General features: G+C 47.4%; 1 protein-coding gene across 1 annotated transcript; it reads left to right on the forward strand.

The window, feature by feature from the left end:
- Nucleotides 1-6,050: 6,050 nt before the first annotated feature.
- On the forward strand, nucleotides 6,051-45,456 carry Fbln7 (fibulin 7). Its single transcript, XM_037205210.1, is given in 11 exon segments — nucleotides 6,051-6,270; nucleotides 20,870-21,029; nucleotides 23,122-23,292; nucleotides 34,790-34,846; nucleotides 34,849-34,914; nucleotides 37,925-37,988; nucleotides 38,053-38,122; nucleotides 38,125-38,152; nucleotides 39,293-39,430; nucleotides 41,997-42,135; nucleotides 42,411-45,456. Coding segments are annotated over 11 exon segments (1,341 nt in total). The 5' UTR covers nucleotides 6,051-6,195; the 3' UTR covers nucleotides 42,784-45,456.
- Nucleotides 45,457-57,388: the final 11,932 nt, after the last annotated feature.

Genomic DNA, 57,388 nt, shown 5'->3' on the forward strand with positions numbered 1-57,388 from the left:
CTGTTGAACCAGCCTGAAGTCCAATTAGACAGCTCGCTGTTTGCCCCCAGGACCTAAGAGCCACTCTTGCCCTTTCAGACCATCTTGCCGTGCTGATGATCGCTGTTGCGGTCTGTGGGTGCTTACCACTGATAAGACTAGTGATTGCCTCTCTCCCTCGGCAGTGTGATGGCTCCATCCAATGCTACGAGAGCTAGTCCCCAGGGAGGAAATTTCCAGGACAATTTCAGCTCCATTCCTTAAAATTCTGTGTCCACTGTGTGTGGTATCCTCAGCAGTAGAGTCTCTTCCTGGGAGGCACCAAGGACAAATAGCAACAGCCTCTATTGTTTGGGGAGTCTCTCAGACTCTCATGACCAACAGCTCAAAAGGAAGTGTCCCATGCCCGGCCCGGGGGTTTTTGTTAGCTAGTCTGTGATTTTTAGGGAGGGAGCATTATTATCCCAAGTGATGTAACTTCAATTAAATGATAGATGGTAGATAGATAGATAGATAGACAGATAGATAGAGATAGATAGATAGATGATAGATAGATAGAATAGAGAGATGAGAGAGAGAGATGTGTGTCACATAACTTTAAGTAAACATAAAATAATTTCCTGTGACTTCTTCAACCATCCATAGTGTTATTTATACTAACACCTTTATCATGTCTGACTCTTTATTATTTAGGATGCCTTATTATGTGGTGGTATTGTGTTCCCCAAAATATATTTTATCTGGGGTCAGAGACAGAACAGCCACTAGGTACAAAAGCTAGAAAATGGTGGCACTCACACCTTTAATCCTAGCAATCTAGAGATAGAAATCCCTCTGGATCTCTGTGAGTTCACATTGGAAACAGCCAGGCATGGCGGCACACACCTTTAATCCCAGAAAGTGAGCCTTTAATCCCAGGGAGTAGTGGTAGAAAGCAGAAAGGTATATAAGGCGTGAGGACCAGAAACTAGAAGTCTTTGGCCTGGTTAAGCATTCAGGCTTTTGAGCAGCAATTCAGCTGAGGCCCATTCTGGATGAGGACACAGAAGTTTCCAGTCTGAGGAAATAGGACCAACTGAGAAGTTGGCCAGGGGAGGTTAGCTGTGGTTTGTTCTGTCTCTCTGACCATCCAGCATTTCACCCCAATAACTGGCCCCGGGTTTGATTTTACTAATAAGAACTGTTAAGATTCCTGCTACGTTATTAAATTTGATAAATGTTTTTTATTCTCATATAAACGAGGAAAGAGATTTCTGCAAAGAATTGGAGTGTTGCAAGTCCCCCTTGGTACCTGCAGGTGATGAGGTTTGGCTCGGGCCTTTGTGACTCCAAGAACTACATTATCCACAACTGAGCCCACTACTCTGCTCCTTCCACAGACATTTAGACTTCATTGTGGAATGGCATTTGTGGATTTTCAAAGCCTCTCTTCCCTTGGCAGACACTGAATGACGCTTGGTCTATAATTATGACACAATGAAGTCTGGCTTTTTTTTTTTTTAAACAGGCATTCATCTTGTAAGATTGGAAATCGTCTTCAGGGCGTGGCCAGCAGCTTCTGCTGTCTGTGCTGATGTACACAGGCAGACAATGTCTTCAATGTTCTACCTGGGACTGCATGGTTGCTGGCCGAATCTCTGGATATAATGTGTAAGCGTAATGTAGTGCCTGGCTCAGGCCCAGGCCTGGAGTTGGCACTTGATAAATATTTGTATAATGAAGGAATTGGATGAAGTCATGGCTCTCCTGCTGAGTGATCCCTCCCTCCTCTTGCCCTGGCATCCCCGGTCAGACTAACATGCCAGCTTTGTTCCTGTGACCGTTCGGACTAGCTTCTGAGAGGCTTGATGCCACTGAGAGCCACAGACAGATGCGGAGCTGTGACTGTGCCAGCAGTAAGACTGGGTCACGGATGGATCAGGAGGAAAGCATCACGATGTGGGCACCCTACGAGACCCTAAGGGCCTCACAGGACAGCCCTGGAATCACTGTTTTCCATTGCATGCTGCCAGTGGCCAGGCATACATACATCAACACAGATTTCTACAACAAATCTTTCTCTTTTAGCCAGGGGTGGTGTGGCTTCTGTAACCATAGCCTGGGCTACCTAGCAAGAGCCTGTCAGCTATAAATAAATGAAGTTTAAATGCTGAGGGGATGGTTTGTACGGTAAAATGCTTCACCTTGTAAGCATGAGGGCCTGAGTTCGAGCCCCAGAACCCACACATATAAGCCAGGGCGTGGTGGGGCACACTTCTAATCCCAGTGTTTCGGAGGCAAAGACGGGGGATCCTGGGGCCAGCCAGCCTAGCTTATTTGGCAAATTCCAGGCCAATGAGAGATCCTGTCTCCAAAGAAAAAGGTATAAAGGAGTTTATCTTTGACAGAGAGAGAGAGAGAGAGAGAGAGAGAGAGAGAGAGAATATTAATAAAAATTAAAATCCAACCTCCTTCTTCTTTCTTTGCATTCCCATATCACACAGGAAACTGAGGACATTACAGCATCGCCTATGTAGCCCAGGCTGGCTTCAAGCTCACTATGTGGCTGAGGGTGTCCTTGAACTTTAGAACTTCTTACTTTCACCTCCAAGTGCTGGTTTTATAGGTGTGTGCTCCCACACCTGGCTTGTGCGGTGCTGGGGAGCCAATCCAGGTCTTCCATGTTAGTCAGGTACCCTACCAACTGCTGCACCCTTAGCCCCTAGAGCCCTTTCTTTCATTAAAAATAAATCATATTCATTTTTTATTTATTTTGCTCTCTCTTGAACATGATGGCATTCATGGGTAGGGTGGGGAACAACCTGTGGAATTTGGTTCTGTCCTACTGTGTAGATTCAAAGGATCGAATTCAGGTCATCAACCTCAGTGACAAGAACCTTTGTCTGCCAAGTCATCTCACTGGCGCCAAAACAGCCCACCAGTTTCCTCAATAGAGAGGAAACAGAGAGAGCAAACTAGCTGGTAGGGCCGTTTATTAGGCCAGCGGGAAGCCCTAACTGAAGAACTTATTTTCAGAGCCACCGCCTTTTTAGATTTATTTCATTTTCTGTGTATGAGTGTTTTGCCTGTGTGCGTACCACATGCATGCCAGGTGCCGCAAGAAGCCAAAAGAGGATGTTGAATCCCCTGGAACCGGAAGGAGGGATGGTTGTGAGCTATCATGTGGGCAGTGGGAACTGAACCCAGGTCCTCTGCAAGAGCAGCAAGTGCTCGAAACCACTGAGCATTGCTCCAGCTGCTAGCCACTTTTGAAATAGTCTTGGCAAGTTTTGCTGGCGGGGCATCTGCTTTGAGTACCACCTAAGGACCCAGAGAAAGGCAGCCAGACCTCAGAAAACCGATTCTGATGAACCCTGAGCACCAAAGGGAGTCAGCCACAGGACAAAGGTCCCAAATGGAAGTTAGCAAACAGGGACAACAAAAAAGCAAAAGTTCCCGTTGACTTTTAGAAACATTAGAAAAGCAAAAACGTCGACAAACCCAAGAGGCATCTGTGTCACTTTAAGTAAAATTGCCGAAGTCCTGAGACTCCTAAAAGCAAAGAGAGGACTAGGTCAAGATGGAATGTCCCGGAAGCACTTTTCTGAGAGGGGACATTTAGAATTGAACCTGCATTCCCCAGGCTGGTCACCAACCATGCGGTCGTTTATTTGCCTTTTACTGTAACAAGAGGCAACTGAAAGAGGAAGCATTTCTTCAGGCTCATGGGTTGAGTGTAGCATGGAGAAGGATGCAGGTCATCTGGCTTCTGCTTTCTCCACTCTTCCTCAGTCCGGGGGCCCCCAGCCCAGGGGATGGTGCCGCCCCCACATTCAGACTGGGTCTTCTCTCCTAATTTAACCTCTCTGGAACACACTCTTTGACGTGCCTAGAGGTGTGTCTCCTAGGTGATTTCAAACCTTGTCAAGCTGACAAAGGAGATTAACCACCAGATACTTTGTTTCATTCTCTTCCTCTGTGAGATCTGGTCTGTTTAATGACTCCGAGGAGAGGGCAACAGGAGAGAAAAGAGGACTTGCTTACATCTGCCCAGCCTCTAGTGTCCAGTACGCAACCAGAGCCAACTAAGAGTGCTTGGAGGTTGCCATGTAAATACAGGATAGGATAAAACTCAAAGCCACTCCAAGCAGAATGAAACCTTTCATTCATAGGAGGTCAGCGCAGCCAGGAAACTGGTAGTTCTCTCATAGACAGCAGACACATTGGAGACTGACACGAACCCCATCATCTCGATGTGCTACTCTGGTTTGGCTGCTGTCCTTTTCTCTCTACCTGGACAGTGACAAGCTGTGTTCTGACTAGGTCTCTCTGCAAGACTTCCAAAGCACAAGCACATGGACTTTGCTCTGCTTCAGGGAGCCAGAGGAAACAGTTCAGTGGGATTTGTTGGGCAGCTAAAGCTTGGGTGGTCCCCAGGCCCCATGCCCAATGCCCCACGCTCCATGCTTTCCAGGGAACTGGCTATAGTCATATTTTGAACTCCCTCCTCGGTATGGTAGTATTAGGAGATGTGGCCTTAGGATATTTCTGAATTAGATCACTATAAAGTTGTTACAAAAGAGGCCTTATATAGGGTGGGGATGGCACATGCCTTTAATCCCAGCACTCAGGAGGTAGAGGCAGGTGGAACTCTGAGTTCAAGTCTAGACTGGTCTACAGAATAAGTTCCAGGGCAGCCAGGGCTACATAGAGAAACCCTGTCTTGAAACACCCCCACCTGCCTCCCCCCAAAAGAGCTCCCCTGCCTGTTCTCACAAGTGAGGATGAAGTAAGCCCTCATCACCACCAAATCTTCCAATAAATACCTAGATCTTGACTTCCTAGCTCCGAGTCTCGAGGCACATGTTTGTGTTGTTATACACTGCCTAGTCTGTGATACTTGGTTATAGGAACCCTCACAGGCCGAGAGAGGACACCCGGCTTGCCTTTCTGATTTCTATGGAAAACAGCTCCAGGTCAGGGGCTGTGGGCTTCAGAACCATTCTGTACAATCAGAGTGAGCTACACAAAACGTTCTTCCAGGGAGAGCTACATTTTCCATGGGTAGAGGTCTGAAGCACCTGGCTCACCCACAGCCTGGGTGCAGAGACTTCAGCTTCGAGCCTGTCCATCCCAGACCTTAGTGAGGTTCTGTTACTGGGCCTCTACCTGAAACTCTTGGGAAACAGACTGCATGCTGGAAGGCAGGCTGGAGATTCTTAGTCACTGGACATGCGTGCTCCTAAAACCTTGGGGAGCACTATTTTTGAAAATTTTAAGCTTAAAGTAATTCTTTGCTATAAATATAATTTTACCTTTTATTAAAGACAAAGGGAAATTTGGTGTGCTTATTTTTTTCACATGAAGAACGAAATCTTGTCTGAATATTTGATATTAAAGAACGAGATGCATTTTTGACACTTTTTCCCAAATTGATTGATAGTTTGATATTGTAATTGTCACACCAAGCAGACCACCTCGCATAAATATGTATTACAAAGTGGCAGAAAATTTTGTATGTGCAGTAAAATCACTTCATTTCATAACAGAAATAGTCTCAGATCTGAATCAAGTGTCTTAGGTGTCTCAGGCAGGTTCATTCGTGTGGTGCCCAGGGACAACTGACCAGCACCAGTTATGGAGACCAAGGACACCTTGGATTCATTATATTTGATTCGAATTAACTTTTGGTCTTCTGTTTTTACCATTTGCTAAATTCAGCAACTCAACTTGCATATTGCGGCCCAAAGTTTAAGAAGACATATTCCATCCTAGGCCAAGTTTATGGAACGCCTCTTCCCGCCACGCTAGCCTTGTTCTCTGCTGTCCTGGAGGAAGGTGTCCTTGTGTGGGCTTTGAGGTAGGATAGACCTAAGTTTGGCTCATCAATTAGCCACGTGTGGCTGGCGGAAGCCTGGGTCGCTCCCGGTGGGAAGTGGGGGCCGTGGGCAGTAGGGCAGTCCAGGGTGGGCACCGGCCACCCTTGGTGGCGCCCGGCCTCCTCCCGGAGTCGCGGCTTGGGCGCGCTCCCAGGCGCATTCCAGGCTCTGCAGCCCCTCCTCTCTCGGCCTCCGCCACGGGGCTGGCGCCTCCCCGCGTCGCCCGGACGGTCTCGTGCAGGCGGCTGCGGACGCTGGTGGCCGCGGGAGCTGCAAGAGACCCGTGCACTGCGGGGACTCAAGGTCGGCCAGGGAACAGCGACCTGCCTTCCCCAGCAGCCAGGTTGTGCTGGGCAAGATGGGGCCCGGCTCTCCGCGCGCGCTCGTCCTTCTCCTGCTGCTCCTCGCCCGCCCCGGAGCGCGGGCTTCCCAGGTCAGTGTCCCCCGCTGCCCCTCCCGGGGTCCCGCTTCCCGAGGAGGTAACGCCGAGGCTGGGACATGCTACGTTCCACTCATGTGCTGGAGTTGAGGGCTTGAAGCGGAATCTCGGGCTGGGGTTCGTTTGTTGGAGAGAGGAGTGGGGTCCCCCATCTGTCATCGCGACCTGGGAGGATCTGAGCTGCTGCAGCCCAGCAGGGGAAGGCGTGGGAATCGCCGGCAGGGGAGAGTTGCCCTGGGACTTGTGAGGCATTGGTCTTTTGTGGGTCTCGGTGAGAACACCTGGCCGCCCAGTTCTGTTAGAGAATGTTCTCGCCCTCCAAACTCAGCATTTACATTTCTAACTGAAATAGTCTTGCTGCCACCACACCTTCATCGTTCTCAGAACTTCTTGGTTTTGGCCTGGAGGATCCTCAGGTGGTCTTATTCTGAGCACCTGTGGCCTTAGGGTTGCAATTACATTTTCTTATTCATATGGGCAGCGGCAGTTTTTCCTTTCTTTTCTTTCTTTCTTTTTTTTTTTTTTTTGTCATTTATGTGTCCGAATCCCACTGTTTAATTACTTGATCAGATTCTTTTTCTTTCTTTCTCTCTCTCTTCCTTCCTTTCTTTCTTCCTTTCTTTCTATCTTTCTTTTTTACATTAACCATTGGAAACTGATTTTTACAATTAAAAATGTAAATGAAAATTCATTTTAGGGACTTGGTATTGCCAGGTTACTGGTTCCGGTAGCCAGAGCAGTCTCCTTTACCCCTGTGAATATCCTGGCGGAGGAGCAGGCCGCCAGCTTCCCATGCCAATAGCATCATAAACAGCTGTAGGATGTGGAGGGATGCTGGGTGCCTGCTGCATGTCAAGATCCTTGCTGGTCTTCCAAGCCTTCTAGAAGGCCACACAGTCAGGGGGAGTGCTAGGAATTCTGTCTGTGGTTGGACTCTGACCTCCTGATCCTTGTCCACACTGCATGTCTTGAAGCTAAATTGCTGGGCACAGGCAAGCTTGCCCCGAGGTTACTGAGAAGCCCCCCTGGGGTGCAGCAAGCGTTTCCAGACCTGAAGAATTTGGTTTAGATCAGACCTGCTTATGTTCGTGCAGAAGAAGGTAAGGAGTAGGCGTCACAGGAAGCAGCTGAACAGCCAAATGGCAGAGGCCCAGCCTGGGGCTACAGCGAACCCACCCACAAGAGCAATGGGATCGCCCGTTTTGCAGATTACAAAACCAAACTAAACCTTCGTCCCATGTCCAATGCCAGAAGCACAGAAGATACATCTCTAATGGGCTTCTCCACCCCAGGCTGCCAAGGGACAGGACACGAGAGAGGAGATGTTCCAGAGCTCCACCATCTCCTGGTCTCAGCAGGGTGGGCATCTGTCACATGAGGTTACATGGGAAGTAGTGGGATCGGGGCAATTGGTGAATCTGGTGCAGAGGAAGCATGGAGCGTGCCTCAGCTGGACCGTGTGCCCGAGTTACGAGATCCGATCCCCGCCAGCTTTTCTCGTGCCCTTACTGCTCAGTATTGCCTCTTTATCGGCAAAACACCTGCTGCAGGCGAAATCAAAGGAAGCAAAAAGGATCAGCCATAGATGTCTGTTTCCAAGTTCTAGTGAAATTAAGACGGGTGGTGGTGGCGCACGCCTTTAATCCCAGCACCCAGGAGGGAGGCAGAGGCAGGCGGAGCTCTGTGAGGTCCAGGCCAGCCTGGGCTACAGAGTAAGTTCAGGACAGCCAGGGCTGTTACACAGACAAACCCTTTCTGGGGAAGGGGAGGAGGGGGAGGGGAAAAAGGGGAGGAGGTTCTAGAAAAAAATTGACTAAGTTTGTGGTTGGGGCTACCTCGGCCTTCCAGCTCCAGGCTGGGCAAACCCAAGGAAAGAACCACAGGAAGTCTCCATGTTACCTGGTTCTTTCTCATCTTTCAGATCTGTGCTCTGATAAGCACATCTTCTACATAGATTCCTCCCTGCATCTGTTTTTTGGTTTTTTTTGTTTGTTTGTTTGTTTTTGTTTTTTTTGTTTTTTTTTTTCTGCCTTGGTCTCCTGAAGGGCAGATCAACACTGACCAGTGCCAGGGAGTCTCTGGGTAGATCTTGGCTGTGCATAACAGGACCCAAGAGACTTCTAGAAGTCCTGATAACAGCCTTACCTCCAAAGGCAGCTCCAAAGTTTGGGTAATTCTTACAGTGAAGATGCCTGAGACCCAGAGCAAGCCCAGCTCTCGGAGTCACAGTGTGGAGTCAGTTTACAGCTCAGGAGAGGTTGAGGTCAGGTTGAGAATTCACAGTGGACTCAGTATGGGACTTATGAGAAACTAAAGTGACATGGAGTCTAACTGACAGTATAAACCCCTGAGGCTCTCAGATCCAGCGATGAGACCTGCGGGCAAGCAGAAAGAATGGAACTTACCCACAGGATCGCCTCTTTTCATGGAGGAAATTGGCTAAGATGGGCAAGGGATGTCAGAAGCCAGAGGGCCACCAAGTGGAGCCAATGTGAGCTCCTGTGGAGGAGCCCTGTCTGGGGTTCCTCTTTGCCTGTAAATGTTCTCATTTTGCTGTCTTTTGTGACATCTAAGAGTGACATTATAGGTGTGTATCTGTGTGAGTGTGTAAGTGCATAAATATGTCTGTGAATTCACAATTGCCTTGTGTGTGATGAAAATAAATGAGTGTTTGCATATGTCAGAGCATGTGAAGGAGCGTGTGTTATTCTGTGTGTATATGAATGCATGGTTTGGTGTGTGGTGGTGGGTATATGTGTGTGCATGAGTGGAGATATGTGTGTATGAATGCGTACACATACGTCAAAATACATACTGTGCGTTATCATGGTGTCTATGTGGTGAAAGCATGGCTATATGAAATGGTGGTATTCTGGCTTGCCATCTATTGCTATGATAAAACACTGACCGAAACCAGTTTGGTGTCACTGTACTGACAAATACTGTCCCGTTTAGGGATGAACACACTTTATGGGTTCACCTATAGAACAACATCCGTGGTGTCATTTCTAGATTTTGGCTATCATGAACAGAGTATCATGGGTCAGGGGAGGGAGCCGGCTCAGCAAGTAAAAGCAGTTGCCATTTAAGGCTGGATGTGCAGTCGGCATGGTGGCACACTCCTTCAATCCAGCACTTGGGAGGATCCTGTGAGTTCGAGGCTAACCTGATTTACAAAGCACATTTCAGGACAACCAGGGCTGTTACATAGAGAAACCCTGTCTCAAAAAACAAAACAAAACAAACAAAAAAAGTTTGGGTGATCTCCACACACACAAATAAGTAAATAAACAAACATTTTTTAAAAGCTTCGCACAGAATTTTGCATAATATAAATTTTCTTTTCTCCAGTGCTGCTTTGTAAGTGTGACGATAGAAATTCAGGTCCCTGAGCCCATAAACACTGGGCGGGTGTGGTGGCTGGCTCCCTGATGGCCTCAGCTCATGGGAGGGAGAGGTGGGAATCTTCAGGGTAAGCGGAATAGCCAAAGGAGCCAAAGTGGCATGCTCTAGGTTCATCAAGAGACCCCTTCTCAATATATAGGATGGAGAGCAACTAAGGAAGACACCCAAGGTCAACCTTGTACTTCTGTATGCACACGCTCACACACACACACACACACACACGCACACACCACACACACACACACACACGCAATGATTCAAATGGTGTATTTCTAGTAGATAGCAAAGCAATGGGCTTTTTTTTTTTTTTCTTTTTTTGAGACAGGGTTTCTCTGTGTAGCTTTGCACCTTTCCTAGATCTCGCTCTGTAGACCAGGCTGGCCTCGAACTCACAGAGATCCGCCTGCCTCTACCCCCCAAGTGCTGGGGTTAAAGGCGTGAGCCACCACCCACCGCCCGGCGCAATGGGCTTTTTGTGTTGACCTTGTATCTTGTTTATTGTAAAGATGATGACGATTACGATGATGATGATGATGATGTTGCTTGACACCTGTGCATAGAACTTCCTGTGCTGGTTCACAGGGGAGAAGACATCTTAGCCTCGTGTCAGAAAACATTCCGCTTCCCAGCACCAAGTGTGGTGCTAGCTCTAGGTGTGTGGTTGCCATGGGTGTGGTCAGCGAGTCCTCCTCATTCTGCCTCAGTGTCACAGAGTACCGACCAGCAACGGATGTTGAGTTTGAAACACATTTTTTTTCTGCCTCAGTTCATACAATCCTGTAGTTTTTCAGTCCCTTGAAGAAACTGAGTAGAATTGGTGTCAGTGTCTGTCTGTCTGTGTCTGTCTGTCTGTCTGTCTGTTTCAAACAAGGTTCTTCTATGTAGCCCTGGCTGTCCTGGAGCTTGCTCTGTAGACCAGGCTGGCCCCTCAGAGATCTTCATGTCTCTGCCTCCTGAGTGCTGGGGTTAAAGGCATGTGCTACTAGGCCCAGCCTTGGTGTCAGCTTTTGAAATGTGTGGTAGCATTTGCTGATGAGCCCCTGGAGGCCTGGAGATCCTTTTTCTGGAAGATCATACCTACAAATTCAGTTCCTGCCACAGAGCAGAACCATTCCCATTGGGAAGTGTGTTTCTCTCGGGAAATTAGTGACTGGGCATGACAGCACACACCTGTCATCCTAGCAGTTTGAGGCCAGCCTGGGTTACACAGCAAGACTCTTCATTAAAAGGTGAAAGAAATGAATTCCTAACTCCGATCCCTTGAATCAGCTCCTTGAAATATAGGCTACTCTGTATGTCTAAAACAGGTGGGCACCTGTTTGTCACCGTATGTCACCACAGGTGGGCACTTGGTTCCATGGTCACCACAGGGCCAGGTGGTCTGCTGTGGTTAACTTCCTGTCTTGTCTAACTTTCTGAGTTTCCTGGCATGTTTCCCCTCAGCTGAGTCTGTCTGTCATGGACATTGCCACGACTACTTTCTATTGCTCTTTCCTATTAGCCATTCAGCCAGGCTGTCTCTTTGAGGCCTGTGCATTCCGGCCCTCTACTTAGGTTTGCAGGGCTTGTGGTCCTGCCTGCTGATGTGGGGACTTGAGGACAGGGCCTCTCTGCTCTCATGAACTTTTTTTTTTAACATTTGTTTATTTATCATGTATACAGTGTTCTACCTGTATGTCTGCCTACAGGCCAGAAGAGGGCACCAGTTGTGAGCCACCATGTGGTTGCTGGGAATTGAACTCAGGACCTCTGGAAGAGCAGTCAGTGCTCTTAACCGCTGAGCCATCTCTCCAGCCCTCATGAACTTTTTGAGGCTCTGATCATTCTCCTCCTTGGATTGCTCCCTTACATTTTGATCCTATTGTTATGAAGATTATTCCTAGCACATGACTGCTGGGCCGGTCAGGTTTGGAGGCTAGCAGATGAGCACAGATACACCGATAGATACGCTCGAGGGAAGACTGGTCCTCCTCTCTTGAGGAAGGTTGTGCTTGATTAGTGATGTCTGCTGTGGTCACAGCACTAGGAGATTGTTAGCCCTTCAGTACAGGGTTTTAGACTAAATCTATAGAAATTAATTGAAAACAACAGGGTCTTATGGGCCATCAGATCCAAATGGGGTGTGCCATGAAACAAATATTTGATGCCTTCAACAGCTCCTACAGTAGAAGCAAAACAAACAAGGACCCTGAGTTTGAATAGAGGCACTTAGACTAGTATAGGCAGAGCAGGGTGGCAATCTGAGCTGGGCTCAGGTGAGTTGCCCTGATATTCGGGTCCGACTCCACTCCTCTGGATATGGCTTGCTCATTCTCTAGGGTTAGCTGTCAAAGTCAGCTATGGGGTGGTCTGTGAATCTTCTCTAGGATATCATGGCTTTGTTCCATGAGGCTAGCTGGAACTTCTCTCACAGAGGTGGAGGACCAAGACTGAATAGAAGAATACAAGGCTTCTGGAGAACCAGCCTTGGAAGTGAGCTGGTGCAGTGACTTTCACTGCCTTTCATTGGCCAAAGCCAGCCTAGGGGTGTGCGTGTGTGTGCGTGTGCCTGTGCGTGCGTTTTGTGTGTGTGTGTGTGTGTGTGTGTGTGTGTGTGTGTGTGTGTATTTGTGTTTCTTCTATGATAGTCAACTGCATGGACCACCCTGTGGGCACATATGTGCAAAACAGATTCCCCTCTTGTTGAGGAACTTTGGAGTCCTTTTGTAAATGACCTGAGTGGGCTGTGGTCATTCTTGCAGACAATCCAGCACTGGGATCCAGAGTTTACCTTCCACAGCACCCGTGCATCGGAGGGTGGGCTGAGGCTGGGGTGAGCCACACCTCCTGTTTTCTCTAACAGCCTCGTGTGTGCATTCTGAAACATGACCTGGGCCCCGTCAAGGACAGACAGGCTTGACTGCTGGGAAGAAGGAGCCATCTTTGCTCCCAGGGCTAGAAATGGGAGTAAGTGTTAAACTGAGCCCTGGGAGGCTGGGAGGAGATGTAGGCAGCCATCTGTGTGGCTTCTAGGGAGGCCCTTAAGGAACTGATGTCCTCCTCATGCTGGTCTATTTGACACAAACTTTAATTCTGAGGAAGGCCAAGCCAAAACATTATGATATCACTTCTCTCCATACCTGGGCCCTGTCTCTGCCCGACAGGCTTGCTGGGACCTGCCTCTTGGCCATTTGCCCCACAGAGGATGTCATTGTTCAAGCATAACTGTTCACAGAGACCTGTGAACATTCTGGTAATTCTGGTCACCACCCAACACACACATTTTTTTAAAATTCTGAGATGGGGTTTTTGTGGCCCATGCTGGTCTTGAACTTGTAACCCTTCTGCCTCAGACTTCTGCATGCTGGGGTTATGATCTGTAAGTGAAAAGGGGCAACTTATACAGTCCCAGGGCTCTGGGGACAAAGGCAGAGTGGGTAAAACTTTTATATCCTTTCACATTCTCTTCCAGAAACTTCCATGCTCTCAGTAAGCTCCTAGGACTTGTAAGAACAGGACATCTAAATAAATAAATAAAATATAGGATCTTATTATGTAACCCCTGGCAGGCCTCGACCTCATTATGTAGACCAACCAAGCCTCTAACTAGAAGCAATCCTCCTGCCTCTGCCTCTTGCTGGGATTATAGTATGCACAACTGCACATATTTTTTATTAAGGAAAAATAGCACCCATAATTTGACAGCATTCAAAGCCACCAGTTTAAGAAAGTGAAATGCACGTGCCTGGGAAATCACCATTTGTAGGAACATGTGCATCCAGAGGAAGCTACTGGGCATGAGACTTGAAGAGCCAGACCTGGGCTAGGGGTAAGCAAGACAGGCAGGCAGATAGGCAGGCAAGCAGATAGGCAGATAGGTAGGCAGGCAGGCAGGCAGATAGGCAGACAGGCAGATAGGCAGGCAAGCAGATAGGCAGACAGGTAGGCAGACAGGTAGGCAGACAGATAGGCAGGCAAGCAGATAGGCAGGAAGGAAGGAAGGAAGGAAAAGAAGAAAGATTGGTTGTAGACAAGTGCAGTCATTTACAATGTAGTGTAAAAACACATTAACATGCTGGTGTCATGTGACCATGCCAGTATCACCCTAGAGCATCTGTCCCTGACTTAATGAAAAGAATGCATGTCACTACCCACAGCCTGGTGGAAGCTTAGCTTGCCACCAGGACAGGCACTGTCCCAAAAGGCAGCGGGGCCCAGGTGATACCGACTTCCTATGGTTGGCCCATGTCCTGTCCTGCACAGCCTTTTCCTGGCTGGGTACTGGGGCAGGTTTCTGCCCCCTGACACTTAGCTTCCTCCTCTGAATAGTGATGACAATCGATGTTCCTGTCTCGTGGGGCATGGTGAAGAGGAAATGCATAGAAGAGAAGACATGTGTTGCATGTTTGGCACATGTCAGGGAGAGAAGAATGAGCTGGCTCTGCTCCTGCTGTCACACAGCCTGCTGAGCAGTGAGAAACAGGAGGAGCCAATGTTACTGTTTCCATGACTGAGAAAACAAAAAAGACCGTTTGGGTATGCATATAAAATCACCAACAGCCCACAGGGTACAAATTAAAACGGCAGGCTGTGTGTGTGTGTGGCACAGTGGTAGACACCTGCCTCCTGTGTGTGGATTCCATCCCTGGCACTACAAACACAGGGAACCTCAAAATGCCCTGGGCTCTGGCCCTCAAAGGGAGACTCCAGCAGGAAGCCTTTGATGATTAATTTTGCGTCAGCTTAGCTAAGCCATGGCTTCGCTATATGTCGCTGGGAAAGTGTTATTTAGATGTGATTAACATTTACATCAGTGGCCTTAATAAAAGAGATTATTCTCCTTAATGTGGAGTTTTCATCTTATGCAAATGAGGAGGGAGTTCTTCCAGGCTGCTTTTGAAGGTGCAAGAGCGTCATAGAAACTGACCCACAATTACGGGAGCCGATGAGCTCACCCCATCTCCACACCTCTCTCTTCCTCTTTCTCTCCCTCATGAGTGTGTGTAGGAATGCAGATACACACACACACACACACACACACACACACACACACACACACACACACACACATCAAGGGCTGGAGAGTTGGCTTGGTGGTTAAGAACACTTTCTGCTCTTGCAGAGGACCTAGGTTCAGTTCCCAGCACCCACATTGTGGCTTATAACCATCTGTAACTCCAGTTCCAGGGAATCCAACTCCCTCTTCTGGTCTCCATAGGCACTGCATGCTTTTTGTGTACAACCTACATACCAGCAAAAAACCTATACATATCAAATTTAAAAATAAATCAATCTTAACAATAAGAATATGATATATATCAAATATATATGTTGTACCTTAGATATTAAACATATCCTATGTATTAACTACATGGCCATGTTCATTTCCTATTGTCTCTGCTTCTCTGGAGAACCCTAATGCAAGGGCTGAGAACAGCTCCTAACGTGAAATCTCTCTCTCTCTCTCTCTCTCTCTCTCATACTCACTCTTTCTTGTGTGTGTGTGTGTGTGCACGTGTGCGCACATGCATGTACATGCTCAGTGGAGTAGTTATAGCCCTTGACTTGGTCTAAAAGCAAAGCTCTGGAGAAAAGCAATACAGGAATTTGACCATGACTCAGTGGTGAGGGCCTCGAGCCTTGGCTTAGCAGGCCTGAGTTGGCAAGTGCGCTCTGTCCTCTCTGAGACCTAAAGGCACCAAAACATCTGTGTTTCCATTAAGAATATGCTGACGAGACACATAGCTGTGGCTTAGGAGAGAGGAGCATGAGAGGCAACCCCTCCCAATCTGAGGGGTCATCTGTGGCCGCCTGAGAGCCCAAGACTCCATCAGCAAGGTAACTCTGGAAATTGTTACCATGCTAATACACATCGGCATTGTGAAGAAGACCTCTGAGCTGGGTACAGAAAAGCCTCAAGGACCATCCAGAGCTCTCACCCCACACACCTTGCCTGTGGGAGTCTTGACAGTAGACTCTGGGTCTTGACTTTATTTATAAATTGAGCCCGATAACAAGGAGGCTGCATGAGATGAGAGGGAGGGGAAGGGCTGGGCCTACTGAGTTCTGGGATGGGGACAGGTAATTGTGGGGTCGTACACAATCCTTAGCTGTGGTCGCTTCAGTCAGCTGGTGGGATCTGGGTATAGAATGTCTGCAGACTCATTTCTCCTGGTTGATTCCCAAAGGAGCATGGTAAGTTCTGAGGGACTTGTGAGAGAGAAACAAGTATGAAAGAGTGAACAAGGACTTCCTGAGGAGAGGAGAGATGAAATGTGTGTGTGTGTGTGTGTGTGTGTGCGCGCGCGCTGCGTGTGCATACACTTGCTCGTGAAAGCCAGAGGAGGACATCAGGTGCCCTGCTCCATCACTCTATACTGTACTCCCTTGAGACAGACTTTCCCAGTGAACCTGGAGCAAGGTCAACTCTGGTGACCCTCCTGTCATCCACTCCCACAGCCCTAGGGTTACAAATGCATTCACCCATGCCCAGCCTTCTACCTGAGTGCTAGGCAAGCATTCTTACCCATGAAGCCATCTCTCTAGGCCCCATACAGAGTATTCTCATCACTCTCTAGACCCTTCTGGTGCCTCTGCCTAGTTCTCAGCACTGACATCATATTCTAGAATCATCTATGTCTGAGAAGAGCTGATGGTATGACTCCGCTCCTCAATGAAGGCTTCATATCTGTCCACCCTGAGTCAGGGTTTGAGTTAGGTGAAGGGCCGTCCCTTTCAAGAGTAGCATAACAACAGTGAGAGACCCTAAACCAGGCATGGTGGCACAGGCCTTTAATCCCGGCAATCAGGAGGCAGAGGCAGGCAGATCTCTGTGAGTTCAAGTCCAACCTGGTCTACAGACCAAGTTCCACGACAGCCAGGTAAACACAGAGAAACCCTGTCTCAAATAAAAGAAGATAAACTCTGATCTTTTTATTCCCTCAGAAATGGAAGAATTTCCCTGCCCATCTTGGTTTCACCTTAAATGTTATTAAAAAGTAATAGAGACAGTTTTCTCATGGGTTCTTGTCAGTGGCATAAGCTGGGTCTGGAGCCTGTGGGTTTTGTTGTTTTGGTTTTCATTTTTGTTTTGGTGGTCATCAAATTAATGGGACAGATGCTCACATCAACCAAGGGAATCTCTTCAAGAAAAAGATGAAAAACAAGCAGAAAAAAAACAAGGTGTTGAGGGTCCTGTGAGAAACCTGTGAGATTGAGGAACCCAGACAGTGTGGGTTCCTTTGTCCTCCCTGGGTGTGGGGCCTCCTGCAGCCCTGACTGGGGTTGACCTTGCCTGGTGGCTGCCTTGCTGAATTTCCCCTCCAGAATGGGAGATCTGTTGCTGTAGGTGGTGGGGAGCCCAGGGTCACCTTGTACAGGCTGAGTCTGGGATCTTCTAGTGAGGAGGGCTGGGCCCCGTCAGCCTTTAGCTGCCAAGCAGCGTTGCCTCTTACCCTCCGCCGTTCCTCGGGTGACCTCAGCACAGGCTGTATTTGAGAAGTAGGAAATGGTTTGTTCCCATGCCTCGGGTGCTTGCGCTCTGAGCAGAGGATGGTGGTAGGTGGAAGAGCACAGTGGACAGAGGGATGGGAAAAAGGAGCCCCCCTCCAGACTAAAAAAAGTCCACAGAGGAATGGAAGTGGAGATCCAGAATGAGACAGGCTGTGCCCACCGATGTGAAAGTAACACCACATCCAACATGAGAAGAAATCGACAGAATCGTGTCGTGAGTGACCTAGCCTCTCCAGATGACACTGCGCATGTGCGTATTTGGTCCGACGCAGAAAGTAACATGGAGTAGGAAGTCAACGTTGGTGTCTTTTTGTTTGAATCAGTTTTGTGTTTTGAATTGATTTTTCAAGGTGGATGCTTTCCTTGAGCAAGTGAAGATGATGAATACTGTCTCAGTTTGAAAACGGGGACCATTTGGATCCTTTATCTTCTTCCTCCATGACCCACTTGTCCCCCAAACTCATGCCTCTTGAGCACTTGCCCTGGCTGAACAGGGGTTCCAGCCCCATCACCCCATTTGCAGGCGGACTTGGATTCTGGATTGGGGAAGCAAATTCTGAGCCTGCCTCCCACCAGCTCCAGGTTTAACATTTTGGAATTAGAGACCTGCCTGGTTAGTGGCAGCTGCGGTAAGGACCCTCAGACTCCCTGTGGAAATCGTTCCTCAGCCCTGCCTCTCATCGGCAGGACAGCTAGAGAGCACCTGAGATCTTCCTTACACTACCTGAGACGGGTCAGACGGGTGTGTGTGTGAGAGAGAGCCTTCCTCCTGCCTTATTGAGTCACCACAGACCTTCCAGCTGGCTCCCTCTTGTCAGCACTGCTAGGTCACCCAGTGACAGTTGGAGGAATGAAGCATCCGGTGGTAGTTGTCCTTAGGGGCAGCTCTGAGGCTAGAGAAACCTGGCTGCCCAGTGGCCACACGGGAACCGCCCTTTCCCCGCCAGTCGCTACTTCCTGGAGCCCCAGGGCTTCGCTCCAGGTTCCCATGCGTTCGCCTTTCCCAGCAAAGCGTCTGGCATTGAGAAGTCTTCCCTTCAACATGGAGCCCTTGCACATCCCTGGACCCAGCAAGATCCCTCCCACACATCAAGACCTGACATCTGGGTGAGCAGAGGTACCTCCCCACACTACTACCTTCCTGTCCCAGTGTTAAATCTCCAACTTGCACAAGAGTTAAACATTCACTCCAGGGTGTAGTGTAAATTCCAGAAAAAGATCCCACCACACAGTGTTATGTGAGAACAAGGAAGTCTGCTCCTTGGGGAAGGTTGGAAGTCACAGGTGTCCAGACTCTACCACTCACAGATTACATGATTTGAGTCAAATCACTTGACTTTCAGCCTCTGTGTGAAATGGGGACTATCATAATCCTAATGATAATTACACATAGAGGCTGCCTTCTCCACACGTGGATGCCAGCCAGCTGACAAGCAGCCTCTGAGCAAGAGAAGCATGTCTTTATAGGCAGAAACACATCCCAAATGGAACTGACACAAGCCACAAAGACATCCGTTTTCCTTTTTAGCACAGGAAGATTAGGCGTGGGAGCTCAGGTCTGGGGGAGTTGGCCACGCAGTGCCAGGCAGGTAAGAACTGGTCATCGCCCAGATGCCCGGGACTGGAGTGGAAAGGATGGCCAACAGAGGGGGAGTAGAAAAACAAACTTCTCTTCCCGGTAGTTGCTTTTGGGGCCATGCTTCATCAGGCCCCGGTTATGGTGGAGGCCAAGGAGCCCCTGTGGATTAACGAGTTCCAGGGGCAACTGGGAACTCGATTTTGTCAAAAGCGTCCATTGACTCTAGCCCATGAGTCATGCTTTGGTGAAAACAAGGTGGGACGGCCTGGCAGTCTCTCCGGGAGAGTGGCCCGTTGTGACCACAGCGGCTCCACCGAGAGGTTGGACACTGCCCAGGCTGTGGAGGCCACATACCTCAGCTGCCCAGCTGCCTCACTGACTTGTACACATTTCTTTTAATTATAAAACTTTTACAGGGGACTGGGGAGATGGGTAAAGCGCCCGTAGAAACAAGAGAGCATGAGTTCAGATCTCCAGCAGCCATGTAAGAGCCGGGGAGCCTGTAATCTCAAAGCTGGGGAGGCAGAGGCGGGAGAATCCCTGGAGTTTGCTGGACAGCTGGTCTACTGGAACCGGTAAGCTCTGTGGTCAGCGAGAAAGCAACTGGGGAAAACATAAACATCAACCTCTGGCCTCTACATGTGTCCATTTGCACACACATGGCCACACACATGAACAGATACACAGTACAATACACACAACTGATACTCAGGAAAGAGCCCAAATTAAAAATGATCCAAGTCCCTAAAGATGCATCATCGCAGTGTTGATGTATTGCCTTTCCTCCTGTGCAAGTAATCCAAGCCAGGTCAGACAGATTATGCTTCATGATTTACAGTTCCCAAATGAATGAGGATGACCTTAGGCCAGAATCGATTACCCAAGGCTAAGGGCCTTTCTCCTTCCTGGATACTCCCTTTCTTGCCCCCACCCACGGCTCTTTTTAAGATTTCTACTATTTCAACTATGTGTATATGTGGGGTGGGGTAGGGGAACAGCAGTGTGTGAATGTGTACGTGCAGAAGGCCTCAGAATCCGGAAGACGGCGGCATCAGATCCCCTGGAGCTTTCAACGTCTCAGCTGCTTTTATGTGTGTTGGAAACTGAACTCGGGTTCTCTGCAAGAGCGGGAAGCTGTCCTCATCGCTGAGCCATCTCTCCGGCCCCTGATGTCCTCACTCTTGATAGTCATGGAGACTGCAAAGAAATCTTGCCATTTTTATCATCCAGTATGATGCTGAAGTTGCTTTAAGTCAGAGTGTCTTTGCCAATGTTAAGTACAATCCCATTTCCCTCAAAAAAAAAAAAAAAAAACTATTAAAAATCATCAAAACTGGACATTTGACTGTATGAACACCTCTTTCTCCTGTTTCCCCTTATTTTACTTGTTACATTTTTAAAAGCCGAGGCACCACCAGGGCTCCCTGACTGTCTGTATGCTTCTCTGTTGTCTTGTTTTTCAAAGTCTCTAATGGAAAAAGAAAGGGAATGTCACCCAGCTCGGAACTGAGTCTTCACTCAGAGTGAGGAGGAATTCGTGTGTCTTTTGGAGTGACAGACCAGTGACTATAGGAACTTGGGGTTCACTGGTTGCTTCAGCCCCTGGTCATTCAGTCACCAGCTCTGCCTTTGTTTTGTGGTGTCAAGGGGTGCAGTGGGGCTATGGCGTGTGTCTTGGGCTGTCACCAAGCAACTTAACCCTGCAGATGCCGTTGTTCAGGTAGAGCTGTGGTTCTCAACCTTCTCAATGCTGCGACCCTTTAATCCTGTTCCTCATGCTGTGGTGGCTGAGACCATAAAATTATTTTCCTTGTGATTTCATAACGGCAATTTTGCTACTGTGATGAATCCTACGTATCTGATTTGCCGAGGGTCTTAGGCAACCCCTGTAACAGGGTTGTTCAACCCCCAAAGGGGTTGAAACTCATAGGTTGAGAACAGATGAGGCGGAGTACCTGGCAGGGAGGGGTGCCGGGGAGAGGCTGCTCGACCAAGGCGATTTACTAGGTGCCGGGAGTTTGAAGTCGGTGGTTCGGATTTCTGAAACCCAGAAGCACGATGGTAGGATGAGCACTATGGGAGGAGGAAGCCCGCTACAACAGTCTCTTCTCTCCCCAGAGCTGTCTCAACAAACAGCAGCTCCTGACAACCATCCGCCAGCTGCAGCAGCTGCTGAAGGGCCAGGAGACCCGCTTCGCTGAAGGCATCAGAAACATGAAGAGTCGGCTGGCTGCGCTGCAAAACACTGTCAGCAAAGTGGCCCCAGATGCACCTCCAGGTGGGTCCCGAATCATCAGGCCAGGGCCAAGAACTGCACTCAGGAACCTTCTAGGCAACTCTCTCCATCCAGTCTGCCCCTCGTGTGTGTGTGTGTGTGTGTGTGTGTGTGCGTGTGGCGTGTGTGCGCACACACACAGGCACACACACATGTGCGCATTAAGGTTACTCCTCTCCCCATATTTGATAGTCACCTATTTCCAAGTTGTTTGGTTTTTTAAAATGATTTATTTATGTGTATCGGTGTGTGTGCACATGTGTGTGCATATGCCCGAGAAGGCCAGAAGAGGGCACTGGATCTCTGGTCCTTTGCCTTTGCAAGAGCAGCAAGCCCTCTTAACCACTGAACCATCTCTTCAGCCCCCTCGTTTTGTGTTTATCTTATGTAGCTCAAGTTGACCTCAAACTTGCTGTGTAACCAAGGATAATCTTGAACTCCTGATCCATCTGCCTCTGCCTCCTGAGTGCTGGGATTATGATTTGCATCTCCAGACCTTTTTTTTTTTTTTAAAAAAAAAAATGACAGTGTCTGGCCTGGATCTCAAAATCCACTCACCTCTGCCTCCCAAGAGCTATGGTTTCTCACCACACCCGGCCCATTTCCTCTTATACCTTTTATTCTAGGCTTAATAGCTACATAGGTAGCAACCTATAATCCCACAGAATTATCAAAAACATCACTCTGTAAGTCTAGATGCCTTTCACCTCTCCCTGCCCTCCCCAGAGGAGCACAGTGGACTCTGATTTTGCTTTTGTTCCTGTTTTTATTTTTAGTGTAACAGTCTATTTTCCAAACTGGTTTTTAAGTTCGCAGCCTGGAAGGCCCAGATGCTTCTTACACATGCCCTCCACCCAGGCTCACCTTCCACCCCGACCTGCCCAGAAGGTTGCACTTAGAGTATTTGCTATTTTCCATGAACCAGCATGGCTCTGGCTTTTATTTTTTAATTTTGTTTTTAGTCTTTTGAGACAGAGTTTCTCTGTGTAGCTTTGGAGCCTGTCCTGGAACTTGCTCCATAGACCAGGCTGGCCTCGAACTCACAGACGTCCACCTGCCTCTGCCTCTCAAGTGCTGGGATTAAAGGTGTGCACCGCCACTGCCCAGCCGGCTCTGGCTTTTCATACCTGAAAGTACATTCTTCAGGGACTCCACCCAGTTGGGGTGAGAAGAAGGGCTTCTAGGGTAAGTCCCACTTGTCTGGGTTACAATGGGACACCCCAGTTTCCCTCCACTAATGGGAGAGCTCTAACACTGGGTCATGTTTTCCTGGTGACATCTTTTACACTTTCTAGGCCTAGAGGTGAGCACTGGGTTTCTCCTGGTCTAGGGGCCCAGGGGACAGGAGATGGAGCCTATGGGACCCCTGACATCATTGGTCCCCTGTGACTGTTGTCTTCGGGTCTTCTTAGTTGTGTGAGGTAACATTTCCTGGGGAAGGCTTTCTTCAGAGGTTCAGTCAAGCATGTTTCTCTCAAGGCTCACTTGTAGAACATACTCTGTGTGCCATGCACTCGGCTGGGGACAGCAGAAAGGACACGGGCCAGATTGCACTCAGGCAGAGAACACGGAGAGCAAGCGTGAAGACACACTGCATTCGTCACAAACGCTAAGAAGAAGGCAAAGTGGCCTGCAGACAGAGATGCTTGGTAGCCAGGGACCCCTCTGGGAGGTGGTGACATTTGAGTAGAGACCTGGAGAGCAGGAAGGAGGGGCTGGCCTGGTGATGAGGCTGTTCGGGAGACTTAGGACATCCGGGAGGCTGGCGACAAGAGAAAGCAGAGGCAGCTAAGTGTTGGCCTCATCAACCTGATGCTGGCACTGCACTCTATGGCCCTGTGGTCTCTGAGTGACCTTCAGGGTCTCTGAGTATCAGTTTCCCCAGCTTTCACTAGGCCAACTGTGTGTTCCCCTCCTCGTCTTTAAGAACACAGGGAGGGTTTCGTGAGATGTGGCATTTAGAAGGTCCAGCTCCATGCCCAGTCTGCAGCAGTCATTCAATGGGGTGGGGGTGGGGGCTCTTCTGAGTGACCTCCATGCCTCCACAGCTGCAGCCCAGGGGGAGGCCTCCTAATCCTTCCTCTTTGCCTTACAGTTTCCTGCCCCGCTCTGGACGCCCCTCCTGATGGCAAGAAGTTCGGAAGCAAGTACTTGGTGGACCATGAAGTCCATTTTACCTGCAACCCTGGGTTCCGGCTGGTTGGTCCCAGCAGTGTGGTGTGTCTTGCTAACGGCACCTGGACTGGAGAAAAGCCCCATTGCAGAGGTATGGCCGTCTGCCCTGTCCACAGCACACAGCATGGGTATGCTGGTCAAAAAGGGTCATCCCAGAGACACACCTGATTCCTCTCTCTCTCTCTCTCTCTCTCTCTCTCTCTCTCTCTCTCTCTCTCTCTCTCTCTCTCGTGTGTGTGTGGGGGGGAGGGAGAAGTTCGGGTGAATACATGCCACCGTAGTCAAGGCTAGCCTCAGGTGTCAGTCCTCCCCCGTCTCACTGTTTGCCACTGTGTATGCCGGGCTGATGGGTCAGCAAACTTATAGGGTTGTCTTGTCTCTGATTCTCATCTCACGGCAAGAGCGCTGGGTTCCAGGCACTGCTTCCCAAGTCTATGGGTAGGTTCTAGAGATCCAGACTCAGGTTTTCACACCTAAGTGGCAAACATTTCGCCCACTCAGCCATCTCCTGCTCCCCATGGTTCTTCAACCATTCCTCAGCTGAGAAACAGGTGAACATATCTGCTCCCACACTGCTACGTCAGGCCTGAGTGGTTTCCATCACGAGCTTGCTTAGTCTTGGTCTGCCTATAGAGAATCTGAGGTGCAGATTGGGTAAGGAGCACAAAAAGCCACTCTCTGCTTCTCAACAGCTCACCCTGTCCTGGACTCCAGTGATGACTGAATATGTTTGTTGTTTGTTTGTCTGAGATAGGGTCTTATATAGCCCAGGCTGACCTTAAACTCACTTTACAGCTGGGGTTGGCCTTGAACTCCTGGTCTTCCTGCCTCTACCTCCTACCTTCCAAATGCTAAGCTTACAGCTGGTTGCCACTTACCTGGCTGCACACTTTTAATCCCAGCACTTGGGAGGCAGAGGCAGGCAGATCTCTGAGTCTGAGGCCAGCCTGGTCTACAGAGCTAGTTCCAGGACAACCAGGGCTACACAGAGAAACCCTATCTAAAAAAAAAAAAAAAAAAAAAAAAAAAAAAAAAGATTGACTCTTATCTGGGTAAAGTGTCTCCAAATATAACATCAGCACTTAAAAGGCTGAGGTGGGTGGGCTGCCTGGAGTCTGAGATTAGCCTGGGCTACAGAGTCTGAGATCCATATTAATGTCATGGCCTGGGTCTATCGAGGCTAAGAGGAGGAACTAGAAGAGAGGACAGCTGAGCTGCCCTGGGGCTGTGAGGCTCCTGGTATAGTCTAGGGAAGAAGAAATCCCTCAGCTGTCCTTTCAGTCTAGTTGGGGCTTGGTGTGGACAGCTCCGGGAGAGACCTTCCTGAGAGCATCGTGGGAAGAAAAGTTTTCTCTGCGTTGGGCTTGAGAACAGAACTGTTTTGACAATAGAGAATAGTGAGGCCTGGCACACGTAATTTATTGGCTTTTCAAAAGCCTATAGACTACAGTTAAAAAAAATTCATGGCTATCAATCATTTTTAGGCATCCATGGAGCATCTTTTGAGGCAAGATGCCCATGATTTTAGCCAGGATTAAAGGGAGCATAAATCTTTTTAATTTATTTATATTTTATGTATGAGTGTTCTGCATGTATACCTTCATGCCAGAAGGGGGCATCAGATTCCACTATAGATGGTTGTGAGCCACCATGTGGTTGCTGGAAATTGAACTCAGATCCTCTGGAAGAGCAGCCAGTGCTCTTAACCGCTGAGTCATCTCTCCAGTCCCAGGAGTGCTTTGGGCTGCAGAAATATATCATAAGAACTCAGCTGGTTATGGCAAAGCCCTACCTGAAGGATCAAGGAATTCCTTCAGAGGAAGTCAAATTCCAAGGAGCTTTTGGTGTTACTTGGCTTGTTATATATCAGCTGTCTTCTATTATGAAAATCATGTGTGCCTTCATAGTTTTCCCAATTGATTTTTCCCTAAGAAAGGCTAACAGTGTGGACTGATCACTCTGGACATACACATTCAAGGTATTTGGAGAACTGCCTCAGGAAAGGCTTCCTCTGGAATCAGATATCTCCCTTAGCCACTTTTAAGGACAAACAGTAATAACAGTCCACATGCAAGTCTCCTGATTTAAGGTAAATTCCACAAGGAGACACCACCTAGGTCAGGTGGACGTTAAATAATAGCTTTACACAATTTAGCTCAGACCCTCCTTTCTTACAGCCTTACTAACTTTATAGACCTTTAACTCCTTACCTAACCACTTCTAGGAATATTTAGATAACCTTCTGTGCTGACAACTATGCACAGCTAGAAACCCCAGTTCAAGCCTCCCTGTAATTATCATCATTGGCAGCATCCGGCCAGGTCCATCCCCAGATGGAGGAAAGTACCTTATCAGAGATACCTCTGTACTCTCTAAGAACAGACTTAAGCATCCAGGCTACCTGTTTGAGAAGGCCTGGCGGATGTGCCCATTAAGCTTAGCTTCCTTCTTTCCCAAATCTTACCTCTAGTTTCAGCTCTCCCTTTAACTATCACCAGAGGCATCTAGCTGTACACAGGTTGCCTAGCGACTGAGCACACTTTCTCCCACCCTGCAGAAAAATGGCAGATAGCTTGGACAGATAGGATCCATAGGAAAAAAAGAAGGCAGTTTTATTTTCTCCCATTGACCTAGCAACTTACAGATTTTTAACATTTTCTACCAATCACATTTAAGACTATAGTGGGACACATAAGATCCCTCTTCTTAGATATTACCCAAATTTAGCCTTTAGTTAATTAATTTCCCCATTAGTCACTTCCCTTTTGGGTTGCAAATGATAATTAACAATTACTGCCTCTCTATGTGATTCTTATCACCCCTCATTTGACCCTGGAAGCCTGGTGGTCACTGCCTGAGGAAAATTCTTATCTACCCTTATGACTCCGTAGAATTCAAGCCTGATGACCTTGCTCGACCAGGAGATTGCTATTGCTTGGGTTTATAACTGGACTCCTAGGAGAGAGACTTGGGGAGGATAGAGAGATGGAGAACAGAGAGGGATAATGAGGATTTTGACCACAGAGAATGTGTGGATGAGATGGAAGATGAGGAAGAGTCAGATGGAGAAGTACTAGCTGGGTAAGAATGAGAGAATTCAGATAGAACTTAGAGGGAGCAGTCAATAAATACAGAGAGAAATCAGGCAAGAAAGGAGCTGGGCCTGAGAACATAACTGAAGCTGTGTAAATAGAATGTTACTCCAGAGAATTAAAGTGAATGGACAATAGTCTCTATAGAGCTTGGTGTGCTGAGATTGTATTTCCCGAAAATAGTCCTCGCCGTTCATCGTTCTCTCTCCTGAGTCCCTGGGATGTATAATATGAGGCTGGTCCCGCTAATATTATACAAGACAGGAGCATAAATCTTAAACCAATGCAAGTGCACTGTGGACAGGGGACTTGGGGGTGGTATTCATTTGAGATAGGGCCTCTTTATGTTGCCCAGTCTGCTCTCAAATCCTCGTTGAGTACTAGGAATTTAACCAAATTTAACCATGCATGGTAGACAAAAGAGCTCTGCCATTCTGCTACAATTGCTAGCCCTGAATATTTAAAAACCTTGGAGATAGTGGGGTTACCAGGAAGAGCTGGGACATGGCAGCACTCTCTGGTCCAGGGTTCCCTTTCCTGTTTCCTGAGGTGGCTCAAAGGTTAATTACAGGTTCCAGCTCTCAGACCTCACTGGGAACCACTGAGATGATAAATCATGAGCTACGCAAACACCACACCTGGACAAATGCCAGAGCCTGCTGTTCACCCTGACTCTGAAGGGATTCCGTCCAATTAAACACCTCATGAATGATAAAAATGCCATCCTAGGTATGAACACAAGCTTTTCATTGCTTTGGGCATCTGTAGTTTTAACTTCCAGGCTGAGCTGCAGACCCTTGGTGGGGTCTCTCCATGTCCACTCAGCAACTTCAGGGCCCATTCACTTGGCCACTTGTGGCCTGATCTGCCTGCCTGTGTTCTGTAGTGTGTACCCCACATCTGTCTGTCTCTTGCTCTGTCATGGACATCTGTTTGTAGTCCACCCCTGTCCACCATGACAGGACTGACATGGTCTTCTTTCCCCACCTTGTTCCTGGACTGAGTGTCTGTGTATCATCTTTTTGTTTGTTTGGTTTGGTTTTTTCGAGACAGGGTTTCTGTGTGTGGTTTTGGTGCCGTCCTGGATCTCACTCTGTAGATCAAGCTGGCCTCTGCCTCCCAAGTGCTGGGATTAAAGGCATGTGCCACCAGCACCCAGCCTGTATATTGTCTTGGCTGGTGACTTGAGTTCAATTCCTGGAACCTACATAGTAGGAGGAGAGAGCCAACTCCTAAAAAAGCTGTCCTCTGACTTCCACAAGCATACTGTGGCATGCATGCACCCACACACACACACACACACACACACACACACACTTATATACACATATACACACATATACACTTATATACACACACATACATATACACTTATATACACATATACATACATATACACTTATATACACACTTATATACACATATACATATACACTTATATACACTCATATATACACACATATTATACATGCACACACACACACACACACACACACACACAAAACACAAAACATTAATTTTTTTTTCTAGGAGGCTGGAGAGAAAGCCCAGCAGTTAAGAGCTCTTACTTACTGTTCTTGCAGAGAACCTGGACAGTTCTCAGCACTCTCCAGTTCCTTAGTTCGGGTCTCCGGCATCCACATAAAAGCCCTGTGCAGAGCTGTGTGCCAGCAACCCCAGCACCGGGGAGAGAAGGGACAGGGGGCTCACCAGAGCCCACTGGCCAGCCAGTCTAGTTGAATTAGAGGGCTCCAAGTTCTTAAAATAAAGTGGACAGTTCTAGGCCATCTGACACCCTTTTCTGGCTTCTGTGGTGTACGGACACACACTCAGGCACACAATACACATAGCATAAATGAATATTTTCAGTTTTCCCCAAAAATATTAGAAGATGAAGAAAGACACACAGAATGGAGGCAAAGACACATGAGCCATAAAGACACTACGGAACTTTTATTCTCTGGTTTCAACTCTGTGTATATAGACATATACACATAGTGGATAAGTGAATTCAAATTTCTTGCTATTGAAGTAGCTAGAGCCATTAAGAAAATAAGTGAATAAGTAAGCAAAGTAATTGATAGTGAGAGTGTGGGAGCCTATGTGAGGCTCCATGGCTTCAGAGTGGCCGTTCTGACTGTGTGGAAGTTCACGGAGACAGACAGAGTCGGGACTGGGCCAGGGTTGGAGTGGCTGCCTTAAACTAGCTGTGTGATGCTAGATTTCTGAGTTGGTTAGAATAAAGTGATTACATTTATTTATTTATTTATTTTTAAGATAGGACCTTGGATATTTTTCATCTCACTAAGTGTAAACTGGGCCTGGATGTTTACTCTGTACTGAAGGAACAAAATATTTGTGTGTTACAACCGACTGGATCAGCAGGCTGCCAGGCTCAGCCTCCCCCAGCTTGGCATGCTGTGCCTGCACTGGCACTCACGGATGCTGTCTTCAGCCAGAGCCCCACAGCAATGCCAGACAGCTACTATTGGATCTTTTCAGGGAGCTGTGACAATCTGGATTACGTGGATGAGACTTAGTGTTGCTGGAGCTGTTGGGATCAGAGCCTCAGCCCTGGCAGCCTTAAGTACACTTGGCTACCCGTCCTTGATAGGCCGATTAAACAGACTAGTAGTAGTGAAAAACAAACATAAAGACCTGGGCTGGGGTCCCCAGCACCCACATAAAAGCAGGGTGTGATGATGTGTGCCTGTAACCCCGGCGCTGGGGGCAGAGAGACAGGCAGGTCACCAGAGCCTGCTAGCCAGCTAGTCTAGCTGAACTGATGATCTCTGAGTTCTCAAAAACTACGACAGATGGACTGGAAAGATGGCTCAGTGGTTAAGAGCACTTGCTGCTCTTCCAGAGGACCTGAGTTCAATTCCCAGCACTGACATGGTGGCTCACAACTGTCTGTAACTCCAGTTCCAGAGGATCCAATGCTCTCTTCTGGCTTCTGTGGGCAACAGACACATACAAAATGCACAGACATACATGCAGACAAAACACACATTCACATGAAATAAAATAAACATGGACAGCAGTAGAGAAAGACACTCAATGTTGACCCCTGGTCCCCATTCTGGCATGCAACACCCACCCCTGCCCCCATGCAGCACATTAACATATATATGAATAACAAACACACACACACACACACACACACACACACACACACACACACACACACGAACAACAAAGAACTATATGCAACCTCCTCCTGGGAGACAAGTTCCTCTGGCTGGCACCAAGCTTAGCCTTTTCCTTCCCCACAGGATGAGATTCCTGAAAAAATTCCAATTTGTGATGTCCTTTGTCTCAGTGCCGTGAGAGCCCGTGGGTGGGAGGGGCGATTCCAAATGTCTTCAGAACACCTCCTCTCCTGCCAGGACAGTTCCATCCGGCTGGAGCTCAGCAGCTGCCGAGTGTGCCCAGTTCAATTTCCACATCAGCAGTTCTGTCACTGTGTGTTGTAACCACGGGGGACAATAATCTTAATTACAGCCGTTCGCTTCAAGACACAAAATGATGTCAGTGCAGTGAAACACTTGGTGACACTCTAATAACTGGCCGGTCCCCCACTCTGCAGGCCACTGATTTTTCAAGAGGGTGATGAACCCTACTTAGCAGAGAAGGAAATTATACATAACGACACCATTAAAGATGCAGTGGGCAAGCCAGATGGTGGTGGCGGCGCACCCTTTAATCCCAGCACTCGGAAGGCAGAAGCAAGTGGATCTCTGTGAGTTCGAGGCCAGCCTGGGCTACAGAGTGAATTCCAAGGACAGTCACAGCTGCATAGTGAAGAGACCTTGTCTCAAAGGAAGGAAGGAAGGAAGGAAGGAAGGAAGGAAGGAAGGAAGGAAGGAGGAGGAAGAAGAAAGGAAGAAAGAAAGAAAAAAGAAAGAAAGAAGGAAGGAAGGAAGAAAGAAAGAAGGAAAGAAAGAAAGAAAAGATTCAGTGAGGGAGAGATGGCTCAGAGGTTCAGAGCACTAGCTGCTTCTGTGGAGGATCTGGGTTCAGTTCCCAGCACCCACAGGTCTCCTCATAACCGTCTATAGTTCCAGTTTCAGGGAATCCAGGCACTGCACACATGTGGTGCTCACACATATATGCAGGCAAAACATTCATAGACATAAGATAAAAATAAACTTTTTTTAAAAAGAAAAAAATCCAACACATAAAAATATAGAAAAAAGATCTTATAAACCAAAACTCCAATAATTTTCACAAAGCAAACTCCTTAGTGTCATAAAACATCTAATTAAAATAAAATTCTCCCTATTGTCATATGTATTTTTAGCTCTTTGTTTGAAGTTGGAAGTTTCTCTGGTCCCACCAGGCCCTGCAGTCCCGCAGCCCGCTTACAAAATAATCACTCAGAAGCTTATATTATAACCACTTGGCCATTAGCTCAGGCTTAATACTGACTAGCTCTTACACTTAAATTAACCCATAATTCTTATCTACCATGTGGCTTGGTACCTTTTCTCAGTTCTGCCTTGACATCTGGCTAGTGACTCCTGACTCAGCCCTTCCTCTTCCCGGCATTCTCCTTATTTGGTTGTCCCGCCTATATTTCCTACCTGGCTACTAGCCAATCAGCGTTTTATTTATCAACCAATCAGAGCAACACATATTCACAGCATACAGAAAGATGTCCCACAGCAGACACCAGATCAGCTCCATATTTCTAAGTGGTTGTCCTGTCTCTTACATCTTGGAAAGTGTCACTCGGGTCCTCCTTTTGAGATTTATTGGTTGATTCTTCAAGAAAAATTCAGGGTCAGTTCTCTGAGCTCACACATTTTTGAGATAATTTGCTAGAGGTCAGCTTGATTGGATATAAAATTGCCCATTTGTTGACTCTCTCCAATACTGTGCATCTGATTACAGATGCAGGAGATCACACCCAGTTTTATGCTGAGGACCAAGCCTAGCTCTTGATACATGCCAGACAAGCAGTCTGCCAATTAGGCAACACCCCCAGCCAGGACTCTTCAATAGGAAACCTTAGTTCCAGGGAGAATCTGAGCAAGAGTCCCCCAAAGTTTCCTGCCAAAATGTCAGGGATAACCAGAGTTGAACACAAAGAAAACAAGTTCAAATAAGATATGGTTGTTTACATAAAAATGCCATCAAGAGGGTTACAGAGTCGACTCAGCAGTTAAAAGCACTTGTTGCTCTTGCAGAGGACTTGGGTTTGATTCCCAGAATGCACATGGCTGCTCACAGTCATATGTAGCTTCAGTACCTGGGGATCTTTTGCCCTCTTCTGGCCTCCACAGGAACTGCATGCATGGAGTGCACATACACATGGCAGGCAAAGCACTCCAACACATGATAATAAAATAAATCTAAAAACAATTTTAATGCCATCAAGACATTGGTGAAGTAGGAGGCTCTGCTTTGGGTCACAATGGAAAAATAACAGGAAAGGAAATTTTAGAGGCACAAAGTGGCTAAAGGTACACAGGGAAATGTACCTCATGTAAGTGGGGGGGGGGGAGACACAACACGGGACGGGACACACTCCTGTCAAATCCCATGCAAGCTGGTACACAAAACTAAAAATTAAAAAACAAAACAAAACAGAGGACAAAATTTCCATGGACAACAAAGAATTGTCAGAAAGACATACCCCTATACTCATAAAACAGCAGGAAATTACAAGCCAGTATTTCAAAACATGTCTATAGACGTTTTTAAAATAGACCACAAAAACCACATGTAGGCAAGAGAGATGGCCAGTGGGGAGAGGCGTGTCCCCAAGCCTGATGGTCTGAGTTCAGGCCCTGGAACTCACAAGGTGGATGAAAAGAACAGACTCTGCAGAGTTACTCTCTAAATTCTCCACTCATGACGTTCGTGTGCCACCACACACACACACACACACACACACACACACACACAAAATAACCCAATGTAAAAGAAAAGCTAAAAAATGAGAAAACCTTAGAAATAAAGTCACTGGAACGATGAGAAATTTGAAACAAAATTCAGAACCCAAGAACAAAGAAAGAAAAAGAAAAAGAATAGGGGATGAGATGCAGCTCACATGGTAGCGTGCTTGCCTAGTGAGGATGAGGCCCTGGGTTCAATGCCTGACCCTGCATAGGTCAGGCATGGTGACTCATGCCTGTAATCCTAGAACTCAAGATGTGGAGACAGGAAACCAAAGATCAAGGCCATCCTCAGCTACATATCACGTTTAAGGCCAACCTCTGCTACTTGAGACCCTGTCTCACATACATACATGCATACATACATATTTTTTAAAAGAGAAAAAAGTGTACATATGACAGTTCACTTTTGTAGAAGAATAAGTATTCATGAAACAGGCGATGGAAGCATGATCGTGCCCATGCCATGGCCTGCCAGCCTTTTCTTACCACCTTTGCCATTGCCCTCTTCACAGTTCTAAAACCATAGCTGAAGGCCACAGCCTGGCACACCCTTGAATGTGATGACAGCTAGCCTTCAATTGGGACATAGCATGCCAGCCTGGGCATCAGGCCATTGAATACCTCTGACTGCTCATCAAGATAAGAAATGCAGAACGTCTGTCTGGAGCCAGTAATGAAATGAATCCGCTGGGACACCTGTTCACGTCTCTATCCAGCTGATGTTAACCTAGCCCCTCCTGAGGGGTTCAGGTGCAAGCTCGGCTTGTCTTCCACTGGAGTCTCCCTGAGGACAGACAATGGTGTGGGTGTGCTGAGACCAAACTGAGGGATATAAACACTCACACTTTCTGGCTTCCTTCCCATACCTTCATGGTTTATTGATCTGCCCACTTTCAGAGGGGCTCAGTAAGCAGAGATAGGTTTGGATCTTGAGAGACCTTGGAATATTGACAGGGGTGGAGGGATGGCATTTGTGTGTGGTATGGTCTCAGGCACATTCCTGGACGTTGATCATCCGAAAACAGGCTGCCCGGGGAAGCATGTCACCGGCCTGAGGTTACAGAGAAATGGATATAGGGCCTTCCCTGTGGACAAACTGTTTGGACAGTCTGAGTCTTAATAAGGAAGCCAAGGTCTCTTTCAGCTGACCCAGAATGAGGATATGGTTCTCACTGGATGAAAAGTCCCTGCTTCTTCCTCTTGAAGACACACAGAAAGAAAGGTCACTGCTAGGCCTGAAAGGGGACGTTCTCAGGTTTCCCTCCTCTGAGAGATGCTCAGAGGTTAAGAGCAAGCACTCTGCACCATAGGGAAGCCAGCGAGCTGACAGAGCTCCTCTTGGATGGAAATGGCTTATGTATGCGTGTGCTTTAACAGGCCTGGGACATTTGTAACAGGGAAGGTTCTACAAAGCCATCTTTTCCAAAGTAAGACATTTTACAAGTATTTGTTGTAGAAAAGGGAAGAATAAAAAAAAAAGGATAAATGAGAAAAAAAAACTAACAAACAACAAACACCCTTAAGCCTAGCAGAGAAAAGCTGAACTCAAGTTTCTTTGTGGGGCAGTACTGGGGATTTGAACCTAGGGCCTCATGCATGCCGGGTAGATACTCAACTGCTGAGCTAACTAACTCAGAGAAAAAAAAAAAAAACCTACTGAACTTTAAAAGTTCTCTCTCTTTCTCTCTTCCTCTCCTCTCCTCTCCATGGGACAAAAGAGTATGCAACCCCAGAACCATTCACTTTATCAACACTCTGCAACTGTCAATAGCTCCCTATAGGTGGAGCTCAGGGGAGCTGAGTGTACATTGGAGGATTAACTTCCCCCATCTCTGGATATTCCGAAGGGCATCTTCTCTCCCTCTTTAATGTCTTGGAATTGAGCTCCTGTTTGAAGGATGATCCAGGGATGGAGATGTGGCTCAGTTAGTACAATAAGGTTAGCATGTCTGAGGCCCTGGGGTCCACACCAGCATCGAATAAAACTGGGCATAGTGATACACAGCTGTTAATCTTAGCACCCAGGAGGCGGAAGCAGGAAGATCCTAAGTTCAGTTTCATCCTTGACTACACAGAGAGGGAGTTCAAGGCCCGCCTAGGATCTACCTTGGAGCAGAGTTGAAGGGCCTCACTCACAGGCAGAGGCCAACACCTGGCTACAGCTGTGTCCACTGCACCCTTGTAAATTACAGCATCAGGTTCCTTCACGGAGCATGGGCAGTGTTCTGCCAGTTCCTGCACATAGAGCCCCTTGTGGGCACGGTGGGAGGCAGGTACTCAAGAAGCAATGACCTCAGCTCATAGTTCCCTTGCAGCTCCCACAGGTAGAGAGAGTGCAAGGGCAAGGTAGAAAGCTGGGGTGGTGATGGTGTAGTGGAACATGTCTGCTCCCAGGAGGCTGAGGCAGGAGGATCACAAACAAGCATGCCAACCTGAGCTTCATAATGAGACCTTGTCTCAAAAACAAACCAAAACCAAGCCAGACAGGAAGCTGGAGTGGTCAGCAGTGTGAGGGAAAACCCACTACTGTTAGCGTTTGTTCAACTGAGCACTAGAGTCCACATAACCATGTGTTGACATCCTTCCCTAGACATCAGGGCGTGCTCCAGCCAGCCTTGTCACAACGGTGGGACGTGTGTGGAAGGAGTCACCAGTACAGATGCATCTGTCCTTCAGGAAGAACTGGGAACCGCTGTCAGCATCAGACCCAGGCTGGTATGTAGCCACTGTGGGACTTGGTGAGGATGCTCCCCTGGGGGCTGGCAAGGATGCTGGTCGTGGTCACCAAAGGCAGATGTGTTAGGAACTCTGTGCCTCTCGTAGACTCAAGCTTTTCCTCTGTGGTTCCCATCCACTGGCTGACCCTGCTGGTACGCTAAGGCGCTCCTGTAGATGGGCTCTGCTTTTTTTTTTATAATCAGAGTTTTGACCCTTCTTTTGGAGAGACAGGCTCCAACTTAACAGCATGCAGATCAGAGACATGGCCTGCTACACGGGGCACGTTTGCCTGCTTAGTGTTTCGCCCGCTAGCAGAATCACTTTTCCTTCTGATGGTTCTATCACACCCTGCAAGGTCAGCAGCCCAGGGTATTTTAAGATCTGAAGAACCAGACATTTGAGTCCCGCACAAGGCAAGAAAACCTCATGATAAGCAATCTATGAAGGATGGGTGAAGGGTTTCACACCATTCTGCAACTGAGAGGTGTAACTGAAAGATGCCCTTTTCCTTTGCCAGACAGGCCTGGCTTGTCATTATTTCTGCGTAGACACATCCTGTGGGGGAAGGGCATTTTGGTGGATAGTCTAAGGTCCAGAGAATAAGAGCTGACAAACTCTTGGGGCTGGAGAAGTAGCTCACCTTGTAGAATGCTTGCCTCCCAGGCAGGAAGCCATGCATTTGATCCCTAGCATCACAGGATGCTGGGCATGGTGGTGGGCATCTGTGATCCCGGCACCAGTGAAGAAGAAGCAGGAGGAGCAGATATCTGAGGCTGTGCTGTCCTTGGCTTCATAGCAGAGTCTAAGTCCAGCCTGGAATACAGGAGACCCTGCCTCAAATAAGATAAAACAACGACTTCATGCCCTCTGGAGGAGCCAGCTCCAGGTCAGGACTAAGCAGTGCACCTATGAGGTTGCTGCTGACTGCATTGACAAGTCAGTGGGACTAGCCCAACAGATTCTTTCTGTCCCCTGTAGCTCTTATGTCTGGAGTCCCCTTCTGTTGAAACAGTGGGAGGCGGGGCTTTCTTGGAAGCTCACTGACTCTTTACAAAGAAGAGCAGAAAAATTTCTTTTCGCCTTGGTGATACCATACTAGCCACTAAATGCCCCCTGTTGGGGGGCGGGGCTTCTGCTGTGGGACCTTCGGGTCATCATTCCTCATTTTATGAAGTGTCTCCAAGACTGGAGTCTTCTCCAGGAAGGGAGAGTAAGAAGTGAACAGGTCCACACTAAGAAATGACCCAACAGACTTACGTAGAACCTTCCTGGACTGTCTCTTTCCCAGTATCCTGTAAGCCTCTCCCCAGTATTTTTCTAAATTCTAATTTTTAAATTGTAGGTGTGTGTGTGCATTTGCTTGTGTGTGGATGTGTACACTTGAACGCAGTACTAGTGGAAGCCAGAAAAGGGCTTCAGTCCCCTGGAAGTGGAGTTACAGGTAGTTGTGAGCCTCCCGATGTTGGTACTGAGAATCAGACTCTAGTCTTCTGGTAGTTCTGGCTCTTAACCACTGAGCCATCTCTCCAGTCCCTAATATTATTTTGAGACCCAGTCTGACTCTGCTACCCAGGCTGCCCTTGAACTGGACTCAGATGATGCTGCCTAAGTCTTGAGAATAACTACAAGAATTGTTTTTGTTGGTTGGTTGGTTGGTTTTGTTGTTGTTGTTGTTGTTGTTTGTCTTTTGTTTTGTTTTTTCGAGACAGGGTTTCTCTGTGTAGCTTTGCGCCTTTCCTGGAACTCGCTCTGTAGGACCAGACTGGCCTCCAACTCACAGAGATCCGTCTGCCTCTGCCTCCTGAGTGCTGGGATTAAAGGCGTGAGCCACCACTGCCCAGCCAAGAACTGTTTTTTAATAATCGATTTACCAGAGCTGGAGAGATGGTCAGAGGTTAAGAGCAGGTACTGTTCTTGCAGAGGTCAGGGGTTCCCAGCATCCACATGCCTCACAGACACCTTTAACGCTCCAGTTCCAGGGAGATGAAGAAACCTTCTTCTGGCCTCCACGGGCATCAGGCACTACATGCTGTACATGTATACACGCAGGCACTTACACATAAAATAAAATCTTTTTTAAAATCCTTTAATCCCAGAACTCAGGAGGCAGAGGCAGGAGTTAAAGGCCAGCTTGGTCTACACAGTGAGTTCCAGGCCAGCCTGGGCTACATAGTAAAACCCTGGTTTTGCTTGTTTGTTTTGTTTTTATCCCATTTACTTTTTTTTTTTTTTCATTTTTCGAGACAGGGTTTCTCTGTGTAGCTTTGCGCCTTTCCTGGAACTCACTTGGTAGCCCAGGCTGGCCTCGAACTCACAGAGATCCGCCTGACTCTGCCTCCCGAGTGCTGGGATTAAAGGCATGCGCCACCACTGCCCGGCAGCCATTTACCTTATTTTTATTGTGGTTAGAAAACTAACTTCTGTTCTTGGAAAGATGCAAAAACTGTAATAATAAAACTACCCTTGAACACATAAAAGAAGCCGCAAGCTGTGTAAACACACACACACACACACACACACACACACACACACACACACACGACAGAAAAAGTGGAGGCTCAAGATTTTAAATTCTAGTGGTCACTGCATCGTGGGCATTGTACAAGATTCTCAAAATGAGCCCGGCATCGGTGGCTCACACCTTTAATCCCAGCACTCGAAAGGCAGAGCCAGGCGGATCTCTGTAAGTTCGAGGCCAGCCTGGTCTATAGAGCGAGATCCAGGAGAGGCACCAAAACTACACGGAGAAACGGAGAAACCCTGTCTCGAAACAAACAAAAACAAATTTCTCAAAATGAATCTCGAACTTCACACTGCACATGTCCCGCTGTTACATCGCTCCCTCACGGGTCCGGGTCCTCTCCCGCGCAGTGGTTTAGGTTCAACTACTTGTCATTCCTTCCCTGCCGTACAGTATGCACGGGAGATAGGGTCTCGCCAGCCCCGGGGCGCACGGCAGGTGCCGGGGGCGGTGTGGTCGGGCACTGAGCGTGTCTTCTTCCCGCAGCGGCCCCCGAGGGCGGCGTGGCCGGCGATGCCGCCTTCAGCCGCGGCGCACGCGCTGCGGCGCAGTGTGTGGAGCGTGGAGGCGGCACTGAGCGTGCTTGCAGCGAGGCGGGTGGCGCGACGCGCCAGCCGCGCGCCGCGCTGCGCGCAGGTGGAGCAGGAGCAGCACTGCAGCTGCGAGGCGGGATTCCACTTGAGCCGACCGCGGGCAGTGACAGCGTCTGCCAGGGTAGGCTCCGGCTCCGCGGGGGAGCGGGATCGCGGGAGAAGAGGCGGGGACGTGAGCCTGGGAACCCAGGGTCCCATCTGCAGCCCTGGGACGGAGTGCGGGGTGGGGCGAGGGCCTTCCTGGGCGTGATCTCAGAAATACCTGCGATTTGCCACCGAGAATGAAATTAAAGGATAGACTTCAGGACGATTCTGGAGACTGCACGCCCTTCTTGGTTCTCCTCCCTGCGTACCCCTCTTATCTGCCCACGGCTGGGCTCCAGTAGGGTGCATTGGGGCCTTCTCTGAGACAGTGTAGACAGCAGATGGAGTGCTAAGGATATGCATTCAGTCTCTAGAGTGCTTGCCTAGCATGCACGAGGCCCTTCGTCCAATCTCATCACCACTTAAATTTGGAGTGACAGGCAAAGGTTGTAATCTCAACCCTTGGGAAATGGAGGCAGGAGGACCAGAAGTTCAAGGTCATCTTCTGTAACACAGCGGCAACGGGAGGAGGAAAGCAGCCTGGGGTGATAGCCCGGAACTACTGTGCCCAGTCGTGACCACAACCTCCTCCCTGCCCCCTGGCAGCGTGGGAGGGAGTTGCTGGGAACACTTATGGCAGACAGAGCCAGGGATGTGGGCACACACTGAGACTCGCTCGCTAGCCACCTCCTCTCAGTTTAGCGGACTCTAGAGCGGCTCCGCCCTGAGATCTGGCCAGCTGATGCTCATTTCACAGCATCAGAAATAAAAACACTCCCCACCCGCTTCTAAAGCGGAGTCTTACTATACAGCCCAGGCTGGCCTCCGACGGAGATCGGTGCCTCAGCCTCCCAAACACTGGGGTTACGGGCCTGCTACACAGGCCGCAGGGCTCCCTTACTCTGCATCTCCATTGCTGGAGATGAGGAGAGCCGAGATGGGTGTCTGAGTCTGGTTCTCCTCCCAGACTGTGGTACTTGACTTGCTAGGCTTTGTAGAGTTTCCCAGGTTAGACTGAGGACCCCCTCCCAAGTCCCCCACATCAGCATCTTCCACTCCTCCCTTCAGCCTTCTTGGCCCTTGGGGGGGGGGGGGGGGGGGGGGGGTATCGATGTCTTGCGGTACAGCTTGTCGCTTTATCCGCGACACTTGGAATCAAGGGCACTTTCGTCCCCAGATGTGAATGAGTGTGAGATCTATGGGCAGGAAGGACGCCCCCGGCTCTGCATGCACGCCTGTGTGAACACCCCTGGCTCTTACCGCTGTACCTGCCCCAGCGGATACCGGATCCTGACTGATGGGAAGAGCTGTGAGGGTGAGTGAGACGCGGTGACCACGAGGCTCGAGGTCACCCTCCACACCTGGTCACCCGCTGCTGTTATGTATGACCCCTGCTCTCATCCCTGAGTCCCATTCAGGAGTGATTAGGCTAAGAGAATCAATGATCTGGGCACACATTCAATCTTGGAAAAGAAATTAAAAAGAACTCTCAAAGATCAGGCTATCCATTCTACACAAATCAGCAGTTGAACCATCGAGCCTCTTCTGACCTCATGTGAGTGACATTTCTAGGTAAAGTCACTTCCTCTTATTCAGCACTGCCTTCAGCCAGACCTGAACCCAAAGGCCAAGAAGCCAGCCAGAGTCCACTTTATTGGAACCTGAAGGGACCTAGGAGGCTTCATGGCCCTGTGTGTCCACATACTAGTGTCCTCTGACTACAGGTGCTGTATCTCAGCTTAGCCAGGCTCGACAGCCCTGGCCATGTGTGGTGGCTAGCTGAGGACAACAGACAGAGCCATAGCTGAGGACAACAGACAGAGCCACCAATGACAGGCAGGAGCGAGGAACAGGGCTCATAAGAGCCTGATGACAACCGTGGCTGGAAGTATTCATCGGCCACCAGAACTGAGCCCAGGCTGAAAACAGAGACCGACAGCTGCTCAGGCCTCCTTTCGCCAAACTCCACTACACACCAGAAGACCTGGGAATCAGAAGGCCTGGAAGCCTAGGCAGACAGGCCAGGCCAGTCAGTCTCCCAGGGACAGAGAAATAGATTAGAGGGTGGGTTGTAAATGCAAACAGCTGGCTCAGGTTCTACTTAAATGCCACCCTGTCCCCAAGGATGATAGGGCTGAGATTTCTGTTTATGGTGCAAATAAGCACCTTCATCAGCAAGGAATGTCTGCAGGTAGAGTGAGAATAGGGGGTAGAAAGGAGAGGCTGAAAGCTGCAGGCACCATGGTGGACACCAGAAAATCTAGCGGAGCCTGGGCAACCCAATAGGAGGCATCCTGTTACCATACCTCCTCTGAAGACAAACACAGAGATTAAGAAACCGAGACACATCAGTTCTTCATATTAACACAATCAGAATATAGTAGCCCCCCCCCCATCCATGGGTCAATACCCAAATTCAGAATAGTGTCAACCCTACATGTATGATGTTACTGTCCTACAGTAAATACCTAGCGTTATGAAGTTTAATTTATAAATTAGGCAGAGCAAATATTAACAACGAATAGTGAGATAAATAGCTATAATATACTATAATAAAATTTATTAAAAGCTAATGAACTGCTTGTTTCTAGAAATTTTTATTTAATATTTTCAAACTACATACAGTTGGCCACAAGTAAGTCAAACCATGTATAAATTGGGACTGCTGTATACAATTCAGGCCTGATGGCAAAGGAGAGTCTCCTCTTGCTCATCTTGATTAGGAGTTGGGGCTGCAGGGGACCTCTGGGGAGAAGGCAGCTGCTTCAGGCTCACATTGGGAGGATGTCCAGGCCTGACTCCCCCATGGACTAAGGACACTGAAGGGCACCCAGTGGGTGTCAGAAAATGGCTCTGAACTATGGAGGAGAAGGCAAAGAGAAAGGGCAGGAAGCTAAGCCACAAGCTGACTTGGAATATAAAGAGAGAGGTAGCTCTCTGGTGACATCTTGTTGGACTCCAGTGTAAGCCTCAGAGGAGTGGGCAGCTGGGAACTAGAATAGGAGATGTCCAGATAGCCATTCTCACATCCACCCATCCACACTTGCGCGCATCCACCCACCCATTCATCCACCACCCATTCATCCACCATCCACCCATCCACTCCATCATCCATCTCACAGCACTCATATGGGCCCACATAGGACTTGGGAAGGGACAGCCTCCAGCTGGGTAAATTCACGGGATGTTTGTAAAGAGCACAGAGAACTCTTATAAAAAATGACCGAGTCGAGATGTCTGCTTTCGGTATGGGATGTGGTTAAGGAGGCAGACATTCCTAAAGGGTTGAGTCTGAGTGTGAGGACAACCATGGGTAATAAGGAGACTCAAAAGCGCCTGAGACTGAGGAGGTGGCAGGTGACTGGTAACACTCATTCGGTCACTTGTCACAGCCCAGGATAGGAAGACAGCATCCCAGGGAGGGGGGGGGATTCACCACCACAGTCCTAGAGAGCTTCTGAAGGACCTCCATTCCAGATGTTGAAAGAAAACAGAATGCCTGATAAGGTTCTTGCTGCAAGGGGATGGATCCCCGGCACTCCCGAGCCGGCCCGCCTAGTGGAACGAGTGAGCTCCAAGTTCAGTGAGAGACCCTGTTCAAAAAATAATGTGGAGAAGTGATTGAGGAAAATTCCCAAACTGTCAACCTCTGGTCTCCACACACGCGCACACACACACACACACACACACACACACACACACACTCACTCACATGAATGTGTGCTGCCCCCAACACACACAGAGTAAGTGTTGGGTATTTGGAAAATTTACCCTTTGTGGAGTCTCCCATCCCGTCGCCTGTGGGGGTTTCAAGTGGCTGTATGATACAGGAAAGTCAGGAAGATAGATTCACAGCCTTCATTGTGTCTCCTGAAATACAGATGTTGATGAGTGTGTGGGTCCACAGCCCATGTGCCCCCAAGGGACCACATGCATCAATACTGGAGGAAGTTTCCAATGTGTCAGCCCCGAGTGCCCCGAGGGCAGCGGCAACGTAAGCTATGTGAAGACATCTCCCTTGTGAGTAGATCCAGGGCTGCCCATGGCTCGGCATGCAGTTAATGGGGGTGGTGGGAGGCAGATAATTTCATCATACACAGGAAATATGAAAGACAGGGAAGCTTCTCTGAGCTTCCATTTCCCCTGTAATTACCAACTCACATGAAACGCAGACAATTTGTTCTTCAAAAGAGATACTAGAGTCTACAGGAGTGTGGCCTCTTCAGAAGGGCAGATGGGGCAGCCCCTCTTGAGTTTTCCCAATCCTAACTGTCTCCATTTTACCCCTGCTCCAGCCAGTGTGAGCGAAGCCCCTGTCCCATGGATAGCAGGCCATGTCGCCACCTGCCGAAGACCATCTCCTTCCATTACCTCTCTCTACCTTCCAACCTGAAGACACCCATCACGCTCTTCCGCATGGCCACAGCCTCAGTTCCTGGCCATCCTGGGCCCAACAGCCTGCGCTTTGGAATTGTGGGTGGGAACAGCCGTGGCCACTTCGTAATGCAGCGCTCAGACCGACAGACAGGGGAGCTCATCCTTACACAGACCCTGGAGGGGCCTCAGACTCTGGAGGTAGATGTTGACATGTCAGAGTACCTGGAACGCTCCTTCCAGGCCAACCATGTATCCAAGGTCACCATCTTTGTGTCTCGCTATGACTTCTAAGGATGCCATGACAGTCGGGGGACTGAGATTTGAGATCTGGGCTGATTTCTCTTTCCCAAGGACACAACTGTAGGCAAGAGCTGCGATGGTCATTTCTCCTCTCTGTCAGGCTCCCATCCACTTGGCCTGTTCACCCAGACTTTTAGAGCAATGTACTGTGCTCTGTCTCACATGCTGGCACAGGGAAGCCAGAAAACAAACGCTGTACCACCATCACACTTTTTTCCCCCTCTGCTTTAAGCCCCACTGTAGTTACCCACTTTGGAGACAGAACAGAATCTCAGAATGCTGTGTGAATGACTGTGTGAGTCTGAAATGAGCTGAGGTGGGGGAGGAGCTCCTGGTGCGTGTCTGAGACAATGGCCAACTGTTCTGCGTTGAGGTTGCCAAGCTTGTTCTGACTGAATCTGTTCTCGCTCTGTTAATGGTCTAATACTCCTGTGAGCCTTCTTCTCAGGGGTCAATAAGAGAGAGAGCCTGGTAACCCCAAGTGGATCCTTCTAGATCAAGGAGTCAACATTAAATCATGGATTCTGCCAGGTTTCTTCACTTTACAGAAAACATGTCTCAAAAACATGACCCAGTATTATGGCTGTGGAAATAGAGCCTGCTCCTGTCTGCCCATCTGACTTCTCCCTGAGCTGGAGAGGGCCTTCTAGGAAGGAATAGCTCTCTTCCTGCCCAGCTTGGACGTAGAGGGACAAGAGAGTAAGAGAGGCAATGTTTAAGATTGCACCTTTAGTTGGCAATCTCCATCAGTACGGGTTGGTCACATGGGAGACTGGTAAGAACGGCATCTGGCCACGGAATGTTTAGAATACCCCAATTGTCTTTCATTTCATGGCTTTCTTCTTCTTCTTCTTCTTCTTCTTCTTCTTCTTCTTCTTCTTCTTCTTCTTCTTCTTCTTCTTCTTCTTCTTCTTCTTCTTCTTCTTCTGCTGCTGCTGCTGCTGCTAGAAGAACCAAGAGGTGATGACTTCCAGATGAATGAAGCCCTGAGAAGTTTCCAGAAAACTCTGTGCAGCGCTGAGAAGTGGGTGGGGTGGGGAACCATTCCAAGTAAAAATTTAAAACTAGATGGGTTGAGAGGCTTTCCGATGTCCAAATACACATCGATCTACTGGTAATATTGCCTTATATACATTTTATTTAAAAGATATTTCTAGAGGCTAAGACAGGCGGATCGTGAGTTTGAGGGCAGTCTGGATGACATAGTGGGACTATGTCTCAAACAAAACAAGGCAGGAAGAGGAGCAGAGGGGGGCTCAGTTGGGAAGGTTGTTGTCTAGCATGCACGAGGCCCCAAGTTCATTTTCTGGTTGTGCATATCTTGGCTACATAGCCAGTTTGAGACAGGCCTGGACTACACAAGACCCTGTATCAAGCAGAAACAGAAGGAAGGACGCCAGCTCCCCATTTCCCATCTAAATCTTCGTGTTTGTTCAGCTAGGAAGCTGAACTAGGTGCCCCTAGTTTAGTGATAAGTCTAGTATGCAGCTCCTAGGAGAGCTTGTCCCTGGCCTCTTCTGTGAGACAAAGACGGAGACTCGTCCCATGGCTTCAGCGGCGGTCTCTAATGACAGGACAAGGGCCTGACGATGCTTTTCCAGGTCCTTATGTGACTCATTAAAACATTATCCAGAGTCTTGTGTCTCCAGTGAATGGTAGTGTGATGGTTTATGATGGCGACTCTGGTGTCCAACAGGCCTTGTGCTCAGTGGTACTTTTCTCCACCGAGATGTGTCATCGGCAAAGCGCCTCTCACTTAGTGCCTACCTGCCTGCCTCAGACTCTGTCGTGTGGATTATACTTAGGACCTTCCTCCTCTTCTCTCCTGTCAGTCAGCTTTCTGTTACTGTAACTAAGTAGCTGCGACAATCCACTCACGAAGAGAAAAAAGGTTTATTTTTGCTCTCAGATCTGCTGGCTCTCTTGTTTTGGGGGCCATGACAATGGCAGGAGGCAGAGCAAAGCCTGTTCACCTCATGGCTGGGGGTAAAGACAGCAGAAGACCTTGTCTCACAATCTACTTCAATAGCATGCCCTCCCATTAGACCCTCCCACTCCCCGATACTTCCAAACACATGGGATTTCGGGGAGCCATTCTGGATCCAAACTGCAGCAAAGCTCTCCTGTTACTTTGAGAGATCTGCTTCTGGGTCTTCTTAAGGCTGCAGTCTGTGTTAAGTCGGTGTGACTGGCTGTCAGTGTGTATTAGTTTACATGTTTCTCTGAGTAATAACGGATCCAAGGACTGAAAATGCACAAACTAGAATAGCATAAGGAACCCCATATGTCATCATCAGCTCCAACCCTCAGCGCCTGCCAATCACCTCCTCCTCCTCCACATGATGACTTTGAAGGAGGCCCTAGATGTGATATCATTCCATCTGTATTTCATCCTCTACAGCCTGACCCCAACATTATCCACATTCAATGTTATCTAGAAGTTCAACAGCAGGGCTCACAGGATGGCTCAGCAGGAAAAGGTGTTAGCTACTGAGACTGACAGCCTGTCTTCAATCGCCAGGACCTACATGGTGGAAGAAGAGAATCAACTCTCACAAGCTGTCCTGCGATCCCTCCATTGTGCTGTGTCCACTCACATCCATATTCATTGCAAATAAATAAACAAGTAAATAATATAATTAAAAAACAAATTTAACAATGGTTCATCAATACCTCCAGCCACTCAGTCATTGTTTAAATTTCTCTGATTGACTTGGGTTTTTTCTTTGCTTGAATTAGGTCCATGTGGTATAATTTATTGATAAACTTTAACATGTAGCAGGGAATCCTCACATTTCAGCACATATCAGATGACATGGAGGTTTGTTAGAGAGCAGAATATTGAATTGTTTATTCTTTTCCTTCCTTCCTTCCTTCCTTCCTCCCTCCATCCCAACCTCCCTCTCCCCCCCTCTTTCTTTCTTTCTATTGGTTTTGGGGTATTTTAGGGACAGATTCTGACTATGTATCCCTTGGCTGTCCTGGAACTCGCTCTGTAGCCCAGGCTGGCCTCAGACTCAGAGATCTGCCTCCCAAGTGCTAGGATTCAAGGTCTGTGCCACCACCACCTGATTGGATTGTTTATTCTCATAGAATTTCTCACACTCTGGGTTTTCCTGAGAGCTTTTCTATAGAACCTGTAAATGTGATCCTCTGTCCTCTCTCTTTCATATATACCTGTGGTTCTGTTCAGATAGTTCATGAAATTTGCATTGTCTTTATTATGAAAAATTCTTTATCAGTATTGGCTGGTACCTCAAGTGGAAGGCACATAGTATCTGTTGCTTTCTTTTTAAATTTATTTTATTTGGGGCTGGAGAGATGGCTCAGCAGTTAGGAACATTTGTTTCTTTTTCTTTTCTTTCTTTCTTTTTTTTGTTTTTTTTTTGTTTTTTTTTTTTTTTTTTTTTTTTTTTTTTTTTTTTTTTTTTTTTTTTTGTTTTTTTGAGACAGGGTTTCTCTGTGTAGCTACGGAGCCTGTCCTGGAACTTGCTCTGTAGACCAGGCTGGCCTTGAACTCACAGAGATCCACCTGCCTCTACTTCCCGAGTGCTGCGATTAAAGGCGTGTGCTGCTGCTGCTGCTGCTGCCGCCGCCGCCGCCGCCGCCGCCGCCACCACCACTGCCTGGCATCTTTTTTTTTTTTTTTTTTTTTTTTCTTCTTCTCTTTTTTTTTTTTTTTTTTTTTTTTTTTTTTTTTTTTTTTTTTTTTGGTTTTTCGAGAAACACTTGTTTCTTTTGCAGAGGACCTGGGTTCGGTTCCTAGAACCCTATTGCAGTTCCAGGCCAGCCAGAGATACACAGTGAGACCCTGTCTCAAAACACAACAATAATAATTTTATGTCTTGGAAAACATCTCCCAGAAAAACATCACCAATAGTGCTGGTAACAATAGTTCTTTTGTGTTTTGTTTGTTTGTTTGTTTGTTTTTATCCTCAAGTTTGTTGTCATCAAGCATGAGTGTTGCACAGTTGGTTTGCTTTTTCAAATCACTTAAAATATTCTTTACAGCTCTGGCTCAAACTACAATCCGAATAGTTGCATTTCATTTTGCTAAAATTTTGATTATTTTTCACTATTTGTTTGTTTGTGAGGGGGTGGTGCGTGCCACGCCTGTGGAGGACCACTTGTGAGAGTCTGTTTGATCCTCCTACTGTAGTGCTTCCAGGGCTCACCCTGAGGCAATCGATCCTGGCAGCAAGCGTGTTTTCCACTGAACCATCTCATTGGCTCTGGCAGTCTTAACGACTGCTTGTGATTTCTTTCATTTAATTTCACTTAGTGTGTGTGGGTGTTACCCTGCGTGTATATCTGTGTGCCACCTGCGTGTACCCAGTACCTGCTGAGGCTTCATCTCCAACCCCTCATATTTCCTCCCTCTCAAGAGCCAATTTTCCCTCTTTATCTTCTTACTTAATATAATGGGGCTGGAGAAATGGCTCCATAATTTTGAGCACTGGCTGCTCTTGCAGAGGACCCAGATTAGATTCCCAGCACCACCCACACGGTGGCTCACAACTATCTGTAACTACAGTTCCAGGAGATCCAACACCCTTTTCTGTGGTGTACAGATATATAAATAAGCACAAAACACACACACACACACACACACACACACACACAAAACAATACAAATATATTATTATTAATATAAATAAAAATAAAAGTAAAATAATATAAATTAATGATAGATGATAGCATAATATTCAATGCTTCCTTTGACCTTTTATTATTATTATTATTATTATTAATAACATTGGCTATCGCTCCTCACAGCCATATCCCTTATCAATCCTCTACTTTGAGAATTTACCACGGTTTATTCTCAGAGTTATTTGGCGATGACAGCTAGGCCATTTTTAGTCCCTTGACACTGAAAATGTTACATCAGTGTGTGTTGTTTTTAATATTTTTGCCTTCATGTCTTAGAAGCCAATATTTCCTCCACAAGACATAGGCAGCCTTCTACCCCCCAAAAGGCAATGTATGCAAGGCCCTGTTCCTAACTAAGGCGGGTCCCAGCAACACCATTCTCACGCCTGCTCACTGAGCAGACCCTGCTGTGGAAGGAAGGGCAGGCCCCAGGGCAGGGCTGATCCACCGCCCAACTGTGTTGGACCTCCGAGTAGCAGTCAGCAGCCACCAGGAAGACGGGAGCAGCCAGCCAGGAGATCATGAGCTGTTGAGCAATGGAAAGTTAAGTAGGATTTTGGATGGGTTTTTTAAAATCACTTTATTTTTAAATTGTAACATGTCCAACAGTAGCAAACAAAAAGGAAAATATGCCAAACCCCAACATGCCATCCCAGGGTCACAGTCAACCTGACGGGTTTATAGTCTGAGGTCAGACTGGGATGCGTCACTTTCTTTCCATCAGCCACTGTCCCAGCTTTGCCAAGCCCTCACTACAGAGCTGGAAAGATGAACCCTCCTGACTCTGGCCTTGTTCATGTGAGCGTTTCTCCATGTCATCAATCATCTAGAAATTGCAGAGACAGCCTGCATATCCACTGAGGACTGGTCTCTGCTCTGGTTACTGAAGATAAGATGATGAAGAGATCACTAGATCCCGACCTACTGAAACTTATATTTAGAGGAGGGGATTACAATGTATGTGAAGACAAGAAAAGCATGTGATCAAAGAGGAGCATGAACTGCAAAAATAACAAGCCAGGTGTGGTGGCTCACACCTTTAATTTCAGCTTGTGGGAGGCTGAGGCAGGAGAAGTTCAAGGCCAGCCTGGCTTATGTGAGTGCTAGGCTAGCCTGGACTACGTATGAGACCCTGCCTCAAAAAAAAAAAAAAAAAAAAAAAAAAAAAAAAAAAAAAAAAAAAAAACCACAAACAACAACAATGAAACAAGAGTCAGAGGGGACTGGAGAGATGGCTCAGCTGTTAAGAGCACTGCCTGTTCTTCCAGAGGATCCAGGTTCAATTCCCGGCACCTATAAGGCAGTTCACAATTGTCTGTAACTCCCGTTCTAGGAGACCCAATGCCCTCACACAGACGTATATGCAGGCCAAACACCACTGCACATAAAGTTAAAAAAACAAACAAACGAAAAGTCAGGAAATATTACTTTTCCCTAAATCTGCTACAGTCTTGACTATTCCAGTAAACTTAACAGAGCTTTCTATAAATAAGTAAAATTGAAACAGTAAAGGAGGGCTGTGAGCATACAACCAATGTGCACACGTTATATATAAATACTGCATATCATCCATGCAACCTGCATGCTGCAGACACGCATCATGTGTGGTGACAGTTGGATCACACATCCATGGTGTCTGGGGTTACAGCTCCAGAGACAATCCCACACAGATGTGCTCACAGGCCAGTCTGATGGGGGCAGTCCTTCAGTTGATTCTAGGCCATGTCGAGTTGATAAATAAAGCTCAGTAGGACAGTTACTCATATTGGTGATCTCTGGGTTTGATTGAGAGTCCCTGTCTCAAAAAGGAAGGTGGAAGGTCAATTAAGGATGATTCCCAACATCCATCTTGGACCTCTCCATGTGCACATACATGGGCACCCACACATATCTACGGCCACACACATGCAAAGATATGTTCACAGATATATACTATGCACACATAGAAAATAAAAAGGGGGAAAGATAAAAAGGATCGCATCAAGCATTCTAACACCATTCAATCCAAAGATATACTAAGTTTGTACTTTTATGCTAAGAAATCAGAGTAGGATAATATTAAAAGACTTCATTTCCATAATTAAATCATTACATTTCCATAAGGGCAGAACAGATTGTAAAATAACTGCAATTCACAACATACAATGGTCTCAACTTTGTACCATGGTGTTTCAGATATCATCCAATGGTGTTTTGTGGTGTGACTCTGTGTGCATATCTGTTGTGTGTTTTGAACCAAGGCTACACTGATGTGTGATGCAACCCAGGTGAGCCCGGCCAGAAACACCTCAGATTCATTACATTCTTGCTTCTGAATTAATTTTTGTTCATTACCATCTCAGAAACCTTTCACTGTTGTCAAATATTTTGCAACGCCTTCCTTTAGTTATATGACTCCGTATGAGGTCATCACCTGGTTGAAGAAGCCTGGAGCTACAGCATTATGGTGTCCACCAGCCATAATACTTCCTCAGCTGAGAAGACTCCATGCCTGAGGCTCTGGTTACCTAAGGGTTATTTGGTCACTCTTGTAGTTGGCTTGGGTTCTGTTAAGTCAAAGATGGACCAACAGTTGGGATGCCTGCCCTTGGGGACTCCATGTAATTAGCCCACTCAGAGAGCATGGTGGCCTTGGAGTAATTGGACTTCTGACACCATGACTCAAGTTTCCAGCAGAAGGGACATTTCCTGGAAGGGTCACAGACAGTTCATGGAGAAGTTGGCACTTGAAATGATTCTCTTTAGAGTAAATTTGATGAGAAACACAGGCCACATCCTTCTGATACAAGGATTTCCAACAAAAGCCAGCATTAGCAGAGTCGTGGGAATTGGAGCTGACTCACAAACAAAAGAGTCTGATTGATGCCAAGTAGGTTTGGGTTGATGAGTCCGACCCTCTCCTAATGAAAGCTAAGGTGTTAGCTGTCTAGTTCTTTATCTCAAGGAATCTTCTCACAGACCCTGTTTGGAGAAAGTGGGCTCTACCATATACCAGAACTCACAGCCAGTACACTTGTATAATAAATAGCTTGCCTTCATGTCTTTCTACTTGTGGAAAATATACAGCTGTGCAAAGTTACTTGGCCACTGAGTTGTTCCACAGACCTTGTCTTCAAATGGGATTGCTGTGTTTTCCCTGAGGCAGCAGGATATTGGAGTGAACCTCTAAATTCTTGCACTGATAAGTGACCCAGCTGCTGTAGGATGTCCTGTATGCTGTGAATATATGTTGCTAGGATTGGTTGATAAATAAAATGCTGATTGGCCAGTCGCCAGGCAGGAAGGACAGTGTAGGCAGGACAAGGAGAGAGGAGAATGCTGGGTGGAAGAAGGCTGAGTCAGGAGATGCCGCTAGCTGCCATGATGAGAAGCAGCATGTTAAGATACTGGTAAGCCATGAGCCACATGGCAACTTATAGATTAATAGAAATGGGTTAATTTAAGATATAAAAACAGATAGCAAGAAGCCTGCCATGACCATACAGTTTATAAGTAATATAAGTCTCTGTGTGTTTACTTGGGGGACGTGAGTGGGAGAGATTTGTCCCGACTGCCGACAGGCTGGGACACACACACACACACACACACACACACACACACACACACACTTCAGCTAGATGGCGCCCAACATGGGGCTCAAACCCACGACCCTGAGATTAAGAGAGTAAACACACAGAGACTTATATTACTTATAAACTGTATGGCCGTGGCAGGCTTCTTGCTAACTGTTCTTATGTCTTAAATTAACCCATTTCTATTAATCTATAAGTTGCCACATGGCTCATGGCTTACTGGTATCTTAACATCTGCTTCTCATCATGGCGCCTGGCAACGTCTCTCTCACTCAGCCTTCTTCCACCCAGCATTCTCTTCTCTCCTTGTCCCGCCTACACTGTCCTTCCTGCCTCGCTACTGGCCAATCAGCGTTTTATTTATCCATCAATCATAGCAACATATATTCACAGCATACAGGACATTCCACAGCCCACCCAGCCCCACAGATCTCCTGGGCCCCAGATTGGCGCCATTGCTCACAATGCCCCTTTATGAGCCCCTGATTCTGCCAAGCACCTTCCTATTGCTAAGCCTTTGTCTTTGCTGCTTCTCTCCTCAGCCCCCCACTTGACTGGGGCTCAGAGTCTCCTCAGAAAAGCTTCTCCATCCACCCTTGCCAGTGCTGCCCACCCTCCTAGGCTTATCTTTTTAAGAACTTTTTAGGACTGAGGATGTAGCTAAGTAGCAGAATTCTGTCTAACATGTGAGAGCCCAGGGTTTAAGCCCCACACTGGAGAGGAAAAGGGTGAGTTGATGAAACTTAACTGGGCATGTGTGGTAGTTCACATCTGTAATCCCAGTATTTAGGAGGTTGACACAGGATTGCCATGAGTTCAAAGCCAGCCTGGATTATAAAATGAGTTCGAGGTCAGCCTTGGCTAAAGAATGAGACCTTATCTCCAAGAAAAACCAACCCAACCAACCAAACCCCAAAGCACTTTTCTCCACTTGAAATTATCATTAAACAAATCTTTCTCTACATTCTGGGCCCATCCTGTTGACTGCTCATCCAGTATTCATTTCCCTTTCCACATTCTGAAAAGAAATATTTGGTTCATCGCATCTTCCTTCCTTGTTCTGAGCTAAACTATGTTACCTGCCCCTCCACCAATCCGTATGCTAATGTCTTAATCCTCAGTGCACCAGAATAGAGGCAGGGTCTTAAGTCATTGGAGAGGGCTGTAATCTAATACACCTGCTGTCCATGTAAGAGACAGGACATTAACACACCCTTAGGGGAGATGATATACAGATCTAGTGAGTGGGCAGCCAGATATAAGCTAAAGAGAGGCTTCACAAGAAACCACCCATGGCAACACCTTGATTTCACACTTCTAGACTCCAGGTCTACAAAAGAATATCTTGCTGGTTATTTATCATCATCATCATCATCATCATCATTATTACTACTACTACTATTGTTATTACTATTACTACTTTTATTTTTACTTTTACTTTTATTATTTATGAGACAGGGTCTCACTGTGTGCCCTAGCTGACCTGGAACTCACTATGTAGAGCAGGTTGACCTCAAACCCACAGAAATCCACTTTCCTCTGCCTCTCAAGTACTGGGATTAAAGGTGCATTACCATGACCGGCTCAGTTTTTAAGATTTGTGTGTGTGTGTGTGTGTGTGTGTGTGTGTGTGTGTGTGTGTGTGTGTGCCTGTGAAATTCAGAAGAGGTCATCAGATCCTCTGGAGGTTGAGTTACAGGCAGTCATGGGCTGCCTGATGTGGGTGCTAGGAACTGAATTCCAGTCTTCTGAAAGAGCAGGAAGTGCTATTTCTTCAGCCCTGAACTTTCCATTGTTCAGCTCACCGGGTCTATGGTACTTGGTGATGGCAGCTGTGGCTGACATATGCCTATAATTCCAGCCTGTGTCTCCGTGGAAGATGACCACTCACCTCCCACCCTCCGGCCACCAAGGGCAAATGCTCTGAGTCATTTTCAACAGAAACTCAGGCTAGGGCAGCTGTGAATGAATGGCATTCCTAGACGACTGCTACATCTTGCCGTCTCAGGCGGAGTGAAGAAAATAAGTTTAAAATAAATAGTCTTAAAATAATGTTTTATTATTTTTCGTCTGTGTATGGTTGTTCTGCCTACATGCATGTCTGTGCACCATGTGTGCGCCCAGAGCAGTCAGAAGAAGGTGTCAGATTCCTTGGAACTAGACTTACAGACAGTTGTGAGCCGCCATGTGGGTTCACGTAAAACCGAGTCCTCTGCAAGAGCAGCCAGTGCTCTTAACCACTGAGCCATCTCTCCAGCCTCTGAAGGAATTTTCTTTCTGAATGATCTTTTTCTTTTCCACCAATGAGAGGAAATATCTCATCACAGCTGCTGCTGGAAGTCATCTTTTTGGCAACAAAGGAAGCCAGGAAAGGTCCAAACGTCCTGGTGAGTGGAGCCAAGAAAAATGGAGATGAGTCCCCAGCAGGAATGGATCTGGAATCTTCCCTGCCTCTGGACTTCCAACTATGAGATGACATAGGATTGACGTGGTTTCAGATGACATTCTCACGGAAACCAAAGGCATCCTTACAGACTGAAGCCACTGCAATCCCACCTCCACCGCAGCAGGCATCTTGAAGCAGCCCCGGCCCCCGCCTGCACCATGGACAAGATGATGGACAGGCTACAGAAGAAGAGCTGGCGTCTGAGGCTGGCAGCAGTGAATTTGGCCACCTCTGGGCCTAATGGCAGGCTGGACTCTCTGCCCCCTCACAGTTAGATACAGTGGGTGAAGAAGTGGTACAGTGGCTGGCAGATGCTGGAACCACCAGAGTGCTCTCCTCTTCCAGATGGCAACTGGCCCACTTAGGGTGGAGGTTGCTCCATCAGCTCAGCTGCCCGAGTTATGGCAGGGCGCTGCTGCTGCAGATGCATGCAGGCATGGGCGGAAATGGTCCTGTTCGTTAAGACTGTAGTGTTCTTACCCAAGCATTACTATCCAGACAGAAAGGGGGAAATGAACTAAGACGCCTCCCACCACTGACATTAAGATCACACCACGGACCGAGACACCGGATGGATTTAACTCCTTCTACCTGCTTTACAATTTTTTCCCTTAAATTGTAAAACTGGAGCTGGAATGAATTTGAGAAGGTTCTTAAGACCAATCCCTAGCTTCATCCTAAACACTTGCCTAGCGGGCATTACAAGCCTGTGTGAGCTGAAGTGTGTCCCACATAATGCTGTTTGGTTCTAACGCCTGACACCTCTCAAGAGGACCTTAACTGGAAGCAGGGTCTTCTGCAGATGTAACCAGTTGAAAAGAAGTCATTCCAGATTGTGGCAGGCCTTTAATTGTTTAAGAGGAAACAGACACCACAGAGATGAAAAATGGTGACCAAACCGCTATGGTGATATTTTATTTGTGCTGAAATGTGATTTTATTTGTATGTTAATAAATAAAGTTGCCTGGGGATCAGAGCTAAAAGCAAGCCATTTAGCAAAAGTCCAGTGGTGGTGGCACACGCCCTTAATCCGATCACATGGCAGGCAGAGTCTCTGCGTAGTCAAGGGCACAGCCAAGCGGTGACCCGAACCTTTAATCCCAGTAACAACGATAGAGACCTGGAGGTCTGCATAGACAGGCAGTGACGAGGAAATCATGTGGTTGGGTTTAGAGCCAATGAGAAGGTAGAACAGAAAGGCAATAAAGACAGGTCACAGAGGAGAAGGTCTCTCTCTCAGGGGAAGAGACGGCAGTGACTGGTAAACTAAAGGTAGTCTTGGGCTTCGCTAGTGCTCTGATCTCTTAGGCTTTAACTCTGTATTTGGCTCTGCGTTTCTGATTTACTAAGGCTGTTTAGAATTTCATCTACGGACTGCAATTGTGCTGTGAGAGCCATGAGATACTGAGGACTGCTGGAAACAGCCAGAAGCCAGGAAGAGGCAAGAGAGATTTCTTCCCTAGAGTCTTTAGTGGGAAGTCCCTACTGAAAAGGTGTCCCTGCTGACACCTTTTAGGATTACAGCCTTCAGGACTACGAGAGAATACATTTCTGTTATTGGCACCACCCAGTCTGTCTGGCTTTGCGATGGATGGCAGAGCTAGGACACCAACCCCAGACAACCCCCCATCACCGGCCCCATTCCCCCACCCCCACCAAACATCAGCTGAGCCTACCACCTCCCCTTACGGGGTGGGGCAGCCCCATCCTGGGGAACACTGGGTGCCACCACCTGCTAACTACAGACATCTCTTCCCAATGCGCTTCCAGCTAAGTCACCCTTTCCTTTGCCAAGAATGTGGAGCAAAATGGTGATTTTATTAGTGTAATTGCTGTGCAGTTTAGTCAGGGAGGCAAGCATTTGCAGGGAGCACAGAGTAGGACATTCAGCAGGCCAGTCCTCAAACATTGTGCTCTTTTTCTTTTTCTGAAAGAGACATTCACTAATTTTATATCTAATAACGAGATTCATTGAATTCGGGAATGGGAAGGATTCGGACTCTTGATGCCAACCCTGGATTAGCCTAGAGTCCAGCCTCTCACACCCTAGGACTATAGGTTGTAACTGCACATGATGGTAACTGAAGGTGGTGATGGACAGATGGACAGACACACGCTCTCGCGCGCACGCCCCCACACATGCAACACAATAAGGTTTCTGAACATGACAATCAAAAACTAACTCAAAACCTACTGTGCAATGCATCTGAGGTGTGGCAGCTCCGGGTGTGCCTGCAGCTTCAGTATTACTTTGGTTGTGAACACACAATTCATGCGTTTGGCACTGTGGAGGCCGTCACACCACACTGTGCCCATAAACACTGCCTGAAATACCCAGGCTGAGACGAGGTCATTGTATTATCCAGTACAGCGTTTCTGCTGTACAAACTAAATTTTCTGCTCTTCTAGAAACATAATGGAAGCATGGTAACACAAAGCACTTTTAATGTGCAATGTTTTCCTATTATCATTTCTCTGCTTACAATTATTAAATTATTGTTTCTTTAGATTGTATTGTCCTAGAATATTTGATTTTGAAAATTATTGTTTGAGTTGCTGACTTGAGTCTCATAAGACAAATAATCAGTGAATTATGACTTGGGATTAGTAAAAAGAAATTCCAATTATTTCTGAAATGGCCCTACGCATATTTGGACTATTTTGTATTATGTTTCATGGATTAAATGCATTAGCAATGGCCTCTGAGTCACCAACAATGTGCTGGTGTTACATTAAGAAAAGAAATCAAAGAACTTCCTCTTGGCGTCATTTACCAGAGTGAGGCCAGATTTGAATTCTCCACTTCACGCTTCCTGTGTCTCTGCCCTCTGTCTGTCTGCTGTGTGGCTCTGAATCTGGGCCTGGAAGGCTGTTTTGTCAATCTGTCCCTGTCCCTTTCTCTCCGTGTGTGTGTGTGTGTGTGTGTGTGTGTGTGTGTGTGTGTGTGTGTGTCTGTCTGTCTGTCTGTCTGTCTGTTGTGTCTGTGTATATCAGTGTGAATGTGTCTGTTCCCAATAAAGGATTTTAGATTTATTGAACAGCACAGAAAACATCACATGGGGAATGAATGGGATACTTTACAGAAACCTTTAACAGATTTTTATAAGGAATTAAGTCACTGACTCGAACTGGCACTTACTGACCTAGACAACAAACAGTATTACAAACATCATTGTTTTATCAGGCAATATCCAAAGGTTGTGTTCAACACTTATGATGGATACTCATTTTTAAAATTGTTTTCAACCTCAATTTTGCTGCTTTCAGCAGCTGAGTATTAGGACATGGGTGCATTACTCTGGATCAGGGACATGGAAGAAGACATAACTTAATATTGCAGCTATGCATTAGCTTAGGCTGTAATGTTGGTTACATGGGAAATCCAAGGTGAGTAAGGTCGACTATTATATTGTTCTATTAAACATGGGTTGAGCTGGGTGGTGGTGGTGCATGCCTTTAATCCCAGCACTCGGGAGGCAGAGCCAGGCAGATCTCTGTGAGTTTGAGGCCAGCCTGGGCTACAGAGTGAGATCCAGGACAGCTAGGACTGTTTTACAGAGAAGCCCTGTCTCGAAAAAAAAAAAAAACAAATAAACAAAAACAAAACAAAAACCCACCACGGTTTAAACAAACAGGGTGAACACACAGTAGAATAGCAGCTTTAAGTCTTAAATGACTTGAAAGTATATCATTAACTCTGGCTGTGAGGTCTGCCAAAAGTTCCAGTTTCTTAGAATGTAAGATATTTTTTACCATATGGCACCACCACACTACATATTTATGTGAAGTGAGGTGGCAAATTCAGTATGGATGATGATAGAATCAAAAGTGTGAAAGATGATTTACTTCCTACTCTGTCCAGTAGTCACCTGACACTTAATTCTTGTCATATGTGTGCATGTTCATGTGTATGAGCATATGTGCA

The sequence above is a fragment of the Peromyscus leucopus genome, chromosome 4 (assembly GCF_004664715.2).
Source record: "Peromyscus leucopus breed LL Stock chromosome 4, UCI_PerLeu_2.1, whole genome shotgun sequence".
Lineage (NCBI taxonomy): Eukaryota > Metazoa > Chordata > Mammalia > Rodentia > Cricetidae > Peromyscus > Peromyscus leucopus.